Raw genomic sequence first — 72,089 nt, 5'->3', positions numbered from 1 at the left:
AAACTATAAAATACCAATTATCAATGAATTCGTCAATAAATTGATACATCTATTTATGAATTATTGTGATTCATAATGCTTATAAATCCAATCAATTGATCTTCGATTCAACCACCAGCCATCAATGAATCATCAAATCATTACCACCAATCAATGAACCTTGATTGGTTCAAGGTGTTCAACCGAAAACTACACAATCTTAAAGAATTAGAAAATATACAGTGTATATGTAGGCATTTGAGACTCATGAGCTTTTTATGTTTTGTGTATCTGCCATACGCTAAATAAATGAACCTTGAATTACAGATTTCTACAGTGATGCAGGTTTGATGCCTAGCAAGATCGGACTCCCCAATTGAACCATTTTGATTAGATTTCTTTTTAATTATTAGATTTCTTTTTATTAGATTTTCTTTTTTCAATTATTCAAAATTTGTTGATATATCAACTAGCCCCCAGCTTCCAAATTTCTTTGAAATTGACTTCATCTTCTTCCTTCATCCACCGACACAGAAAGAAATCGACTCTGGGTTACACGGTTTGGAACAGTGATGCGCTGGTTCCAGGCTGGATGTTGATGAAAGGCATTTTTGTCCTTTCACATGGCACAACAGCGGTCCTACACAAAACCCCATTCTTGATGTGAATCGACGGCGGATATTGTTCACTGTTGTATTTGCTTTATATGTTGCAGAGAGTCTTTCTCCTAAGCCACATTCCTGCGCGACAAAGGGATGTGCGATTGGAAGCTGTGCGATTCACTCTAAAAGTAAAAAGCAGCCAGCAGTCTATTGATAGCCGACCAATTTCCAAGAAGTTTAAAACCCTGGGCTTCTTTGAACCATCGGAGTCGGGATAGCAGTTTTGCAGGTGTGGAGTTCACTAGGTGTCAGCTATCTTGTAGAAGTTGAGAAATTCAAAGCTTGAGAATCAAATGAATGCTCTACAATTTATATAATATTGTGAATTTTGACATTTACGTGATACTCAAAATAATTTGATGTTATGTGATAATTGAGAAATGAATAAGCAAATAAAGAAATGGAATAATATTGAATAGATGAATAGATAAGTGAGTGAGCACAGTAAATGAAAATAAATCATAAATAATGAATAAAAATATGAATATCGATAGATAAATTCAAATAAGAATGGGAGTATTAAATTGATATCAATTGATGAAGACATTTCTGCCCTACAGATAATATTGGTAAAATTAAGATTTGATAGATGAATCGAATAGAATCTTTCTCAGTTGTAAATCAGTTATTATCAACTATTAAAGAATAAAATAGTACAGATAAAAAGGCACCAGAAATCATGCAGAGTTTTCTTTGGAGGGCGCTGGAGAACTCATTTTTCGACGTACAGCGCTTGAAGATATATCGTTCTAAAGCTGAAAAAACGCTCTAAATTTCATACATTAAAAACTTCTCTGTATTTCTCGCACAAAAAAGTTATGATGGAATGAAATTTGAACAGATTCATAAAAAATATTTTTTTGGGCTTTTGAAGGTTATAACTAAAAAAATATGCGTTTTACGGGAAAATTTTATAGAAAAAAATTGTAGAGGACGATTTTAAAAATATTTTCGTCTACAAAAACGGTTGAATATCTTGAACGGTTATTGAAATACAAACGATAAAGCAAAACCCTGAAAATTTTGGCGGCCATCTTGTTTCCGAGGTGTTTGCCTGTGATTTCGACTTATCATCATCACGATCCTTATTATACTAGACCTAACGAAGAAATTGAGACATCTTCCACGGCTGTTACTCAAAAATGACCACGGAGTGCCTTATCCATGATAAGTGCCCGGACTACTAGTTTAGAATGATTATCACATGTCAACAAATCAGATCGATTACTCGATTAGAATTTCTCGATAATATTTCTCGCTGATTGATTACACAGCTGGAAATAATTCTGTCTCTCTTCTACACACGCATTTTCTGTTTCGACAGACGACGAAATTATCATTTGTTTTTCCAAGGATGAATAATTGTTATCCTTTCCATGTCCTACAGCGAGTTTTCCCAGGGATGAGACCTAGTGCAATCGAATTTTTTTTATCATAAACGGAACCTAATTTGTTCCAAATTTCGTGAAAATCATTAGCGCTGTTTTCGAGATCCGTTGAACATAAATAACCAGATATAAAAATATAAACAGATATACAGAAATTGCTCGCTTAATATAATGTATGGGATGTAGTCCATTATTGATTTGAAAGTTACAAATATTGTTTATAAACGTAAAGTGTGTATTTGAAAAAATCTTAAATTGCAATGTCAAGCTGAAATTTCATCTATCTGTAAGAAGTTCCAATTCAAATTGATTGTATAAACTATTAAAAAATAGTGTATGTTTGTATTCTGTAGATGTTTCATTTGTTTTGTATTTTATTTTAAATTGTATCTAATCAAAGATATTGACACTATTCATTGTATAAACTATACAAATTTATGAATAGAGAAATTATGAAGTGAAATAAAATTTACAATAAACATTAGGCAGGACTTGTACATTTGCATCTAAATGTTATAGTATTCTAGTATTCGTATGTACTAACAGATAATGAATAAATAGAATGGCACTTTGCTTAATTATTTTAGATAGAAGAAATTAATAATGTTTTATGATTACTGGTAGATTGATCTGCCATACTAAAATGAAAATTAGCCACTTAATCGGATTAGCACATAATTAGTTGATTTAATTTAATCTTTATTCAATTCATTTCTAACTTATCTTGTTCGCTTCTAAATTGGAATGAAAGCTGTGTTTATCATTAATAAAATTCACCATCTCAGTAGTATTTTTTTGGGTGTTATTCTTCTCACAGCTTGAAGAACCAAGTATAAACAATATTGTGCGACCTTTGGATAAAGGATTTCTATTCACGCTTAGAATAGGTGAATGGAAATGGAGAATAGAGTTTAGTTTATTTCAGAATGAGAACCAGGTGGCCCTTTACTTTGTGCCCTATTTAAGGACAGGACCACCCACTGAAGATATCTAGTCAAAAGATCCTTATCACTTCTTCCGATCCAGCTCAGACAGGCTCCTATCATGCTCCATCCCTTCAACTAACTAGACTGGGGAAATTCACTCTATTTGAATTTCTTTGAGAAGATGATCTCTCTTAATTGACGTTGAACAAACGGCTCCACACAAGAATGCTATTAATAAATTTAATTATTGTTTATTGTAATTATCATCGAGCTTTGTAGGAGGCACTATATGTTTGAAATATCACAGCTAATTTAGTAAGAAATTTCAGAGTAACAAATAATAATTGTTAAGATAATATATACATTCATGATAGAATCTAGGTTGTTTCGAACTCTATAAATATAAGGTTCCAGGTTTGAGTTAGAACAATAACAGTTGAACTTTTGAACAATAATTATTGAGAAAATTGCTCTCAATACTTTATTTAGGGCATATTGAAAGGGCAATTTCTGGGATTATGGAATCTTGAGGAGAGTTGAATGAATGAAAATGAGGAGAATGTTTGGGAAAACTGAGATCAATAACATCTATCTGTAAAATTGTATAGACTATAAAAACCAACTAATTTCAATAAAAGTACCTACAAAAGTAGGCCACAGAATCCATTTATTTTATTTATATACCGTTTATTCATGCTTCTTGTCACAACTTACGTTTTAGTTGTAAATACTTGATTTCCGATAAAATGAAATTACATTCCATCAATAAAGAATGAAAAACATGGCAACTTTACAATTTGGATTCACAGATGGAAATTACTGAGATATTGCAATTATTCAAAAATGCTGATGAATTAATTGTTATTATTAATCGAAAATCCAAATTAAATGCTGTAATTCACCCCGAAGACTCCTGCTATATTTGCAGTAGCAGAAGTCTTCGGGGTGAATTACAGCATTTAATTTTGGTGTTCGTTTAATAATAATAATTAATTTGAATCGAAAATCCAAATTAAATGCTGTAATTCACCCCGAAGAATCCTGCTATATTTGCAGTAGCAGAAGTCTTCGGGGTGAATTACCGCATTTAATTTTGATGTTCGTTTAATAATAATAATTAATTTGAATTTAGTTTTGCATTCAATAACTAACTGCTTTGGTTTTGGATACAATGACTTCTAAAACAAGCTGCCTTCAAGACAAGTCAATAATTTATTACCAAATAGATGGCTCTCTTTATAATGCTCATAGTGCTTTTAGTGAGTTTAAGAAAATGTTTTGACTAGGAGCTTCTGGGGTTTGGCTTTCTGGGGCCTCCCTAGGGGTAGGGAGGGGTGTAGACGGGGTTGATCTTGGAAGGATATCCGGCGATGGGATTCTTCTTCTTCCGATCTAAATATGGCAGATGACGACTGTAGACACGTGTCCAATGTACCAGGTGATGCTAGCAAGGAAACCATCTGCCCTTCAGCCAGCTGTTCTCTTCCCTTTTCTTTGTCAATCTCTTTTCGATGCTTCTTTCTCTTCATCTCACCTTGTGCCTTATTACTACGCTTCGACTGATTTAACGATTCAAGGAGCAGACCCTTGGGAATATCGAGAGGAGCCAGCGTAATAATTGTGATTGCTGACTAGAGTACTAAAATTTAGGATGGAGTGCTGTGCTGTCTCTCGAGTGTTTGGAAAGGGAACATTTTGTATGAATAAGATGTATTTATAGAAGGGTCCTTGAAATTTTATTCGGTTACTTCTTCCGAAAGACAAACACTTATAAAGCAAGTCGGTCAATAGAAATATAGGTAAAATAGTTTTTGTCATAGTCATTCATTTTCAGCTGTTTTACATCCATGAAATCAAGCTGGTAAACAGCTGATTGTAGAACAGATAAACATATATGATTCTCATTACAGCATACTATACTGTAATAAAATCATATGTTTTCTTTACAGTCGAGTATGTTTCCTAATTCCGAATTTGGAACAGCAAAACTGGTGAAAAAACCGCGTTTCAGCGCTCCAGGTAGAAGTTTTATTAGCTACAATAATTAAGAAATTCCTGATTCGAAACTTGTAAACTAGGTTATGTTTATAGAATGCATGTAGTAATGTCAGCACAAGCAGGTAATGTTTTCTGTTTATGAATTATTCTTTTCTAGATTATTATGACAAAAAGTAGTGAAGTTACTTGGACGTGAATGTCTTTTGCAGTGCTCGAATGAAATTCTAGTCTCGGCTAACGCCTCGATTAGAAACATCATTCTTGCCTGCATAACGGCCCTTCCCGTCCTTGTGACTTAAGACACTATTCATAAAACTAGAGTTGGTTATTGATTATTGCAATGTTACGATATGTTGTTACTATTTATTTTTAGATATGTTATTTTTATATGTTTTCAGATTACGACATCATGTTTTACACAGTGAATTCCAAAAATTATTCACTCACTTTCAGCTTATTTTGATTACTGTTTCATGATTTAATAATGTCGACTTATTTTGATCACTGGTTCATGATTTAAAAATTTTTATCACGACAGATTGAAACAAACATTAAAAAAGGTTTTATACGGGATAAGGAATGTTTTGTTTTCTTAAAGGAAAGGCAGTAGGTACCGGTAACGTGTGAAGTAACATTGTGTGTCAACGTGTGACAAAATGAATTATGTGAGACAAAATGAATTATGTGACTAAGTAACATGTGAAGAGATCGTATTCTACCATTTTAAAGAGTGTCAATACTGGATGTGAAGATTCATGTTCTCACTGAAAAATATATAACTGAGAATAAATTGATTATTATAATGTACTATATTACAACATGTATTTCACAGTGAATTCCAAAAATTATTCACTCACTTTCAGCTCCTTTTGATCACTGTTACATGACTGAAATTTTCATCATGGCAGAATGATATAACTTAGGCTAAAAAGATTTTAAAAAGGGAAAAATAAATTATTTTTTTTGTTTTCTTACAGGAAATACTGAGAGTAACTTTTGAAGAGATTTTAATCGAACATTTTCACAGTGGCAATACGGATGGGAAAATCATGTTCTCACCGAAAAGTATATAACGAGTATTTTCCAGCATTACATTATTAGAATAGAATATGGTTTATTGTAACCATTTCTGAGGTCTTCAGAAGCATTACCTTCGTCACATATTATGAATGTGGAGAATTAATATACCGGCAGTGAAAATCATTGCGCTACACATACAGTATATGGAACATGAAAAGAGCGAAAACAATGTACCTAGAATACAGTGTATTCTAGGTACCTTGGAGCGAAAAGAGAATCCACATTTCAACCTAATTTGAAATTAAATTGAAGCTTTTGATGTACATAATGTTATAACATATCCTTTTCAGACATTCCGTGTTACGTATAAAATACTGGATTCACAGAATAAATCTGCACCTACAATTTAGATTCACAGAATGAATCTGCACCTACAATTTACTTATACTCTGTTGTATATCCATACTTTTTCACTGTTAAAATTAAACTTGAATTTTAAAAAACACTTTTGAAGTGAAAATGCACTTACTTTTGTAGTGACGATCGTTTCGACCTGTTGTTGGTCATCATCAGAACCTGATCTGAGCCTGTTGATCTGATAATGACCACAACGGGTCGAAACGATCGTCACTTCAAAAGTGTTTTTTAAAATTCAAGTTTAATTTACTTATATTCTCAAGAATTTTCTTGTATCAAACACTCAGATCCCATAAATTCGGAAACAAGTTTGATGTCCCAATTCGACTTGACGACTCCACCAAAATCGACATAACCAGTTTCGTGAATCATTCGCTTCAAAGGATGGTACTTTATTTAGATGATGATAGGTATTAGGACCGGATGCAAGACTGATTTGTTTATAGATGTGGCTTGCTTCTTGTGCTGCTGCTGCTGTGCATCTCTGTTGATATCTCACAAACAGATGCCAGGGCCAGGCCATGTGCTATGCTACCATACACAGACACTTCAATCAAGTATATTATACCTATGGATATTTAAACACCTATATTCTCCCACACGGCGCTCCATACAGTTGAACTAAATATATATATTTCGAATACCTATATACTAGCACATGGCATACTCCCTCTTCCCCTTTTAAACCACAGGAAGAAGCATGTGCGCGCTTCCTTCCTGTCTCAAATATTAGCTGGGATGAGATGGTGAAGAAGAAGGGAGAAAATGGACGTGAAAAGGAGAAGGAGATGGAAGAGAGGAGTAGGGATACCTTAGCTGTTCAGCTCCAGTCTGCGCGGAGAGGATATCCTTTTAATTTCTAAGCACCTATTTAATATCGCTCCGCTTATTAGCTTTTAGAAAAAAGGCTTTTTACTCTATACTCAGCAGTGGACGACTTCCTTTAGAAGGTGTGGTTGCGAAATAACGAGAGTTGAGAGTGATGATGTGCTTTTAAACCTCTCATTTCTGATTTCCTTGTGGCGGTTATTGAGGACAGTAGCTTTTATTTATACAGTTGCGGTTAACATATCTTTCTCTCTGACCTTTAATAATATCAAATTCTGAATAAAATAAGCTTTCATTCATTCATTTATTTATTGGTTCAAGATAAAAAATTATTGATGGAAATTACTGAGATATTGCATTTATTGAAATGCTAATGAATTAATAATTATTACTATTGTATTTTTATGTAACTTTAAAGTGAAAAAACACTCACATTATTTGGTGTGCCACTCCAAATTATATATAATGCTGCCACACCATTATTTGGTGTGAAAAAAACACTCACTCGGTGTGGCACACCAAATAATGTGAGAGTTTTTTCCAATTTAAAGTTTCATAAAAATACAACAGTGATAATATTAGTGAAAACAAGATAGATAACCAACAATTATTAATAATTATTCATTTAAATAATTGGGGGAGGATCAACAGGCACAGCCCAAAACTGTTCCTCTCCCAAATTTTGATTTATATACTAGTCCAGAAACTCCAGATTTATTTATGTTCAATTAACTGAGCAAATACTTACGAACATTAACATTTGAATTTAAATTCAAAACTAAATAAAATAATAAAATCACTCGCACTAAATAACACTTAAAACTGAAAATATTTTCTAAGGCTAGGCACACACCAGTTAGTCAAGACAAGATCAGACACGTTTAGTCACAATACTTCACAATACTTATGACGCAACTCACACTGATTGCAATTACACATGTCTTCATAAGCAACTATGTGAAGTATTGTGACTAAACGTGTCTGATCATGTCTTGACTAACCAGTGTACGCACAGCCTAATTTATCCTTTAGTCACTATTAATGCTTTTAATTGAATAGTTTTGCTTTTAATAAAGTTTTACAAAATTCTTTTCGTTGTAGACTTGTATGTGTGGGGTAATGGGAAGGTGGTGATTGAAGATAAATTGAAATTACAGTTAGAGAAAGAATTTAAAAAAAAATTAATTATTCACTTTTGTTTTAAGGAATTAATCATGAGAAAGATAATATGTAATTTTGACTTTTAATATGAACCGAAGGTGAAAAACTATATGCTTCCCCAAAATAAAACAGTAGGCTACTTGCGGATGATTTTTAACTCTGTTGCCAACACACATTCACTATTTAGGACGACTGGTTTCTGTTAATCATATTACTTTTGCTTTACAACTGCAATAAAATATGTTATACTGCATCTCTGTATGTGTGTGCCAAATTGTAAAACTGTAGACAAACTGCAATAAAAAGTTCCGGTTGCACAACAGCCGCTTAGATTTTAACCGTGATTAATTCCACGAGAACCAACCAGAGAATCCGTCTTTTCATAAACGCCTTCTGATTGGTTCTCGTGAAATTAATCACGGTTAAAATTTAACCGGCTGTTGTGCAACCGGGCCTAAGTTACTAAATTAACTTTTTGGTGAAGGTTATTCTTCTCTTATTTATCAGGAAAACAAAAATCCAAGTACCCTTTATTGAAACCTTTATTCACAACATATAAATGCCATTTTCAAGTGTGTCACGTGGAATTTATGCTATGAATGTGTCTGTTAAATGGAATTTATATATTGAAACATGTTGGGAATAGAAGGTTTTAATAATGGGTACTTACATTTAGTTTTATTTTCTGATATTCATGTGTCTATACAATATTAATGTGTTATGATTGTATCAAGGAAAAAATGCGAATACAAAGTGGGGCTGTTTAAAACTAGTACCTGATTGAAACTGTAGACCTTATGGAAATACAGAAATAGACTGGCTTATCCACACATCTGTGTAATCACTTGTCAGCTTATTTATGATGAATAATTCTATAGTCTGATTTTTACTCTAATATTGGCGTATGAAGGAGGCTCCTTTTTCCTTTTATATTATCCTTGGAATGAAAAAATTCCAAAAACCTTGTATATACGTCGACGCGCAATTAAAAAATAAACATACCTGTCAAATTTCATGAAAATCTATTACCGCGTTTCGCCGTAAATGCGCAACATATAAACATTTAAACATTAAGAGAAAAGCCAAACCGTCGACTTGAATCTTGGACCTCACTTCGCTCGGTTAATAAATACAGTTTTATTAGTTTTGATGTGGGAGAAGTAGTTTAGATTTTTCAAGATTTTAGTAATAAAAACGTAAATTCGTATGGCTTTTGTTGGTGGAGAGTCCCTTGCAGGAAGGTCTCACGAAAAAAAGCAATAGACTGGAAATTTTTGTATTTTAGTAATTTATTGTAAAATGAATGGGCCTAAATGATTAATTTGGATTGAAAGAAACTATACAAACAGTTATATCGGCATATTCTGAATCACGGGATAAAGATAGTAAGGTGAAATTTTTGTAAATAAATTGAAGATTGGTATGATACCAGTAAGAGTTCCTTTTTCCGTTGTTTTGCCTCACCTAGCCTACTGTACTCATGCATGTGAGCATAAATTAAATCTTCATTTAATAACTATTATTTATAATAATGATAATAATGATATCATTTCGTTATTATTCAATTAAATAAATTAAAATTGCCTCAATTTTTATGTATTTATCTTAGTTTAAGTGCAGATGCATTAGCATTATACTTATATTAATTACTTTTGTATTTTATGTTTGGCAAATAAATGCATTCATTCAAAAAAAGAGTAATTATAGGCCTACTTACAAGGGATGAGTTAATTAAAGAATAAAGCAATGGAAGATCTATATATAAAAGCTAAATGGCACTCACTCACTCACTCGCAGAACTAAAAATCTACCGGACCAAAAACGTTCAAATTTGATAGGTATGTTCAGTTGGCCCTTAAGAGGCGCACTAAGAAATCTTTTGGCGATATTTTAACTCTAAGGGTGGTTTTTAAGGGTTTAAAGTTCTTTTAGCATGTATATTCTTCTTATTCCAATATCTTAAAATTATAATTGAAAAAATGTCTATACCATATGTTTAATATAGAACTATAATCTAGAGAGAGTACCCCTTCGAAACAGTTGTTCTGGTAACTAAATTAAAAATTTTGTTAGGTTGGCATTAAATTGAGTTGACTTTGTTAGGTTGGCACCAAGTTGAAGATTGAAATGCAGGACCTCCTAAATACCAATTTATCCAGTTAGCCAAAATTAGCGTTTTCTCAGCTTTTCTGCGTTTCCTCACCTTTTTCAATAATTGATCGAAATATATTTTTAAAAAATCAGTACACAGGTTTAGCTGAGGTGGAAGAATTTTGTTCGCCAAAGATACGCCGATATAGTAAGAGGTGTTTTTCGAGATCAAATTGACATAATACGTTCAAATTCGGTACAGAGGTTCCGCTGAGATCTACATGCAGGCGAGCGAAGCGAGCCCGCTCATCTCATTTTTGGACAATCCAGTCGGGGGTCCAGAATTCGGTACAGAGGTTCCGCTGAGGTCTAGATGTAGGCGAGCGAAGCGAGCCCGCTGATCTCATTTTTGGACGATCCAGTCGGGGGGTCCAGGGGGCGGAGCCCCCTGGCTAGACAGATATGGCGAGCGAAGCGAGCCTGACGGCTAGTAATAAATAATTTTCAGTCAAATTTCACAATGGTTAGTGCAGACTTTTAAGGATAGAAGAGGAGTGAGGAGTGTGATACAGTCATCAAATTCTTTATAGTCATCCAGATACAACAGTACCTAACTTATGTAACTGGCCCCTGAATACAAGAAATTCGTTCAAGTTCTAGACAAAAAATAGGAACAAATATCAGCAGAAGTTGATGGAAAACATAATTTGTTGATTCACATGTCGACTTCATTAATCGACTTGGTGCTTCAATAGCAGAAATTAGTATAAACTTTACTAATCAACAAATTTTCAGCAGGAGATGTCGGAAAACATAATTTTCTAGCTTTCTAGCTAGACATGAGTTTGAAATCAGTGATACCGTATTAGTATTTTCCAAGCGTCAACGGAAAAGTTATCATCTTTGGTTGACTTCCAGTCATCATTGAGTTCGTTAACTCCAATTTGACTCTGAGCTGGAGATAACCAAGCTTATTAATAAATGTCGGGAGAACTAGACGGCTTTTAATGATGCAAACGCTAACTTTCTGTTTGTTTTTGTGTTTGCATGGAAATCCCTATAATTGCCAGAAGCGGCAGAGAGATGATGTCTGTTTGAAGTGGGGATGTTCAAATTTAATAGCTACGTCATTATTCAGGCGTAAAATGTGCCAGCCTTCCATGTAAACTTGTAAACTGGTTTCGTAGTATTTGGAAAAACCGTGGCCGCTGTGTTACAAACGGAACAGGACAATTTGATCACATGTTTCATAACATTTCAGAAGAGGAAATAACAGAATGGCCTACTGTACAATTGATGTCCTCAACAATATTAAACTTTCTCACTTCAATCTGCTTGTGAGAATTCCCGCTTTAACAAGAGAATGAGAAATTAGTCACATATGTAGTTATATTTCAATCAAGATGATTTCCTAAGGTTAACAAGTTTCTTGTTGAAATGAACTTTTATAGAAAAGTTTAAGTTTGAAGATTCGACTATGGATGGAATAATAATTTTATCATGCTGTAATTCACCCCGAAGACTTCTGCTACTGCAAATATTGACAACAGGGTAAACAGCGAGATGGAAATTCGATGAGCGCTACTATTCGAAATTACTTATCAGCCCGGGAATTGAACCCAGTACCTCCTAATTGACGGTCAGGAATGCTTACCCTTACACCAAACTGACAATTTCTGGATAGCACCTTGAAACGTATAGAAAACTTGAAATTAGGGTACCTTAATTTTTTTGGAAAGCAATACTTTCCTTACCTATGGTAATAGGGCAAGGAAAGTAAAAGTAGTGGTGAATCTAATGCTAAGCTAATTCAAATGATAAAAATTGATCATGGACATAAATTGATAGAATAATTGATTTAAGGGCATAAATTGATTCATGACAGTAGAATAAATAAATAAATCCAATAACGTGATTGAATAAACCTGGAAAATAATCAATCAGAAAGTTGGTAATAAAAACAAACCTCATGATAAAATTATTTTGAAAAATAATATACATCTGTTAAAATCCGTGAAACGCAACTAAGCTGCTTCTGAATTCTGGATCAATTTACTAGAGGATAACAAAACAGGACATTCACTACATATACTTTAGGCTGATGAGATTGACTTTTAAAACTGTAGACTTATGGAACTTGACAAAATTATCTCCAGTTGAAAAATAAATGCATCTCTGGTTATGATGACCAATTGCCATTGTAAAAACGCTAAACGTCTTCTGAAACCACTCTCACATATTTTTATCATTGATTACTTTTTTCTGAACAATTGAAAATCTATAAAATAATCACAGTTCATTCGAAAAATTGTGAAAATTATATTCAGTGATTCTCGATTGATTTCTCTACTACCTACCTGATTTAGTCCTATATAAAATTTAGGAACGTGTCTCATGTCAGAGAAATTCATGGAATATTTAGAAAAAAATAATTCAGGCAATTCAATTCTCTTCCTCATAAGTTTTGAAACTGTGCGTGAGGACGACAGCCACAGAGTTCAGAGAATCCTCAACAATTGATGCTTACACCTATCTACAAGATAATATTTAGTAATAATATTGAATCACTACAAAGAGTAGAAATTTGTACTATTTTCGATTTTCAACTGGGAAACCAATATTTTTAAAATGACTTTGTTCACTTGCCGATGCCTGACCCACGAAACTAATACTTTCACACTATTGATCATGTTTACAGGATAAAACTGGACAAAAAATGTATGGATCAGACCCTAACTTGAAATAAATCAACATGAGACTTCAATATCAGACCTAGAATGAAGATCCAAAGCAACTTTTATTTAAGGCTGTACAAAGGATAAAAATAAACTTTCTACTGGTGATATTTTTCAAAGTTTTTCGATTTGAATACCATCAAGCTATAAAAATGGAAAAGGTTTCTAAGGAAAACATTTTTTCGCCCCACTTGGATGTAATAAGGTGGTTTTCATGCGTCATAAGGAGGCCGAAAATGATTGTTTTCCGACCAGGCCGGTAAAATTTTTACAGCCCTAGGGCTGTAAAATAACCTTGAAGTCAGCTGATTCTGATTTGATGTGAACGTGTTTACAAAATAGTTTATGAAACGGAATCAGTTTATGCTTCTAGAATTGAATAAAGTATTTTGCAATAAGATACTATCATTCTATTTGGATGAATGAAATACAAATAAGATAAATATTATAAACTATTCAAATTCGATTTTCAGAGTAGGAGAGGACTTCTAACCTCTACTTCCGCAGTCGACGATAACAAGCATTGTTGACATTCAGATTGTCCAAATTTCAAGTGCGCTAAAACAGCTGATCAAAAAACTTTTAATTATTTGTGTTTATTATTCAAGAATCAAAACATTCATAATCATATCATCTTATTGTGCCATTTAAAAGAATAAAAAGTATAAACTCAACCTCCCACATTAAAACATAATTGTACATAATCTTTTGGGTTATTAAGACATATATATTGAAATCTACCCAAACCAAACCCAGCTCAAGTACTGCGATTACCACCAAACCTGGTGGATAATTTTGGAACTACTTAAAGCTACTAAAAACAAACTAGTTTTTCGGACATGTTATTCATTATCAAAATTTGGGAACAGAATAGTGTTGGGCCCTGCCTGTTGTTCTTTCCCGATCATATTATTATAATATGATTTGTAATTGTATCCACTGAAAATGAAAAAAAAATATATAAATACTTTGACAATTTCTGATATTCAGATTACCTCAGATTTGCTAGAGCTATGACCTTTCAGTTTTGCTTTTGGAAGTGCCTAATAAAAAAATTATTATCATATATATTATATTGTTTTATATTTTTTGTGGCGAAAAATAGCGTTCGCACCACGGGCAAAAATGTATTTCCGGCTCTCAATCTTTCTAGTCCTCGGCCTACGGCCTCGGACTTAAATACACCGATTTCGAGCCGGAAATGTCTCATTTTCGGCCCTAGGTGCAAAATATACTATTTCCATCATTACTTTTTGAGATATGAGCGCCTAAAGTTTAAATTTTTGGGAGAGAACATTGCAAATCCGATAGGAGATTAATCAATGAGATTTAGAGGATAAATTCTTCATGGTATTGTTGATTGAATAAAACAAAAAAAATTCAAAAAATCAATTTTTAAGAAAGTTATTCAATTTACCAAAAATAACTCAAATAAAAGTTATTTTTGGTCATTTTTAGTAAATTTATCAAAAATTGATATTTTCGACTTTTTTGTTTTATTCAATCAACAATACCATGAAGAATTTATCCTCTAAATCTCATAGATTAATCTCCTACCGAATTTGAAATGTTCTGTCCCAAAAAAATAAACTTTAGGCGCTCATATCTCAAAAAGTAAAGATCGGAAAAAATGTTTTCCTGAGAAACCTTTTGCATTTTGATAGCTTGATAATATACAAATCGAAAAAACGTTGAAAAATATCACCAGTAGAAAGTTTATTTTTAGCCTTTGCATAACCTTAAAAGCTACAGACCCGGGTCTGCCTTTAATACAGAAATTAACTTCAACTACCGTACCTAAATAATTATTAACCCTTCTTCGTAATGTGTTTATTAGTCATCATCATTATCTTAATCATAATTGTCATCATCAAACAAATCATTAGCAAGCTAAGAAGTCAATGAATTGAGTGAAAAATCGATACTTATGCACAAATTAAATTTGAATGCACAAGTACTCAATATCTTTAATCAAATAAATATATTTTTAAATTGTATACAACAAATAATACTTTTAAAAAATAGAAAAATGGAAAACAGTTCAGTTCTTGGTGTCATAAAGCTGTAGTTCAGGCTTCTTGCCGCCCAACTCATCCAGTATGGTTTCAATGTCTTTGCCTTTAGTTTCGGGTAGAAGAGTGTAAACGAACAGAGTGCCTACAACGCAAATGCCAGCAAACAGCCAGAATGTGCCCGCACTCCCAAACGCCAGTTCAAGATTCTCGAAATATTTAGTCACCACAAATGCCAAAATCCAGCTAGTTCCGGCTCCCAGAGAACTCGAAATACCCTGTGGCCAGAAATTTATATTATAACATTTTCATAGTATTTTTGGTTATTGCTTACAATAACATTTTTAATGGTTTCTGTTAACAAAGGCTCTGTTACATCAGTGAAAATGTCTCATGAAATTCATTACGATGATTTTTGTTTGCAAAAAATATATCCATGAAAATTCATGCTTAATGAGATTCAGTAGCGAAGAAGAGTATTACGATGATTTTGTTTGTCAAGTTTATCATCATGCGAATTGAAAATTAGACAGTAAACGTTGATGACAGTGTGATATTATCTAGAAATGATAATTCAACCAAATACTAATTAAGTGATCTGGTGTTATAAAGAGATTAATGAGATGTCCACTCAGATTTCAGTCTGCATGCGCAGCCGGGTTAAATAATGTTCTATACTAGCAAGAGATGACCATATCTTAAAAATGAATAGAAATTGTTCAACTCGCACGGAAAAGATGTTGATAGAGAAAACTGAAGGGGGTTTGATGAAAATACCTCTAATAAAACATTAATTTTGTTGGTTTATTAAAAGAAAACTTTACAATAGATGAAATAATGGAAACTATCGATATATCATCTTGAATATTTATGTTAATTCAATATTTCCCAAGTAGGGAGCTCATTTTAAATATATTAATGCATTTTCAATTCATTTTTTCATCTTTCTGACTAACTCAGATACGAAATTGTTAGTATAATATATATATTTGGACTGTAAATTTCTGTGATTATTATAAGAAATGTTCACATAACCTCATTTGACCTATTTAAAAAAAAAATTGGGTAGAGAAACAATTTTAGTTTTATCCTGTTGATTATTTCCCAATAATTTATTTGATGTTATGATTGTGTTAATGGATTATGGAATAAATAATATATTATAGTTTAATTATACCTATGAGATCTATAAAAATGCTGTGACATTAAAGGCCGGCTTCCGAGCTTGTGATTTAGCTAAGTTCTAGACTTTAAACAGCTGGAGTCAGAAAATTTGCTTTCCAAAACGGGGCGTAGTCGCAGTCCACGTTTAAATTAAATTTCAAGAAACTAGAAAATTGAACAAAAAATAAAATAAAGAGAAAATAGTGTAGAGTTTCATCTATTTTAAAGTCTAGAGCTTGGCTAAATCCCGAGCTTGGAAACCGGCCCTATAAGTGTCAAAAAATACATTTAACATGACATTTGACAGTTAAACGTTCTCAGAGATAAAAATAAAGAATATTTGCTAGATCTTATTGCTTGCCCATTGATATTATTCTAAAGTGAGGTCTGCGTTATAATAGCAGTATTCGATTAACATTGGTGTTGCTATCATTACCTATCATTCGACAAAGCAGATAGCGCTATCGTTTTCTACCTCCGCAACGTTGACAGATCGTTTTTCAACAATGAAGAAATATACTTCATTAAGAAAATATTCTATCTCAATTATGTAAAGTTATTATTAAATCATAATACAGATATGAGTTAGATATATACAGATTTGAAACACAAATTTAAATTGTCAACCACTTTTTATTATTATAAATATTGTTATAATATTATTAAAAACAGCTGAAAATGTGGCTGGTAAAGCCACGAAATCAGGTTCTGTATATATTATAATAATTTATAATAATAAAAAGTGTTTGACAATTCAAATTTGTGTTTTCATTATGGAAAAGTACCACAACATCACTCACAACACAGCTGTAAAATATACAGATTTACTTATTATATCATACAGATAGTTCATAGTTTCAAACAGGAATGAACAATTCATTCAAGATACACCGGTATCAGCTTTTTTCTACAGTAGAGAACCGGCAACGCTATTCTCCTATCTTTCTCCACTACCATTATAACGTGGATCTCACTATAGCTGTTAGTTATATTGATGAATAACACGCCGATTCTTTGAAAATAATAGATTGCAATGAAGAAAATTCATTCATTGATAAATTTACTTCCTTGACAGCCGAAACGTAACTTGAAAATATCCAGTCTGTCACAGTACACAAGTAAGAAGGATATCAGATAAACACAATAGCCCTGCTTAATGGAAAAGTGTTCAGTTATCACAAGGTTTTACAATAATTACTGCAGGCTTTAAAATAATTGTAGGCTTGTCTATAACAAATGTCTGGGATTTGTTGGAAATACATCAAATCTCAAAAAGAAAAATCATATAAATTAAGCCTCGATGGTATCAGACAATGTTGAGGATGTTCATAAATTTAAGAGCCTGATCAGTCACTTCCAATGGATTTTGAGAATCTTTGTTGCAATACTCTGAGGACGATAACTCAACTCTGGGGACATTTTTTTTATTGCTTCATCATAAAATGTTGAGTTAAAAATAGTTACATGATTTATGCTGGTGATTGTACACTACGAAGTACAGATACGACTACAATAATATGTGAAGAGCTACAGAAATTATTTATGACATTGCACTGACATATATTTTTCACATTTTACGTTGTTATATGAGAATTTCAGTAATTCACGAATAACTTATATTATAGACTAATTGGTGAGGGTCGATTTTAAAATGAAAATCTTGCTTCCATGCACAAATTCAAAGTGATAGAGCATGCTAGATATTAAGGATATTCAATAAAATCACAGTTGTTGTCTGTCAGACATTCAAGAAGTTACAAGGTTATTATGAGTGATTGTTCTCTAATAAAATGATAAGTTACTTGTATTATTAACAAAATTATGGAGGAATATGTTTGGTTATTTGTCAAGTAATTCACAAGAAAATTTTTAATACTGGTTTGGATGGTGAAGTGAACAAAAATTGTGAAGTCATAATGCGGCGGACCAGTTATGTATATAAAACATCAGCAGTTATGTAACGGTAGTCGTTGAAGAAACAAACTCGACTATTCTATCTCTTTTCTGTATAGGGCTACTTGTAATATAAATATAAAGAAAAATAAAAATCTCAGTACCCTTTTTGAAATATTTTATCAGGTGAGATTTTTCTTTTTCTTTATATTTATCGACTATTCTACCTCATCTTATTACATAGTGAGGACGTGTGAACATCTGAACTGAACAATACTGTTAGTTTGTACTCTTCAATTTTTTCAATTTGAATGAAGACATTTATAATTAAATCAAGTGTCCACATATTATACTATCACGACCAAAATCCCCAGACTGGTAAAGTTGGAGTTGGGAATTCAGAAATTCTCAATGACAGCATACTTGACAATTTCTACTGTCTAAAAATATTGAGAATTTCGAAATTAAAATTCTATATTTTATATCTTTGATTGTTATGAAACCATTAACCCAATTCATAATGAAATTTAGAAGAGAAGAATTTTTGGGATGAAAGACTACCTGTTATCAAACCCAAACAATAATAATTTAATGATTAACAAAATATCAACTTGAATTGGTCCAAGTTCAATATATGAAGTTATTGTATCTTATGATTATTATTTTGTATATTATATATTTATTATTCTATATTACTATATTATTATGTAAGTTATGATTATTATTTATAGTACCAATGGAGAATGATAAGTTCAACCATAGCTTGTATACACAAGATCTACTCGACAAGAATGTTTGAAAAAGTTATAGCTTGGTCTTACCTTCAAATTGCTGGGTACGATTTCACCCATAATGATCCAAGGAATGGGTCCAAATCCAAGTGAGAATACCACGATGAACAGAGATAGAGAAACCAGAGGAACCCATCCCCAAGTTGAGAGGTCGACATTTTGTTCCTGTCGAAAGAAAGATTAAATCATGTAGTACTAAATTAAAAAAGGTGACTACAATAAATTACTAAAGCATAAATATGAACCTTCAAAACCTTGTTGATATAATAACAAAATAAATAGAATACATTGCAAAGCTTAGTAAAAGATTTTCAACATTGTTAAAAACGAACTTATATTTTCACTAATACAGTCTTTAAAAAAAATAGTCTTTATAGCATAAATAATCATGTCAAATTACAGATCTATTAGATCTTTAGATCCAAACGATTTTTATCGTGAGATAAAAATTCCCAAGTGAAAAAAAAACAAAATGGCAGCTATAAGGTTAACCGCTGAGTTTTGGACACTTCAAATACGACATTTGTCGTCTCCTATCATCTAGGAACAATACCCTGAAATGTTCGACACTACTTCTGAAACACTCTGTATATTGTCACATACATTCATTGAGCCTGCTGGTAGAGCCCGATAATTAAAAGATTGATACCCTTATGTGCCTCAATTCGATTGTCAATATTTATCAACTCCACAACTCATATTTTATCTTGCTACTTAAGAACTATATTAGAATTCAAGAAAGTTCAAATTTTACAGCATAGTGAATGTGAAAAACACTCCACAAATAGTGAAAAACAAACGCATATACCGGTAGTGGAAACGCTCTACAAATCTATTCAGGGGTGTGAGTGTGATTGAAAAAAATCAACTCAATAAAAAGTCTCTGTAGAATGATAAAAAAAATCATTAAATCAACGTAAATCTACAAAAATCACTTCAGTTCCTTATTTCCCCACTCCTTAATTTTGGTTGATGTTATGCATCGTTATTTTACCCTCAGGTAGAAATGAAAAACACTTGGTTGTACACAAAAGTAAATAAATCTTTCAATGAGCAACTTGATAACAAAAATTAAACTCTCTAAGCAATTTATTGCAAATACATATAAAATCTCGATAGGATATAATATTTTTATAAACTAGCTGGCAGAGGTAGTGTGTATGAAAGAGTTGCAGTGTTTACGTTACCCAAGATGTGTACATTTCTTATACATATTCTCAATCCTATATCTAGTATGCTATCTCTGGACCCAAGAAGGCCCAAAAGTAAAGAAATATATTAATGAGCAACTTCATAACAAAAATAAAATTCACTATACTATTAATTCATTGAATAAATTAAAGGAATAATGTATTTAGTTATCAATTATTGATAGTTTATTGCCAATTTAGAATATTAAAGACATATTACAAGCTCTTTATAATATGAAATAACATTAAACATTTGACATCTTTTGGAATCTGACTCCCACATATTATAAACGTTATGTTCAATCTTTTATCTAGGATTGCTACGGTAGATTTGAATACTGAAAGTTCTCATTCAATGATATGATGCATACGCTACATAATATCACTCTGCAAAACTGAGATAAGAATGATGCCTTCATATCACTAGGAAAATATGTATTCCTCAGGTGTACCAAATTCCACATAGCCTAGCTGTAATTTAGCATTTTCGCATCTCGTGATTTTAGATCGTTACTTATTTCTATTATTCACCATTTTCATTTATTATTTAAATTATTTTACTTTATTCATTACATCATTATTTACTTGAATCATTCATTGAGTTTTAATTGATAATGGTGACTTACCTTGTAATGGAAGTAGCCTCCCAAGACAATCAGACATATAGCCATAACAGAATCTGACAACAAGAGTAGAAATCTTCTTCCTGTTCTTTCAACGAGGAGTGTTGAACAGTATGTGGCTAGGACCTAGAAACACACAAAATATATTGGATTAAAATGTGTACAAGGAGGTATTGATCTAGGATAGCTATTCAATTAGTTTTACTGAATTTGTGAGAGGATTTAGAATATTTTTTTTTCAAAAATTGTTTGACATAGCGTCAAGCAATCCAAAAGTAATACCAGTATGGAAATGTTAACACTACTGGTCCAGATAAAAACGGAGAAGACTTTATCTCATCCAGTGAATGATTTAATAGAATCAACAGTTGAGGCTTCAGAGTTATCAGGCTTCAGAGACAATTTAAACAAAAAAATTTAAGTGGTAAATATTGAGCATGGAAATCTCTTCACCTAAAATTAGAAATGAGCTCAAAATTTGAGAAAATGTGATTATTCAAATGCAAACTTAATGAGAGAGGCTCTCAAATTTTGAGCTTATTTTTAATTTTAGGTGAAAATGTTACTAAACATCAACTGAAGAGATTTTCATGCTCAATATTTACCAATTAAATTTTTTTGTTTAAATTGTCTCTGAAGCCTGATAATCAGAAATATAAAATCAAACTTTGCATAGATGGGGCGGAGCTCCCTATAGATATGGGACTTGTGGAGGCTGAAAGAGCTTATCAATGACTATTTCAGTTATGAATTTATTCAAAGTCGTTGGAGCCGTTTTTGAGAAAATCGCGAAAAACTCTGTTTTTGACATCATTTTAGCCGTCATCTTGAATTGCATTTGATCGAAATTGTTCGGATCCTTATAGTATAAAGACCTTAAGTTTCAAATTTCAAGTCATTCCGTTAATTGGGAGATGAGATATCGTGTACACAGACATACATACACTCATACAGACCAATACCCAAAAACCACTATTTTGGACTCAAGGGTCCTTGAAACGTATAAAAATTTAGAAATTGGGATACCTTAATTTTTTTGGAAAGCAATACTTTCCTTAACTATGGTAATAGGGCAAATGAAAATCTTATGAGGTGTTTAATGTAGATTGATAATGGTCAAGATTTCAGAGGTTTACAGAAATATAAACTAGTTCCTCATTACTCCGATATTCAAATAAACCATTGGTTGTGACACACAATATGTGTATCCAATTATATTATAATAAACTTGTGAGTCAAATAAATCATGAAAAACTAAGTAACTAAGTTACTAAGCAAATCAAACAATACCCTAGATAATATAGAGTGCGGGCAGCGAAACTTGCTTTTTTAAAGTGAACGCCATTCAGCCAGCTGATGTCGTAGTAGAGCAAATTTGGTCTCGTTAGAGAGGTCAGATTTTAAAGTTTTCTTTCTGACGACTTTCAGTCGCCATCATGCATTGGAACAAAGTAAAGCGTGCATTTGCCGTTGAGACTTATTTTTCGAGCGGACGTTCTGTGATCACAACCCAGCGCGCATTTCTAAATCTCTTTAATTTAGCCCCTTTGGCTACTGTCCCGGAACGGAAATCAATTGTTACTTGGGTCACTACTTTCAGACAAACTGCAAGTGCGACAAGACGAAGAACTGAAGTCCCTCGGCCCATTAGGTCACATGAGAACATTGAGGCAGTGAGAGTTTCAATGTTTTGATCACCATAGCGTTCTGCGCGCAAACATGCGTTCGCTCTTGGACTTTCCGATCGTTCTGTGAGACGAATTCTTTATGATGATCATCATTTCCATTCAAACAAGATGGCAATTGTGCAAGAACTTTCTGAACGTGACTTCAATTGAGGGAACACTTTCCAGAAAGCCTAATTACTTAAGATGAGCCTCATCTTAATTAGCAGCGATTTGGAGTAGCCAGCCCGATTTCCCTATTTGAACCCTTGTAATTTTTTATGTTTTCTTTTTTTAATCTCTTGCTTATGTGAACCGTCCAAGGACTCTACAAGATTTAAAGGCCAATATCAGGGAAGAAATCACTAACATAACGCCTGCAATGCTGGTAGGAGTCTTGACAAACGGCAGAAATCGGTTTACTCAATGTATGGAGAATGGGTGACGTCACCTACCTGATTTGATATTCAAAACTAATTGAAGCACAACTTTATATATGTATCTACATTACAAGAAATAAATACAAACTTTCTGATCCATACAAAGAGTTCCACTTATTTTTAAAGAATGAATTTTTGCTGCCGCACTCTGTACTAAGGTAGAATTCGAGTTCAAAAAAAATGTCCACTCACTTGAACAACGCCGATAACAATGGATGCCGCTTGTGAAGATAAACTGCTTCCTGCCGATTCGAAAATCTGTCCACTGTAGAATATGACCGCGTTGACTCCACTCAACTGTTGGAACACCATCATGCCGAGGGACAGCACAAACGCCTTCAAGATCACCTTGTCACTGATCACGTCCATGAAACCGGCCTGGTTCTTCTTCTGCTGCTCCATTGAGTGTTTCATCAACGATAATTCAACCTGGAAGTAAGCAATGCAGAGTTTTATTTAGCGTATGGCAGTATACAAAACACATTTATGATCACAACATTCGAAAAAAAAGAAAACAATAAAAAATTCATATATAAAACGAATGAAAATATCTTAGTCACTTTTGACCTGGAAATTAGAGGCATGCTTCCAGGGTATTTAAGTAGGCTATTGATGCTGGTTTAAGGAGACTCATGCTGTACAGGATGGAAGGGAGGAGAAGACCAGGAAGGCCGAGACTGCGCTGGATGGACGGTGTTGACAAGGACGCACAAGTGATTGGAGCCAGAGGTTGGAAAGCGAGGGCGAAAGACAGAGACGAATGGAGGCGAATACTGGAGGAGGCCAAGACCTGTAGCGGGTTGTAGCGCCACTGATGATGATTGATGCTGGTTTAGCCACCAGGAAATCTTCATGTGCACCCGTGTATGCTGATCTGGGGCACTCCTCCAAGATGTGTCTCACAGTCTGGACTGCTCCACACTCACAGAAAGGGGAGGCAGCCTTCCCCCACTTATGCATCAGATAGGCACATCTACCATGATGAGTTCGTACCCTATTCAATGCCGACCATGTTTTACGAGGCAAATCGAAGCCTGGTGGTCTTTTGGCTACAAATGGGATGTCAATGTTCTGCTTTGCTGACCACGCTTGTTGCCAGGCCTCAATTAAACGGAAACCTGAATCTAAGGCTGTAATTGCCGTCCTAACCGGTGGCTTACGAGATGCAGAGTTAATGAACGCTTATGAAAAACAGGTACTAGGATTGCAAGAAATGGATAGATTAACCGACAAAATGAAGTAGAGAGCAGAGAATGATAGACAATTTTCAAGTGGCTTGGATTTTGGCAAGCTACATCAAATTTTAATTGTTCAACTAGATAGTACCATAGATAAAGGATAAGCATAAGAATATATTTCTATATAACATATATATATATATATATATATATATATAACATATCTATATATTTCTTGTCTCTGATAGTACACAACAATGGGAGAAGCGGAGCGGATCATTAGCATGTCTGATAGATAAGCGAACAGACATTAGCGAATAGATATTATGATTATGTATATACAACAAGTAGTATTGTTGTAGGCTGGAAGAGAGCTGTAATTGAGAGCACAGTGCTAAAGTATCTATAAAAGATTAACTGAATGACAAAACCTTCGATTTGTGTTGGAAAGAGCTAGTTTGGCTCACTCTTTAATGTAGGTTATATTTGTATATTTCTAATTTCTAGAACAATAAGGTTATTGCTTCAGGTTCTACTTTAAGAAATACGTTGCCAAGTGATTAGGTACGAACGTTTTCCTATCTTCCACACATACAAAAATAATCTATTCTATAATATAATAAAGGAAATAAACTAATGACGCATCAACACGTCTGAACAACTGAACTGATTAACTTGAAATTTTGCTTATAGATTTTTAATTCACCGAAGTTGGTTTCAAGATTTGAAGACTTCAGTTTGTCACTTGATTTAAACAGACCCTTGCGGAGCACGGGTCCCCTGCTAGTTGAAGGCATTTTAATAAATAATTCAACGAATTTGGAATTCGATAAATGCATTTGAATGCACGAATGTACATCAATCCACAATAGAGAGAAGACTTAGATAAGAATATTTATTAGAATTAGAATAATATGTATTGCTAACAAATTTGAACTACATATCAAATATAGGAATTCAGATGTAAATGACTTTCAATATAATACTAACGTGTCTGATTCGCCCTGTATTTATGATATAACAGAGAATGCACAACAACATACGGCCAAAATATAAACGTTTGCACTTGCCAACAATGTATTACATTTTCTTATGAAAAATCACGCATCTTTGATGATTGACCCAGTCAAAAGGATCTCCAAAACTACATGAGGAAACTGGCTAGATCAAATGAGCTGGGATTAGATCAAACGAGCAATTGTTTGTTTTGAACACTTATTATTGTCTTATCTAAAATGATAAAACATCACTTTCATAAAACATAACCTCACATTCATTAAAAATGCATGGTACTACGCAACTCAAGTCGAGGCTCGACCAGCATGTCGAGTCGAGGCTCGACTCAGTCTCACAGTCGTGAGGTCGCGGAGACTAGAATCGACTGGTCTGAGTGTCGCCATTTGAAAGAACATGCTGCGTCGAGAAGAGACTAGAGTCGCAATCTCTTCTCGACTTGAGTCGCTCAAGTGTCAGTTGAGCCTTAGTCTTGCCCCAGCCTTTAACGAAGGCACATTATTCGAATACACTTCATTCAATTGTATAAATATTCCAATATAATTAATTTAAAATCAGGCTACTTACCTCATGTTGGTAGTCAGGTCCTCGAAGCCAGCGCAGAACTCGTCTCGCTTCTTCATCTCTGCCCTTCGACACGAGATACGCTGGAGACTCGGGCATCCATACAAAGCACACCATAAACACTATCGGTGTCACTCCACAAATGATCGATATTATCTGAACATTGTCGGCAATACCTGTGAAATTAATTGATTAGCAAATTATTCACATGTTTCAATCAAGGACCAAGACGCGCAGACTGAAAAATGGTAAAATGCCTCAACTAACCATACAAATAAGTTTTAAATTAGTGAAAATTTTATTTTTTGGAGTATATTTATTCCATAGAGGGAGGCCAATCGTTAAAAAGACATGTTGAGCTGAGGAGTAAGTAAGTATATTATTATTCTATATTGTACAATTATTGGACTTTCGGAAACGTGTATAGCTCAAAAATGACGGTATTCCAATTTTTATACGAGTACAAATTTAGGTTGTGTTATAATATTTTAGAGAAACATTTACAATTAAGGTGAAACGAAAAAGATGTTGCGACTGTGAGTTCCACTAAATTTATGTGGAACATAAATCCACAGATAAATTATGTGGAACTGACAACATCTATTTCATGTTCCTTAATATGGATAATTTCCACAACATAAAAATGCTTACGAACCAAAACAAAGAACGAAGCATATTTAGTATTTAGAATATTCATTAATTCAATAAAGGACTTCACTTGAATCAACCTTACACTCACAGTAATTATCGACTTTATAGACTGAATTAGAATGCTGAACGTCTCCAAGGAGATTCTAAGACATGTATAATGGAATGCATTACAAATAGTGACTGTTTTCATCTTTCAGCTAATCAATATACTAAGACTTATGAAATTCGTAACTCAAGAATAAAACTAAGTACTTTCTACGAATCATAGAAGTTAACGAAATATGAAAAATAATAGTAAATACAAATGAAAATATTGTACATATATTATAGTAATATTTATTGTAATTATGATAGGTAAATAAGTAGAGTAATATTGTAAGGTGATTTAGTGGGTGGTTTAGTGAGTGAGTTAGGTAAGTATAGTAGGAACTACAGCAAGGTATTGTAATGGAATATTGTTCATAAAGTAATAATTATTTAAAATTGGTGAGTAAGTTGGGTAAGTAAGTGAGAGGAGTAATTATTATTATTATAAGATATTATTATAATAAGGTATTATTATTATCGTGGAATGTACCTCATCCGTATGAATGAGGAAGAAAAAGTTTAATTCTCACCTGCAATGTAAGTGTACAAAATGCCGACGGTGATTTGGAGTTGGTAGAATGTGCCCAGCTTGCCTCTGACCGAGTTCTCAGCTATTTCGGATGTGTAGAGGTTGACGGCCACCGAAGTGGCACCCGAGCAGTAACCGATGATCGCCCGTGCTGCGTACAGCGCGTCCACAGATGTCGAGAACGACAGCAATGCCCATGCGGCCAGGGTTGGAAAGCCCAACAACAGCTGTAAAAATCCAGGATTATTCATAAATCAAAGCAAAAAATATACAATAAGATTGGAAGAGAAGACATGTGTAAACTTAATACGTCTTGTCATACAAAATCTAGTCAAGAAAATAGCCTAAATAATAGAAGTAAATCCGAGGTTTTTGGGGCACCCTAAAGCTCCATGGCTATAAGGTCAACTTTTTGTTTTTAAGCTGTCCAATACCCAGGAATAGCACGAATAAATTAGTGTGATCGGAGTTTTTTCCAGCAAAACTTACCTGGTGGCTGGACTACTAGTAATTGCTTCAAATGAGTTATTTTATACCACTGTCTTTATCTAACCAATATCAGTACACAGGAATAGAATAGGTATGTTTACAGTTGAAAAATTTTACAACTAGAGTAATTCAACTATTCATGGGTTAAGTTATTCATTATTATGATTATTCATATTTGAAAAGTGCTTTCTTTATTTGGCATCTCTTACAACCTTTCAAAACCGAAATTCCAGTTTTTGTTACCTTTTTGAGTGGTCTTGAGAAGAAATAATCACAAAAAATCTTAAAATAGCTCAAATTAGGGTGGAATTCTTTAGCAACCACAGTAACGGCTCTTGCCGCGCTGTATTAACGGCTATAGTCATTACAGCCGCAACGACTTTACTGTATGGTCGGTAGTGTAACGACTATACCATATATGAAGGATAAGCATAACCTATATTTCTTGTCTCTGACTTTACTCTACCGATCTTTAGGCTGTACTGACTACAGCCGTTAATACATCACGGCTAGAGTCGTTACTGTCGTCGCTTAGGAATTCCACCATTAAGAGTTATTTAAACATTTTTGTTACTATTTCTTCACAAGAACACTAAACAATGTAACAAAAACTGGAATTTGGGTTTGGAAAGGTTGAAAGAGATGCCAACTAAAGAATAAACATTTCAAATATGAATAATTATAATTTCAATAATTAATAATGAATAACTGAAACAATGAATAGTTGAATTACTCTAGTTGCGGAATTTTCAACTGTAAACATATTCTATTCCTGTTTACTGATATTGATTAGATGAAGACAGTAGTATAGAATGACTCCTTTTAAGCAATTACTAGTCAAAAAGTCATGTTTCATGAAACAAGAATAAAAAAGGGATTTCATGAACCTTAATCAAAATACCCTTTTTAAAATAGGAATGGTACAAATGGTTAGATTTGAAAATTGAGTAGATCTAAAGTTTGACCAGATGTCCAAAATATGCTTTCATAGACGAAGAATATATTTTTATCATATGCATGGAATACCATTCTAAATACTTTTTGCTGGTAATACTCATAATTTGTTGACAATACTAACCAGTCAATTAATTATTATAGGATTTAAAGTTTAAGGAATAATTCAATAAACTTGAAATACAATTTTCTAAAAGTTCCTGACTTCTTGATATGTTTTTATCGAGATTGCAATGATGTTACTAGTTGTGATTATTACCAATTTCACTCACCAGCGACAACTTTCTTCCAAATCTGTCTACAATCATTCCGGCCGTCAGTGCCCCAAATAGGGCACCAATTGACAGAAGGGAGCTGATCCATCCTCGTTGCTCTGTAGTTAGAAGATTTTCTCTCTTGTAAATTGGAAACGTGGGCGATGTCCACGCCAAAGATATACCCACAACAAGAGCGGCGATAGTAGCTACAAACAAAAAACGGAATTAAATAAACAAAAGATATATTAAATTTGAACAAATTTGTATTGATAAGTAACTCAGTTTATGAAAAGATTGATGGTAGTAATACACAATGATTGGTCATTTGAAATTACAGTTGCTCGTGACATCAAACAATACGTATGTAAATAAATATCAAAATAGTAGCTCTAAATCAAAATATTTGAAATTATAAGCTTATCGTTCATTATAATGGTTATAGTTCAGTTCTCATAAGCTTTAAAATCAAAACCTCTACTAAGGCTTTCAACAAAAACATGGCAACAAAATAGTCAGTACAGTTGAAAAAATGACGTTTGACATTCATATTTACGATTCATATAATTTTTATAAGATTAAAAACCACTCATCTCCAAAAAATTGAAGGACATAAATAAGACAAGGAAAAGTTATCATCAGTGGCCTTCAACTTGTCAAACATAGCAAAATCAATTGTAATAATTAGAATTTATTATATTTTGAATAATTTTATTTGTTGAAGTTATTGTTATGGATAATGAGGCGCCTGGTCTGATAAGTTTATTGAAAATACATTTTTTCATGAATGAATAAATCTAGAATCGTTTGATATAAGTTAGCAATAAATGCTCCACCTTTACTCTATCAATTAAACCTCTGACCTGAGTCTGACAGATTATATCAGTCGAATGAGAATGGGATGATAATATATGACTAAATGCAATTATTGCGAAATTTGGTAGGCTAATATGAATGAGCAATGAATTACCGTAATACTGAAATGAATAAATAAATATCAGTATGAATAATGTGAATTATTGCAAGTCAGCTTGAAATTAGAATTTTCAAATTTGAGAAAGGGTAAGGTGCAATTCCTTAAGCCGTGTCCACACTAAACAAATGTTCTACAAACATGTTTGTTGAGGAGCTAAGGGACAAACATTTTAAACAGTTTGGACAATAATATTGTTTGTGAAACAAAAAATCACTGTTTTTCCAAACTTTTTCAGTATTGACAGTTGTAAAACATAAAACCTGTTCTTCTCACTTACAAATATTTTGTTTGGTGACGCGTCCACACTGGCAACAGGCAAACATTGTTTGTCAAACATAATAAAATTTGCTCAAACTGTTTCAACAAACATGTATGACATACATTTGTTCAGTGTGGACACAGCTTTAGAGGCGTCTCGAGACGCGTGGCTGTAAGCAGGCGTGGTGACTGGTGAGACGCAAAGCTGCGTCACAGCTAGAGCACATAACCTATAACCTTATGTTAATCAGAATTGATGATTCATTGGATATTAATATTTTAAAAGAAATATAGTAGACTACAATTCTAATTATTCATCTGCCAACCATAACGTACATACAATATAAAAATCCAATAAGTCATTGAATCTAATGAATTTATAGGTTATGTGCTCTAGCCGTGACGGTTCTAACCACGCGTCTTGAGAAGCCTATAATAGGTAAATAATGAATTGCACCAAATAACCAAATAATGAATTGCACCTTTATAGATCTTTAAATTTCAATCATCACAGGTACCGGTACATGCTCATAGAAAGTCAAGATTTTAAAAATAGGCTACACTTACAGTATTTGTAACTGGTGAAAACCCATAGTCCTGAGAAGGTTTACTAATTAAAGAAAAAGGAAATAACTAACTTAAAATCTACGAAAAATCTTACCAAAGTAGAAAAGTGAGAATCATTAGATTGATGGTGTTTCCAATTCATGTAAGTTCAACTCATAACTTAGATGGAAGCTAAGAAATTACTGTTTTATAACTGAAAACGTTATGTAAATTCAGTTAATAATAATAAATCTATTTTTGTTCTGGTTAAGTTACAAAATTATAAAGAAATCAAAGACGGCAAAAGATTTGTAAACAAAAACCAACAGCAAAGTAGCAAACAGCTGAGAGCTGACTTTGAATTTATCCGTGTTGCCAACAGAATTTGACAGTGCTCCCAACTTACTGGATTCTTAACGCGCTCTTTTTAAAATGATTAGGTAATCATTACACTGACTCTGGTGAGTGGTGACAATCTTTGGATAATACCATTAAAAAGATAAGTTCTTACAGTATGCTATCTTTCCTCTATAAAATACTGAGGATAATTAAAATAACAATTATATTGCATCTTACCAAAAAATGCTGCCAGGAACTGAGGAAACTTTCTACCTTCAGTGATTATGGTTTCACCATATGCAGCGGTCTCAAGATTTTTCTCAGTTACCATTATTAATCAATCTGTAAAAAATGAATAATATCAGATATTACTTTGTCAATCATAATTATTCATGAAATCATTTTGTTAAACATTTCTATGGGTTTGTCAGACATTTCTATATTTTTAATATTGCTTTCTACCTACTGCTACCTTTATAATAATAATGTTATGTTTTTGTTACGCTGTTCCTGATGACATATAGACTACATGATTATGAAATAAGATTTTTTCAATTCAATGGGATTTTTTATTTAAGCGGAATAGAAGCGATGCCATTTTTCGCTGAAAAGAATGGATGGCCCATTGGCCCGGTATGGCCTTTCATCATCGGGGCGCGTCTATTCCGCTCGAGTAGGTAAATATCTGAGTCTTCTAATAGAAAATAATAGGCCCAACCTACTTTCTATATTGAATCGGCCATTGAATAATTTTTATTGTAAAAACGCCTTGGATTACAGCCTCTATGACCCGCTGATCCTCTATCTCTATCTCATGGAGCTCCCGGAAAGTCTGAGCCCCTCAAAAATCTCCTTCTGTCGCTCAATTTCCCAATTTATGCCTTATTGTCTTCATTCACTTTGTTCACTTGTTTGTGACTTTGCTCCTCAGAGACTCTAATTATCAGATTAGGTATAGGCCTATGAATATTATTGCCAAAGCTTTATTGCACAGTACATAATATTATAAATTACTGGTAGGCCCATTTTTCAAATGAATAGCAGAGTAGGTATAGGTATTTATAGGTCACAAATATAAAATTTGTATTTGACTCTTCCTCAATTTTCATTCCTTCGTCCTTGTTACAATGGTGACTGTAACAAAACTATGTGCTACAGAAAGCAATAAGACAGCGTAAGATTCAAGGCTACACCACACTTGAGGAAATTTTTACTGGTGATATTTTTTGAAGTATTTTCATATGGATACGGTATTATCAATTTTACCTGAATGGAACCAACTCTTAGGAAGTAATTTGTTGAACATTTCTACTTTTTGAGGTATGAGCGCCCAAAGTTGAAAATTTGGAGAAGATCCATTTAGCTGAATTGCTAGCAAACACATCCACGGAAAGGATAGGCTACATTCCCCAAGATATTCTCCATCTCATGACATAATATCTAATATCTCAAAATATCAATATAGTACTAGGATTTTTTACAATTTTTAGAAATCACTTAAATTTGAATATTTTTTCAAAATTGATAAAATTTCCCTAGAATTGATATTTAAAATATGTCACCAGATAAACAATATCTTATTCCATATATTCTTGTTTTCAATAAATCTTGTAGAATTTATGCTCAAAATTTCATGAATTTACTGCTTTCATGAAATTATTCGGAAATGGATCTCTCCCAAGAATCCAATTTTAGGCGCTCATATCTTAAAAAGTTTAACTTTTAAAAAAATCCTTAGAAATTTGTTCCATTCAGGTAACTCCATAAGTATATCAGGTATATTCAGTATACGTAGGCCTATATTCAGGTAACTTGAATAGTATCTAAATAGAATTACTTTGAAAAATATTATCGGAAAAAGTTTCTAAAAGTGTGAAGTCTTAAATGAAATAATAAGTTGATAATTATCATGCTCATGCTACACATGGACCTCTCTATAGTAAAAGTATCAACAACTGTAATAATTTAAAATTTATAAAATAACTACTTGATTGGGTTTTTATCTTTCGTAGATTTTATCACAAATTTGATGAATTTGTTCTAATTACTATAAGTTTGATTAATATAAATAGGCTTATAACCATCCTTGGTAAATTAAGAAACTTTATGCAAAATTTCAAGTGTCAAACGTGATTATGTGCAAACATGTATTTTGTATCCCCTACATGTATAAACCAATTATTCCTTACTTCATATATAGAATATATAGATAGTAAGCATGCTTTCCAATATCATAATTCATGGTGAATCATGGTGAACTAGGAACTCTTAAGATAATAGACTACCGAAGCTGTTTGAACTTAGATAAGAACTCCCACTACTGTGGATAATATAGACTTATCCAAGCATGAGGTAGACTTCCTTAATTTTATTGTGAATGATAGAATCTAATTATATCAAATGCGATTTAATTCGTTGTGCATAAAAATGTCAGAGTGAATTCAAGGATTATCAGGAGGGTAAAGACAATTTTCTTTAACCATCCTTTTCCATTAGGATTCTTATTCTTAAATTGAATGAAGATTCGCGTTTACTTTAGACCCATTAAAAGTTTATAGTGCGATACTGAAATCTCATCCAGTTTTTGTGTTTATCTCAGCGTATTCATGACAATTTTCAAGAAAACTCAATCCAGAAGTAGGTAGAGCTTCTCAGAGACTTTTCTGAGAAATGGAAATTCACCCTGAGTGCATCAATGTCATTGAATTTTAGATTAAATTTGTATTATTATGTCATTTGAAAGGAGCTCTGATTCTACATACGGTACTTATTTATACTCACTTTGAAAATTCTGTAATCTTCATTTGAATTGATAAACCTCAAAGAGAAAATAAAGATGATTGGATAATTCATTAAAAATAATAGTTAACATAGCTCACCTACTTGGATAGAAAATAGAGAGGAAATTCTAGTGAAGTTAAGTTTTCTAGCATTTTTTCTACACAGTAAAGACAATGCATTGAAAATGCCGGTGTATTTATAAGTATCATATATGATCTGTCTCAAGAAGCATATGAAATAATAGATTTCTTGCGATAATTCATGGTATTTCTCAAAATTCATATTGTTTCCCATTTAATTTAAGGAATAAAAAATGTGAAATATTTAGCCAACTGTATTTTTTCATGATAGATGTTGTTAGGTAGGTGCTGTAGAATTAATGAACATGTCGTCCTTATGTAATAAATCAGTCCATGTAAATGAAGTAGGCTATTAACACAGAAAATGGAGCTTTCTACTTTAAGAAAAAACTTCTTGTAAAAATAGAACAATAATATTCACTAGAACTTGAAAAAATTGTAATGCTTTGAATACGATAAAATATTTAAAATGGCACCTTATCAGGAAACTTATTTTCTATAATACAAGAGAATGTCGTCTTATACTAAAGTGCTCAACTCTATTATAGATTCGAGCATAATAATTATGTTATGAATATAATTATTCAGCCATCTATAGTATAAGACATTCTCTTTTTTCATCAAATATTGTTCCTTTTTCTTTGTATAAGAGACAAGAATGCAGGAATACATCCTAACTTTGAAATTTCGTTAATAGATTGAAATAATAATGAATCATGTTTTCTTGAAAGTGATATTTATATTTTATATTATTTGATGGCAGGGGGAAATTTGTCAGATTCTAGATTGAAAACACCGGATTGATGGTGTGGAATGACAAGCAGAAAGCAACGCGGAAATAACATCGTCTATATTGAGCGTCATTACCAAACATTCATGAAAATGTGAACTCAATCAGCAATTTTTGCTCTCGAATCACTGCTCTTCAGACGTCCCGCTGTTATTTTTATTCCTTCTCCACAAAGAACTTCGTTAAGAACGTTGAAAAAATCATCTCTAGATTGGATTTCCACCTTTTCCTCTGTTCAAGTACAAGAGTCTGCTCTCAATTCCATGTTAAGAAACAGAAAACTGCTTCTTTTACGTGCCAGTTTTTCTTTTCTATCGATGTTGGTGAATTACCAACAAATTATAATGCTTTTATTCACCGAGAAAAACAGAAAACTCTGTCAATTCATGAAGTAAATATCAATTTATATATTTATCGTATTCACCATGTATGCATGAAATTGTAATTTTTGTATTGAAAAATAGAATACGGTATTCATTAAGGTTTTCACAAAACCATATTATACCATAGTTGTCTCAGGAGAAACTAGTAGTTCTGTCAACAGTAGACCTCGCGCAGTTAAAAACCACAGCCTCCTCTAATACTGTCCATCAGAGTGAATTATGCCCTGTCCTAGTGTGTCGGCGAGATATCGGTGTGTAAACAACTAATGGCTGTTTGGGTTGTTGTATCGACAATATTTATTGATATTTATTATAATTATTAGTATTACAATGCTAATGATTTGTTGTAAACAACTATGCCATCGTCAAAAGCTTACCGAGTGGAAATGAAAGCAGAGAAAAGTCGGGAGAAAATAATAAGCTACTTCGAGTTATCAATACATTGCATGCGTCATTGCATGCAATTAATAATACACTCTACAGCTGATTTATGATGAATAATTCTAAAGTCTTATTTTCACGGTAATATTGGCGTTCAAAGGAGACTTCTTTTCCTTTTGTATTATCCTTAAAATGCAAAATTTCAAATAAACCTTACCGTATGTATACGTCGACGCGAAATTCAAAAAGAAACATAGGTAGGTACCTGTCAAATCTCATAATAATCTTTTGCTGCGTTCGCTGTGAATGCGGAACATATAGACATAAATATAAACATTAATAGAAATGCAAAACCGTCGACTTGAATCTTAGACCTCACTTCGCTCGGTCAATAACTTGCTTTTTGACTTCCACTAATTTCCACTTTACTTGGCCGTGATCGCATTTCAGTGAGAATAATTAGGTCATATCAAATAAACACTAGGAATATCTAAAGAAACTTGAAAATTTAGTTCCCTCCAATGGTTTTATGTGAATATGAATTTCTAGTAACAAAGCCTTCTTTTATAAAAATGTCTACTGCTATTTCGAGGTATGTTGTTTTGCTTCAAATCGAGAATAAAATAGATTTAACCACAATTTGAATCCTTGAGAGTATATTGAGACTCATAATAATTATTTTTTATTGGAATAGACTTATTTTCATGATAAAATAATGCATTCGACCAATGATAACAGCCTGTACTGCACTTCTAGAGGTTTGTATTTTAGTAGATAGATAGATAACTGCCTTCTATTTACACTTTACTATATAAAAAGTGATGTGTATTAATTCTAATAAGTATATATTTAATGCATACGGTAACAATAAATTATTGGAATTAATAAAATTATTCGAAGATACATAGACATTGATAATGAGAAAGCATTGCAACACTATATTGGCATCAATTAGATCAATGAGACCGTGATTTAAGTGCTTTCCACTGTTTTCCATGAGTTTCTAAGCATGTGCTGCAATGAAGTGTAACCTGAATTTGGGTTCAAGTATTTACAAACTGTCAACTCGTGTCAGTAATCAGCATTTCCATTCTACTCCATTTAGTTAATTGAAATCATAAATTTGGTAATGAACAGTAATGCACGGGCAATGCTACTGGTTTTTGAAATTCTTGAAAATTGTATTTGCATCTATTCTGAGTACATAAATTCTAGCGTTTTTTGGGTAAAATTGGCAGAGTTTATTGTGTATATAGCCAATATCAATTCTATTGTCTGGTACCAAATTGATTTAATTATTTATACAGTCAAAAAATTAATTTGATTAATCAATGAAACTTGCAAACTTGATTAAGTACCTACTCATCTGGAAGTGGATTCGGCAATCGTCACAGACTAATTTAAATAAATTTTATCGAGATACATTTTATTGAAATTTATTAATTCCAAAAAATTATGATAAATTGGATTTTCAAACCTATTTTCTGAAATTCCAAACATCTGTCTAATACTGTTGTCAAGTATGTTCGACGAAAATCTTGAATCTTCAAATTTATTTTCCCAGAAGAGGTGTTTCATCAGTTTTAATTGAAAAAAAAAAAACAGTTTATGAATTTTTTATCAAGGGGTAGTATTCCCTTCTATAGCTTATAGGTACAATTCCAATTGATCTATTATATTTTTAATGACAAATTAATTTTTGAAAATTTCTCTTGAAGTGACAAAATTTATATAGTCCTACTGCAAAATTTCTTTACTATGTTCAAGTTCATTCAATCAACTTGTCCATCGCAGTGGAAAATTGGAGAGAATGATATTTTTCAAACATTACTGGTACAAGAAAACATGTTATAAAATTAATAATCAAAATTGTCACAATACAACTAAAATAAGACATATTTTTAAATTATAAAATGCAATCAACTGACCTGTTTATCAGTCCAATAATTAATATCCTGTATTTGATGGATAGGTACCTATGCAACGAATTTTGGAAACACTTGTGAGAACATGTGTTAGAGACTTCACTGACTACCCTTTTTCTGAGGGAATAGTCAGAAGTGGGAAAGAGTTGATAGTTTTCGGCGTATATATAAATAATTCATTCTAAATATTGTGATAAGATTTCTTTTCATCAGGGAATGACCTTGTACAAAAGTCAATCATTATCTTTTCGGTCAGATTTGGAAACATTATAAAAAACTAATGTACGTACGCACACATGCACACACATACACAATAAGAAAGATTAGTACAAAACTTATGAAATATGATATGTTTGACTGTTATAGATAAATTTCCAAACTAAGAAAAATATTGAGTGATATCTGTGGAACTGTGCTTGCTGATCATTGACCTCTCAATCCACCTCTTTTCAACAAGTGCATTATCCCCATTATATTACATTATATTGTAACTGGTACATTATATTTAGTTACGGTGCCTCATGATTTGAAAGTGGGTCCTTCATTATTGGTCTTATCTAATTTAAACTGTTTGACTCTATGACGTTATTACATTTGTTTACTTGTCAATGATGATGATATAAGAATGTAAACAGTGACTCTTCTGCTATTTTATGTGAAATGAAGCTGTCTTGAGTAAATCTTCATTTTTTTCTTGTTCTCATTTGAAATAACTGTGAACCATTTGAAAATGAATGGAAAATTTAAGTAAACTTCAGGGAAATTTCAATCAGACTTCATTGACTGATTGATTCTGATACCTTCAAAATAAGTAAGAAGCTAGTATGAATAATGGATACTTCTTTATTCCAGCGAAAAATTATTATGGAATAGATTTCAATCAGATTAAGTTGAATCTACACGAGAAATGAAATAATCGTGCTAATGTTTTGTAATTGCATTGTAATAATATTGTATTGTAGGTATCGTACTATGATTCAAAATTCGAAATAGGTACGGTACTCTTCTCAATTTCATTTTGATAGAAACGCTTCAATTTGAAAATTTTTCAATTTATCATTTTTTTCAAATCCATCAATAATGAAATTCATTCATGTTCAATAATAGGAGTGCATTGAAACATGTCTTTGTCAATGAGATTGATTATACTATTTTAAATTCTGCTAGTAAGCTATGTAATGTTCTCCCCCGCTACCTATTCTCTTTTTATAAAAGTTCTAATTGAATAGATATTCGGATGAAATGGTGATTATTAGAGCTAAGAGAATCCAGATTGAAGAGTGATAGTATCAGCATTGTAACTATATTGTACCTATAGAATTTTATAAACATGAATCATAGCTAACCTCAGCTTTTGAATAGGTACCGTATTGACATATTTTGTGTTTTTGATCACATACTGTGAGAATTTTGAAAATTATAATATCGCAGATCCACAGCCTGACATCAATTTTATATTCAATGCACAGATCCATTCTAATACATGAACATTCAAAATGTTACAAATAGTTATGTTTTTATGAAAATTAATGAAGTGAATTCTGATGTAAGTTTAATGGAACAGTCTCATCAATATTACACAACAGACAGAGTCTACTAACATCCTGCTTACACCAAGTAGGTATACCTACGTTTTCCACATTGAGAAATTGAAAAGGATTAAATGGAAACGAAGATTATTTTGCATGGCACTTACTCATTTATTTACCATGTACACAATATAAATAACAACAAAATCGCTAATATCGTTCGTGGTAGGGTTTGGTATAATTTACAATTAGAGGGAAGTCAAGGGAGTATGGGTGGAGTCAATTGATAGGAGAAAGCCTGGTAGGTGACTACTGCCTGAGATTTTAGATGGCACAGTCAGGTGACTGAAAGGCTGTGACGTCATCATTGGTCATGTGACAATGTAACTGTGACGTCTTATTGGTCACTTGATGACAATGTAGCTTTGAGGCTATCTTGGTGAATTGACCAATGAAGACGACACATTGTGACGTGATGTATGATGACGTCAGAGCCAGACAGTCAGGTTAGCAACGACGTCACAGTCACTTATTCGTTGGCGGGGGCGGCTGCGGCGGCGGCGGCTGCCTCGGCTGAGAGCTGGAAGTGTTTGGCCTTGGCGGCGGCAACTTCGGGGCTGTCTGGAATGGCGACCGGCACAGCTGGCTGAGGGATGTTAGTGGCTGCCACGCGGAAACCGTTCACTGGGTCTGACACGTAGCTGGCACTCTGAAATAATTAAGTAGTTAAATTTAAGTTTTATAAAAAACGCACGATAAAAATCCAAGTTACAAAAACAATACAATCATGATACGAATATCAAAGACAAATGCACGAGTAACTAATGAAACAGGGAATGATGAAACAATTATTAATAATGCAACAGTTAATAATAAAACAGCAGAATTTAAAAAATATATATAAGGATCCTAGACTCTATGACAAGACTACAACATAATGGAGATTGATCGAAGGGTTATGCAACGTGACTAGCGCCTTCCATTGCATTACTTCAGGGGTGCCCACCAGTGGGGGAGGGTTTAGATGCAGAGTGCGTCCATGAAATTGTTAAGCGGCTCCCTAATCTTGGGTTTGCCCCCCAAAAAAGTTCAGCAGTGTTTGAAATGACTACTGATGGTTTTTCGGTTCCCAATTTATTGGGATGGGAGGGGTTTCTAAATTTAGGGGTGGTATGCGTCCACGAAATTAGTGATTTGGGGGGGACCCCTGGTTACTTCCATTAGTTGCTTTCATTAGCAGCATTAAATGGGTTGATGCAATGAGAAAAGAGTATTGATAAGTATAGTTGAAATATTGGAGAGGTCCTGTTTTAACCTCTTTCAAGAAGAAGTTTTAGTTATTGAAGCTTCCAGTAAAAAATTTCTCCAGGTGATGGAAATCTTAGTTGAATAATAATATAATCAATCAACACTCACCTGAACAATACCGTTGGCATCGACATAGGAGTATCCACCACGGGTGACACCATCGAAGGTCTTGATCTCAGACTTGGCAGATGGGCCACCGGCGTAGCCATAGCTGTACTGGCCGAGCTCATCCTGAGAGTGGAACTGGGAGACAATGGGAGCGTGCACAATGGGAGCTGGAGCATGCACAATGGGTGCTGGGGCGGCGACAATGGGGGCTGGAGCCGAGTAGACTACTGGAGCTGGGACTGGAGCGGAGTAGACAACTGGAGCTGGAGCTGGGGCAGGGATGATGGGGGCGGGGGCGAAGATGGGAGCGGGGGCAGCAGCGGGAATGATGGCAGCTGGGGCGGGGGCGGCAACGATGGGCTCCTCGCTCTTAGGTGCCTCAGGGGCAGCGGGAACTGCCTCGGGGGTCACTGGGGCCTCAGGGGCTTCTGGAGTCTCAGGGGTCTCTGGGGTCTCCGATTCTTCGGCGGGCGAGTCCTGAGAAGAAATAAGTTCAGATTAAAACAATAATATATACAGTGATAATAATAATAGAGGAAAGAATACTGTGTAGTAATATTCATAATCTCTGCTATAATTCAGTCTCAGTGGACACTAAAATTATTATGTACAGACATCGTCTCTTGAGATGATCGATCCCCTGTTGTTCATTTTTGGGGGCGGGCACAAGTTGAATTAAGCCAACTGGGAATGGCTGATTGCTGTATTCCTTATAATTATTCAGAATCATGGATACACATCAAAACCTGTCATATTGGTTTGGGTCTGATTAGAAATATTATCTAAGACTCTGTAATTTCTTTCAAGACTTTTCCCCATCTATCAAGTTAGGCTCATTGAAGTGTTTCCAATGAAAACTAGATATTGAGAAAAAATGTAACAAAATTGTTCCACTTTCGACTCATATGCAATACGGTTCTTGAATAGAATCAATTTTTTTATTCTTTACTGATTCATACATTAAGTACATCATCAAAATTATAATATTGATGGGAATATTTATATCATATCAAGATAAATCAGTGATACTCTATCAAATCCACACATGAATGACTCAGGATTCATAGCACTGTTGAAAATGATTGACAGGACAGAACACAGACAGCATAGACCCACCCGGTTGCATAAAAGTCTGTTAACTTTTAATATCGATTAGTTGAATGCAACGATAATAATTGATGCCTGATAGTCTATTAGAGAAGCCTTCTCCTCTCTGGTTGGTTCTCTTAAAATTTGATCATGATTAGAATTTGAAATGCTTTTGTGCAGCCGGGCCAGTATGTGAAGATGTAGAAAGAGAAAACGTATACTGATTATACTACTACCACGGAATAAACAATCTATTATAGAAGTTTCCTCTGCTACTACTTTTCTCTACTACTATACAGAGAACACTATACGCTTATTCTATGATGTGGGGCTACTCACAGTTGAGGCGACGCTTTGGGCCTCCCTGGCAGCAGCTAGATGGGCTTCCTTGGCGGCGATGACCTCGGGGGTGTCCTTGACTGGTTCGGGGGCGACGGGCAGAGCTGCTGGGGGCGGCACGGGGGCCAGGGGCAGGTTGGAGGCGGCAACACGGAAACCGTTGGCGGGGTCTGACACGTAGTTGACGTTCTGTACAATGCCGTTCGAGTCCAGGTAGCTGTAACCGCCGCGGGTCACTCCATCGAAGGTCTTGGTTTCAGTCTTGGCCGAGAGGCCGTCTGTGTAGCCGTAACTGTGAACAAATTAAATTATATCATTGAAATAAATTTTCTGAAATACCTACATTTTCCAATTTCTGAGAGATCTATCAATTGTAATGTTAGTTTCTAATTTAGTGCTTCATCCTTTTCGCCCAGTCATATCTCTATATTATAGTTTGTAATATATTGAATATTGATGAAGACTAGCAAGAGATATAATATATTTTAACGCTCAGAATATCATGTCTCCGTCTTGGCATTAGCTGAAAAGACGTCTCTGTAGCCACAACTACTGCAGAAATTGAATGGTTATTATTCAATTTATAATTTCAGCTATGAGAATATAATTCAATTTTTTTATTGATTCTCAAGCAGTGGCATGACTGAGATGAAGAACACACGGGAGATGAAGGTCTTTTTCCATCAATGTAATGCATTTCAAATGTTCGAAAGTGAATAATTGCTCATATATAGCATGTCTTCTAAACTTGATTAGTGAACACAGTTATTTGGTTACATCGAAGAATGGATTTTTGTATTTTGTGTTTGCCTTATGAAGTAAATTTGTTGAAGAACACGTCAATTTTTTAGTTCTTTTCTAGCAAGTTGAGGCCAGATAAGATTTAATAAGTGAATTTATAAAATTGCTATTGAAATGAGATTTTGTTGCTTGTAAGTGGGTAATTGAATGTGATGATCAAATTAATAATTAAGTCCCAGGCAGGATTCGAACCCACGACCAGTCGCAGCGATAGAAGACTGAAGTTGCGACGCCTCAGACCCACCAAACGGCTACGCTATCCGATCTATGGTTGATTTTCATGTTTTCTGTTCATATTGTAGATATAAATAGAAACTTGATAATTGTTATTAGCTTGCCAATATAGTACATCAGTTTTTGTCAATAATTATATTATTCTTTCTAAACTGTTCAAATTTCCACCATAGAAAATTAGGAATAAAAATTAAGAATGAGTGTTAGTCAAGTACACAGAATCTCCATCTTTCTCAAATGATGATTTTTTTCTTCATTTTGTAGGGTATAACCTGAATAGAGTATAATTTCATCGAACCTTAAAGAAATATTCCAGCAAGTAGGAGCTTTATAGCATAAATAGCCAGTTTTATTAGAGTTAAATAAAAAGAAATTGTCAAAAACCACAGATTTATTGATACTTAGAAAGACCGGTTACAGTTGTTAAACTGAGTTTATCAGAGATTGACAATGGTGTAACAACCGAAACCGGTATTTCTAAGTATGAATAAATCTGTGGTTTTTGACAATTTCTTAGTATTTTTATTTAATATGAATAATTACCACAATATCAACTTCTCAACTGCACAAAAAGTTTATTATAGAATGTGTCCTGTATGTCACATATTGACTCTTGTGAATTTGGTAAATATAAATAAGGCTGGCCAACTGATCATCACAGCTCCAAATTCATATTCTGGCTACAGTAGCAACAAGGAAAATTTTCAAAATATTGATATTGTTTTATATAATTGATAAGTTTTTATTTCATACTTTTCATCACTATTCTATGAAATTGCATCATTTGATAGAAAGCATAAGATATCTTTCAATGCTAAAATTGCCTGATTCAAGTGAATTCAATTCAAATCTATTAGATATTAACTTCATAGATATCGGTCTTCATATGAAACATGAGATGCATATCACTATCGCGGTTTTAATATCAACATTATAAAATTCTTGTGGAAACTCAACCACAGCTTTGGTTGAAAATACTTAGCAAGTATACAGTATAGGTTCGCTTTAGGTCTCAAACTCTGAATGGAGCAAGAAGTGAATGCTTAAGCTTTTATTGAAAAAGTTTCCTCTTTGTTGGAAGGCTATCCAAGATAAGCTGTTCTACATCAATCAATCTCGACTTCTTTCAACTTTTTGAATAGACTTCTTGCAAAAATATTACAAGTGGGAGTTTCTGAGCCGCTTATACTATGTACGACCAAGTCAAGTGGCGTAGAGTGTGCTTATTGAACTGAAGAGTATTCAACTACAGTATTAAGTACCCTATTACCTTTTTTCACATTTTGTGCGTAAGAGTAGTACCAGCAACGTAGTAACGATAGCTGAATAACGTCGGTTCCATTGGAAATCTCAATTTTAATGAAATACTTCATATTTTTATTTTACTTTGATATTTTATATTTTCTGCATTCAATTTCTCCTCAAGAAGAAAATTGGTACCGATATGCTTCATCCATTAAACATCTTGAAAGCTCAATAAACGACATAATAAATAATACGTCGAAATTGAGGAGTGGTTTTCTTTGCAATAAGAGCTGCCTTATCACAGAAAATAGAATGAGAGGCAATAAGGCATAGTTTTTCCACTGGAAGCGTGCCTGTTTGAGACTAGCTCTCATATACACTCAGTTATGGAGAGTGCATTTGGACTTACGGAGAGTCATGGAGAGTGGTTCGGAAACCACCAAACTTCTACATTTACTCATTTCTCACTTTCATACCCAAGCGACTGTTCGGTACACTGTTTTTATTTAAATTGGATAATCTTTTTAATATTATTGTTAAGATCATTATAAGAGTGAGAAAAAGTGGCAACTGAATTTTTCAAGTGGTCTAATGAACAAGTTATGGGTTGTTGAAGTGCTAACTCCGTTTTCTTTCCAGATCATAAACGGTTTCGACTATATTAACAGAACTACTCTTGAAAATTCAAAAAAATGTATCTTCCCAAACTAAAAAATTTGATTTACCATATTGTTCATAAATAAACGTTTAAAATTTAATAACATTTTTTGTTATAATTGATAAGGTGATAGTAAGGTATGATACGCAAAAGCCCAATGTTTATGTTGGTCATCACCATCGGAAACAAATGAACTCCTCTCTTCATAATAATGGTATTCTTATATTGGTAATCTTTTACTTCTTTAAAACAAAAACAATTAACTTTTAAAATATATGAAACATTTAGAAATTGATTAAAAAGTATTTCCATCAATGGTTCTATAATTTTGAAAGTTTATTATATTTTAAAAAAGAAGTAGGATTTCTAAAAAGGATACTAATTCCATTTATTTATATTACCACTAAAAGTAGCCCTTGTTTTTCATAATTATTCAGAATTCTATTTTCATTGTATTGCGTGTATGGTACTCACGTGTACTGGCCGAGCTCATCCTGTGCGTGGAATTGGGACTTGACAGCAGGCAGGACTGGAACGGGGGCGGGGTAGACGGCGAGGGGAACGCTGGGGTAGGCGTACGCCGAGAAGGCTGACAGAGCAACCAGGCTTGCAACCAGCATCTGCAACAAACCACAAACCACATCAGTTAGCAAACAAAATCTAACAATTAGCTAATTAGAACTATTCGTACGGTATCTAATAATATGAAGTTATATTTATTGATTTGGAATTGGTGACGGATCCAGGATTGAGTGTAGGGGTGATAAGGGGGTTGGGCGGGGCTGCACCTCTCCGAAAATACAGAATAATCTTCTGTTGAAAAGAGTCATTCTATATTAAATTGAACTTATTGTAATATTTTGGTTCTGAAATTACAGTACTGTATTATATTTTTCCTACAGTTACCTTGAAAAGTGACCATTCCTGCACTGATTACAGAATGCAAAGAATCACTTTTCCGCTCCAGTGCGCAAAGTATTACTTTGCATACTCTTAATACTTTGCGTAGGTATTATCTTGCAGCCATCCCAATCAGCTGTTGACGTGTATTTTAAATGCGAATTTGTTCTATCTATATTTTTTCTGATTTTCAAATAAATAAAAATGAGAACTCATTAAATTATACATTATTGGAATATTATTAATTATTCATTATTTCGAATAATATTTTTTTCATTCATAAATTGATTGGTTGAAAAATTATTTAGAAATTAAGATTTACTCAAAATTATTCAATTTTTTAATTAATTGCATTATTTTAATTTTTAATTTGAATAAATGATCAATTATTAACTTTCAATTTCATTATCAAGTTTAAAAGAATTTAAATTTGTTACTAATAACAAAATTATACAGACAAATATTTGATGGATTTCAGCCATCATTTTACCCATAATCAACCACTTCTCATATTCAATGGTAACCGTAGGAAAAATTTAATGTGAAATACGTGAGCAAAGTTCCTCCACTGCACTCAAGAAACCATTCCGCCCTCGCCTACGGTTCGTGCGTAAACGTTCCTTTCGGTGCAGCAAACTGTCACTTTGCGCACTAGTTGCACAAATAACTATTTCAATTATATTAATTTATTTTTGGCATAGCTGAGTTTGTCTTCAGCTTTGTATTTGCGTAATTATATTACAGGATGATTTTAGCTCACTTAAAAACTTTGAACTTGAACATTATTATTAAATTATACAAATTATCTGCATTGGACAAGATTCATATCCAATAAGGTAGATCACCCATCTATTTTATTTTTCCATACCTAGTCATAAATATAAGTTGAATTATTTACGGATCCTGACAAATGAAGAAATTAAGAGGTAGTAACTTCAGTTTGGTCACAGATAGGCTGAACAATTAGAATAATTAAATCTTATGATATAACTTGTTATGAGTGATATGGTTTATCAAGTGATTTGTTGTTTGGTATGATCACTTGATAGAAAATCACTCGAGTGAAATGGCATAAACTGAAATGGAAATATCCTTTATTACGCGGGTGAGAAATGAGTATGGTAATTGAATAAGTCTAACTCATATTGTTTTCAACTTTTTCCACCATTCTTCCAAGAAACAATCTTCAAGACAATGCTTAGGAGAGAAAGAAAACAAAAATGCAGTCAAAAACAAGTTCGAAGCAGAGGGAGTCTGACAACAAATAGGTAGCCTAAAGGTGTATAAGGAAAGACGGGTGATCAGGCACAGTTGCCTTGGTCTTGAATCTTGAACGACAATAACATGAGTCTACCCTGAGGGCACAAGCTGGTTCAGTAGAGGAGCATCAGCATCACAACCTCCATTAGCAGCCGCAGCAGCAGCAGCATTATTAGATCAATGCGAGGATCAGCGGTCATCTAAAGGTCAAATGGTGTCTGGCACTGTTAAGGTTAAGGTGGTGGCCGCCAAGGTCAACCAGACACGCCCTACATCAATCTGCTGCGTTTCTTCCTCTTTGGCTGCGACGACGGTGATGCAACAAGAGCAAAACGCCACGCACCACCAGCAGGTACGCCTGAACCACTCCCAGGGCGTGGTTTCCCGCGCAAACCAACCGCCCTTGGCGCCAAAATCACTCGGGTGTCACTCGGCGATCACGTGACCATACACCGACGCTAAATTCACCGCACCAATAATTAAATGAATCTCAAATAACGGTCGAATATCGGATTCCCTCAACTTTTGCTTTCGATCAAATTCAGGGGCGAGGTTAGTGATCTCTAAACCAAAAGGAAGGCCCACGGGTGAATCCTTTCAAGGCAACCAGGTCTGCGCAGTTGGCACCCATTATATAACTGAGATAATCATCTGTGATTAAAGTTGTTGACGTTCTAATAATATCACAGATTAAGGGGGTGTTTTATCCTTGAAAAGGTTGTAGTTGGACCTTTTGATGGACAATTAATTGCTCACAAACAAAAGTGACTTTTGGAGCTACACTCTTTGTTAATCATAAATAAATAAATAAAATTTTATTGCCATCAAATTCATGGAACACAGACAACGTCAAATATCAGGTACAATACAATAATAATGAAAAAACAATGTCACATAACAGTCTTTAGGTAATAATGTGTGTCAATAATCAATCCTTAAAGCTTTAAATTGGTGAAATTGAAATACAGGTCACAATACAGTACTATTAAGATATAAAGACATTCACTAGCACAAGTGTAAATATACATCTGGTAACTATAGAGAAATTACATTTTCAAGGAATTCATTGATACAATAGAAAGGATTTAACAGAAGCCATTTGCATAATCTACTTTTGAATCTTTTATCTGACTCTGATATGAGATCTGTAGGAAGTTTATTAAATAATTTTATCCCAATTGTATCATAGCTGTTGGCTGTCTTAGAAAGTCGGTGGTATGGCACATCAATTCTGTCACAGTTTCGTGTATTATAAGAATGAGTATCGAGTCTCAGATTTAAGTTAGAAATGTTCTTTTTAATGTGTAATAAAACTATGTATATGTAAAAATTCACTATTGTCATTATGTTGAGCTCAATAAAAAGTGGTTTGGCATGAGCTAATCTATCGGAACTTGTTCATAACTACTCTATCATAACTACTTATCTCATTTGTAAAAATCATTGTTAGTCTTATTCTATTCCATAGAAATGTGAAATGAATTTTCATATTATCATAAAGGGATGTATTTATTGAGAAATAGTATTTTTCAAAAATATTATTTTATATGTACGGAATTCAATAACAACCTAGTAGCCATTGCAGTACCGTACCTTTTATTTCTGGAACAGATCAATAATCATAGCTCAAAAGGAGATTTTGATTGGAAAGTTGAAGATAATATTAAAAAATGAAGTGCTTCAGTTGTTAATTATATTTCAATAAACGATTGCAGGAAGATTTAGCTGGAAACATAGGTAGTAATGTTTTCAACTAAGTTGTTTTTCAGTGAAGGAAAAGTATTTCTATTTGATAGAGATAGAACAGAGAAAGATATAAAAAATAATGATCCATATTCTTTAATAGCTACTAAAATTGGTGAGTGATAGTCATTATTCATTCTGAAGTAATAAAATTGATCGATGGTTACAAATAATTCAAAATACTGTCCATCTGGAAGCAGATTGAGTTGATCAGATTATAGAAAAAGTAACTGAGCTGTGATGACGATTTATAATATTGTGATCTATGAAGTGTAGATACTAAATAAAACTCAAATACTTGTCGTTCACAATGAATAACGTTTTAGACATGATTCAACTTGATTTTTATTGTAGCCAATTGAAAACATAATTTTTATTAGGTTGACTGCAATTCTCAATCAATCAAATTAAAAATAAAATTAATTTTGTTGAACTGTAACATACTGCTATATTAAAAAATACCATAATCTGCTAGTAGATTTCCTATCATCTCATGAGCAATAAATCATTACATTCTAGATATTTTTCAATTAACTTCTGAAACCATGGAAAAAATATTTTATGGAATATCTCTGAGATTAAGCTTAATAGTTTAATTTTATGACAAATCAATCAAATAAAACGTATGAATGGGTTATGGCGATTTATCGCACTTTTAAAATAATTCACTTCATTTGGCTAAACTCCAGAACAAAATTTCAAAGACATCCATTCAAGAGAAGCTGATAGGATGACAGTAATAAAATAGTTCCTGTAAAATTTGAATAATCTGTAAGTTACTCAATTGTAATGAAAAAAATAGATTTGTTGTATTTTTGATAGTTCAAAGAGAAAGTATAGAGTACCTATTGAATGAAATTCAAAGTTCTGAATGGAAAAACGGATTACATGCTATTTCTATTTCATTGAACCTGAGACTTCTGCGTGTGATAGCATATAGTGATATGAAGCATTATGTAGTTAGAATACTATTCATGGTGAAATCTGATGCAGTTTTCAGTAAGTTTAAAAACTTATGAAACTATTGAAATGTGATGAGTGGTCCTTGTTTGGTTCAACTATCTAATGATGAGATTATTCAATTCACATTAAGAACCAAATAAAAAGTTTTATCAGGCCCACTCATCATCTATCAACTATCATCTGTATCCCAAAATAGACAAAAAACACCCACCTATGTCATTATTGTTCACTAACTCATTTCATTGATAAAACCTATCTAATCATCCAATTTTTGATGGAAATTTCATGTGATTTGACCGTCTGAACGTTTTTTAAGTGAATGTTTGTTACTCAAGGTTACAAACTGGAAATTTTTCAAATAGGTGCTACTTTCTCAAATGTAAAATTTGATCCACAATTTAGTGTGTAAAAACTTCTCAATTTTCAATAAACTTACTCTGTCAAGTTTCTCAGCTAGACAATGAGTGATTAATTATTATTCAATTCAGATACTAGAAAATTATTCAATTCTTGATGTAAATGGCCAACATCATCATAATAACATCAATTAATATCTAGTGAATGAATCAACTTTTCTACTATTACAAGAACCCTTCTTACAATCATCACTCCAATGATTGGAATAAAATGATGATCTTTGGAAACCAGAGACAACAATGATCACTTTGTTTAACCATATAAAATAAGAATAGAAAATAATATATTCTAGAATAATTATGATAAATGATAAACGTGTGATTTAACTTGAATCAATGTACAAATTATTATGATAATTGCAACTAGAATTCATATGCAATTGGAACTTATGGAAAGTTTCAATCAGAATTTCATCCTATTATCAAAGTAATGTCATACTTTCAACTCCAGAATCAATTTGTGAATTAAGATTCAATTGAACTCGAATTTTTGAAATACTTAACTATTTGACAATAATTTCAACAGAAAAATACAAGCAATTGGAATCTTCATCAACTTTATGGAATATTACTTCAATCAAGACTTCAACCTAATGTAATCTTACAACACAATAACTACATACTACTTTAATGTATACTATTAACGTATGTATTTATTTATCCCATCCAAATACCAGCAAAAATGATTATACAATGAATAGGAGAGGAGAATAAGCTAAACCTAAATTTTCCCTCTCCCAAATTTCGATTAAAAAATGCATTATTTAATTAAAAGTTTATTTATATAAAGTTGATTCATTAGAATAATAAAAGTTTTCGAAGAAAAGAGTTATTAAGAAATTCATGTATGAAAATCAATTGAACATAAATTTGCAAAATGTTATGACACTTTCAAAAATTAATTTGCCAATCTGATTGTACTTCAATTCGTGAATTATTGTTATTCAACAATAATTCCAACTGATAATCAAAAGCAATCGGTTGTTTTATGAAATTTATGGAATAAGTTAGCCTACTACCTTCAATCAAGACCCCATCCTTATGAAATCACACAATAATTGCATACTTTTATGTATTATGCAGTCAATTAAGACTTAATTAGACTTGAATTTGCAAATTATTGATACAATTGAAACTAGAATTGGAAAGAAGTTTGTTAAAGTTGTATGATACTTTATACTCACAGTCGACTGCATGGTGAAGCTTCTAGCAGCAGGGATGCGCTACTTGTCCAGAACTCACAACCCACTAAAAGTGACTTCTTGAGTTGGTTGGGACGAGTGTCTTCCTATTTATAGCTGGAGCCTGCTGCTCTGCAACCACTCTGTCGCCACCCTGCCTGCCTCTTCAGCAGCAAGGTCGACAAGGCCAAAAAATCATCACAAATCAGCCGCCCACCACTTTTTCAACAACAGCCGTAATAAATTTAGATTTGCATAGGACATGTCCAAAAGAGCGGAGCATAAAGATGAGGGGTGTGGTGCAGCGTCGGACGCCCTGAAGGGGTCAATGACCTTTGGACGCGCGATTTGGACGCGCGCGACGACAGCCTTCGCTTTCTGCCGCAGCGTCGCACTGTCAAGGTCGCTCCGAACGGAAGAAGTCGCTGTGGGACGAGCGCCGCACAAAATGGCCGTGTCCTCAGCATCCGCAGGAAATGGAGAGTGGGCCTACCATCTAGGGCTTGGTCCAGAAGAATAATATACTGGTCTTGTAAGGATTAAAATAAGAATAAGAGTGAATTTATTCCTCTGCGAATGGAATAATGGAAATGGATTGAATCTCTCAAATGGAATCAATCCATAAAAGCATGTAAGAGACCATATAAGCATGTATGAACATATTTGAATATAAAAAATGGAATGAAAACAGCATGGTACTGCTTTCAATGTGTTAGAGTCTCTTCACATTACGCTGAAATACGTCTTTTGAGAGACGTAGCCGTCCTATCTCCAGGGGCTATCCCCCCCCCCCAAGGATCAGATAAATATTGAAAATACGGGTCCATCTACACGAATCCTTAGAATCTCATTCTGATTTAATACTTTTCAAACAGTAGTAGTATAATTCCTTCTACAGTATCAACAATGTAGCAAAATTGCCTTTAAAGTATGGATACGGAGTAATAAATAATATATTTTTCTCTGTGGTATAGTTGAAGATTGAATATAGAATGGATATAATATTATTGATCAGGGCACAATGAGTGAGTTATTGCATGAATTTCAACGTGAGAATTAACAAGTTGCAAGATGTCACAGTGGAAGCAAAAGAAAGGGCACAATCAAAAATGTATGTACAGAGTTGGTGAGAATTATGGGAACAGCTTAATGTTTCTTCAGCTTTTTAACTGAAAGTTATTCTTCAATTAGAATATGATCCCAGTGAAACTGTTGAAATTGTCATTGTAAAAGAAAAAATGATCTTTTTCCATTATTTTAAGAAATCTGTTTCAGTGTAGTCCTACTCTGTAGACCTATATTTCTAATAGATATTTCATGATTTAATAACTAATAATGTATGTATTGATACTTCAACCACATTTGTATAAAACTGGAAAAATGAAGCATTGTAAAAGTGAAGCATCTTCGAATGTAACATTTATGGGGAAAAACCCAGGACCCTCTATCCTTTGGGGGTACTCCTTCCCCCCTCATACCTCTTAGTTTTAGCCCCCCCCCTAGCAGTTAGGTGAAATGGCGCCACCTGTATCTCCCAACATTGAAAGCTAGGCTACGCTGATGAACGGGACAGATAGACACTTAGCTTTGATTTAACATTGGGAGATAGGACGTATTTTAGCGTGACATAGCTAGGTTTGATGAGTCAAGAGTGCCAGGATGTGTGCAGAATGTCAACATTCGAGCCAGGACCACTAACACCTTACCAGAGGTGCCCCAGACGCACCCCCACTGAATTTCCAAATTTGGTACTAGTCACTTTAAACTATTGAAATATATTATTTTGAACTCTATTTCAAACACTGCTAACCTTTCTTTGGACCCCACCAAAATAGTTTTTGAGCCCCCCCACCCCAAGAATTTCGAGGACGCAATCTACCTGTGGATACCTATGAATATTCTGTTCAAAATATTATTGAAAATAAAAAATTGACGACCGCAAAAAGGCTGCTTCAGTTTGAGAAAAATTTCAATTTTGCATGCAAGTGAAATTTTTAGCGTTTGGTTTTGAGTAAGTTTATTATTTTAGTATGAGAGGAATTAGGAGTAAGATGGCAGTAACATTATATTCAGCATTATTCTATATTTTTACTTCATATTGTAAAATCTTATTGAGGCCGAATTGATATAATTGATAGGATATTTCTAGATTTTGTAAGTTGGTACAGGCATTAGAGCCTAAACCTTGAATGTGAGAAGAAATAGAAATTTCTTTTTTGACATAAGACATTTAACAAAATGTATGGTCAATCGTCACATATATATATATATATATATATATATATATATATATATATATATAATATATATATATATATATCTATACATACATATACACTTATACATATATAGATATATACATACACATATACATAATACACTTACATATAATATTATACAAAAAATTCAAAGCACAGAAACAATAAGATTCTACAATACAAAGTAATTTACAAACCCATTTTCACAATTCATACAGGAAAAGAATGTATGATAAGAACTGTATCTCCTATTATATCAGATTAGTTCTAAGTTCGTTCTTTATCTTAGAATAATATAAATGGAAATATGAATCTGAGTACCCATTCGTATTATTTTGACATGACATGTTTCGGCTACTAATGCCATTTTCAAGTAACCGAAATATGTCGTGTCAAAATAATTCATAAGGATACTCAGATTTATATTTTCATTTATATTAAAAGTAGCCCTGAAGAAAAAAAGACTATAAATGAATAATATGTTTTCTTCTGCGAATTGGGATGATTGAAAAAATGCTGGAAAATTCGTTATCAGTTGCGTCTGTCATATAAACTGGAATAATCTTGTACGACCATTCAATATCGATCAGCCAATCAATCGCTCTCTAGAAATGGATGGAGGCTGACTACAACGCTGCGGTGGGTTGAAGCTGTTTCTCCCAGTAAATTGACATTGACATTGACAAGTCTAGGTAACTGAATTTGTGAGATGTTTTGAAGAAGGCTGTTTGGTCCGATTGGATAACCAGACCGGACACAAGTTTGGATTTTTGATAATAGTGTCATTATATTTTACATTTGTATACTAGATTTTACAATTCTCATTATTCTATAATATAATGTAACAATTATTATAATATGAAGTATCACAATTACTGGTATAACATGAATGTAACAATTAAGTAGAATGTGAACCCAAGTTTGAAAAACTGAATTGAAGTCAATCAACTGCTTGCTATCTCTATCACTCCCAAACGTGTTGGGTTACCGTACCCATTTTCTGAGATTTTCCAAGACTCACAAATTCACTGAACTGAACTAATATAATTGTCAAAGAACTTGTAACAGTAAACTTTGAACAGTTGAGAGCATACAAGTAGCGATTAATCTCTAAAATATTGCATCACAGCTATAACTTATACCGTAACTTATACCGAAGACTAGTGTACAATATAGAGAATACAAGAAGCTCAACTTCAGTGAAAAAATAATCCAGTTTGAACAACTAATTTGGGATATCAATATTCCGTAATATAAATTTTCAAGCAGATTCTATACATGTTTCGAAATGAAACATTAATGGATAGAAATCACGTTTGCTACAGTTAATGTTATACTTATTATATGATGATAATAATTTCAATCTTAGAGGTTTGAAATAATTATAACAGGTTTCAGATCATGGGAGAGATTAGAAAGAATCTATTCTTTCTCGAGGACAGAATAGAAAACAGATCCATGGAGTCCTGTAATAGAAATTAATGGAATATATTAGAAAGAATGTATTCTTTCATAGAATAAAAACAGATTAATGGAGTCCTGGAGAGAAAAAACATATCTCTCTTCTGCTCACATGAGTTCTGAGCTTGTGCTTGAGGAGGAGATGATGATTTGATGATAGGAGAGTAGAGAGAGAGATGAATAAACTCACACTTTTAGTAAGATTCCTCATCACTATCAACCAAGGAAATATTTTAGAACTCATAGCTGTTTATTAGCAGTGCTAGCCTCAAGCTGACACCCCTACAACGGGAGAGCTAAGAGTATGTATCCAATGTATTCCTATTCATAAACTGTGCAATTAGATTAGCTGTTCAACTGCTAGGAAAACCGCTCTTTGGTTTCTGTCTTAAAACCATGTGCTGACAGGTTTTCTATATTTGAGGACTTCATTAACAGGCGTAATTTCAATAGCGTATCCTCTGCAATCTAATAAGAAGGAACAAACAAAGGTTAATAATTGTCTTTTTTCGTTAAGGCTACTATTTATTTTTTAGGGCTACTCTTGAATAGAAATAAAAATCTTAGTACCATTTTTTAAAATTGTTTACTAGGCCTATTATCAAGTTATTAAAGATTAATAACTACGAGTAAGAGTACAAAACACATATATTTTTCTTTAAATCCGATAATAAATATACTTTTACGTATAAATAAATGTGTTATGTGAATGTGAATAGAAAATAACTTATTCATCTGAATTCTTCTGAATAGAAAAGCTATAATAACCAGGTTTTTGAATTCCAGTCTAACCTACAGAGTTATCGTCGTATATTCTGTTTTTAACCAGTGCATTAGAGGCGTACAGCAACACTTGCATGCATTTGTGCAGTATCAGAGCTTATTGAAGGCGTTCTTCTCGCGTGTCGACCTTGATAAAAGTTGATGCTTTCAAGAAAACGATAGTCTCGATAGCGAATTCTATTTAATAAAGTTTGATGATACGTGTTAGAACTCATGTTTTGATGTTAGGTGTTTTGGTAGGTGATAATCGATGGCAATCGAGTAGGTCGTAATGATGGTCATGGAGTGAATTTCATTCAGGAGTTGTGGTTTCAACACTGTTGATCTCCAATAGTGAATCATGTTTTCAAGAGAATCTCTAATCCATTCCCATGAATTAAACTGTGAATAACTTAATTCTACTTGATTTTCACTTAACCCTCAACTGGTATGGTGTCTTTGGGGTCACACTCAAGGTATGGTTGGGTCAAAAATGACCCCAAATTTAAAAAAATACTCTTAGATGTATAATTAAGTCTTTCTATTTAAAATCAAATAAGAACATAGTCTACTTGTTGTTCCAAGACCATTTACAATATGAAATTACAGTTTAAAAAATATTTATGTTGAAAAAATCTGAAGCATGTCAAGAATGTGCAATACTATTTTTGAAAAAATAAAAAAAAATACATCCTGTTGAACAAAAGTCTCTTCTGTGCTTTTATGTCATAGAGTATGAGTCCATCTCCAAAAAAAACCTGTAATAACATAGTTTTTATCAGTTCACAAATAAACTGACATAGGTAAAAGTTATGTACTGAAAATTTTCAAAAAATCTTACATTTTGTATGGAAATGTTCTCTCTAATTGTGTAAATCCCAGTTTTTTTATTGAATATAATATCCCTGATGTTCTCTTTTTGTGTTATATTTTTTTTTAATAAAAATCTTTTACACATTTTTTTATAGATAATTGAATTTATAGATTCACAGATTGAATCCCCTTTAATGGTATGGCTGGGTCAAATGTGACCAAGCCAACGATTATTTTTGTTTCTGAACTTATCTTTCTGTAGAATTGTATTAGGGCCCAAAAATCATTTACCTTCATGAAAGAAGTAATAATATTATCAATAATAATAATAATAATTACACAAAAGCCAATCAAATTTAATTGGTATAAAATTACATCATTTGATGGAACCAATGCAACAAAATCCCAATATATGGTGATTATGAGGTAATTATATCATTATGTGATAAGTAATTGGTTAAGTAATAAGTGATATATTATGGAATATAAGAATAATTGATTCCCAAAGTAGGCGATAATAAATCGACAGAGCTTTTACTGAAGCTAGTGCTTTTTTTTAGATCGAAAAAGTTTTGCACCAACTTTTGGTACCGTACTCATTAAATGTGAAATATTTTTGTTTATGACTAGATCATATTAATGAAATCCTTATGAGTAGTGCGTTGATTATTATCATGAAAGTGCGGGATTATTAGTTTAAGTAGAGTGAAAAAACATATTGATTGAAATAGGCTTCTCTCATAACATCTTCTCAGCACTGACACTGGCTAATTAACAGCTGCCAGCACGATTCACTGGACATGCATTTATGAAGACCAGATTTAGATTTTGATGATGGAATTTCACATACTCTGTATGAATCTATCACTAGAATGAACAAACTTCAATCTAGGATGAACAAGGAGAGATATACATACCTATTATTAGGTAATACCTATTATTATTTTGATAGTTCAGTTTTAAAACTATTTAGTAGAATACAGATTCAATATTGTTTCTTCTGAGCTGAATATCAATATTTCAACTTCATCATATTTTTCAGCTCCTCTTCAATTAGCAACCGAATTCAGATAAGATTTATCTAAAATTTTAATTTCTCCGTGAAATCCAGATCTGTTCATAGTGTGAATCTTTGAAGCGTACTACACAAAAGAGAATCTCAAATTAGTTTGTTATGACACCGTTGAATAGAATCCCGAAAATTGAAATTCAATTGAATAGCTTTTGTAAATAATTTACTTATAATCCAATTGAGGAAGAGATTTACTCAGTTTTCTGTGGGTCGTACCTCAGACGTTTTGTATCTGTGGTTGTACTTACTTTTCTTACGAACGTTCTTAGTCAAGTACTCTTTGGGAACCAATCAGAATCATCGAAACAGCCTCTACAATGATTGTAATTGGTTTCTGTTATTGGATGCTACACAAACAAAAAAAAACTAAATCTTGAACTTGTTTGGTCAAATTTTCTATGTTATTAATTTCAGATTATGAGGAAACTTTTTTCGACTTAAACTAGTCTCTAATTGGGAAAATGTTCATTATATCAGAACGTAGTAAATTAATGGTATGAAAAATCAATAGTTTACATGGCCTCATTTCCCATAATCATTAATCTCATTGTTCATCTTCTTCTCGAAACCCTGGTTAGATAAAATAAATACGTGGAACTGGAAATTTTTGTTTAGGCTATACTGTGTCTACTAGATAATTATGTTACGTTATACTCGTAGTATGACGAAAGAGTGATTGGGACAATTCATGTAAATAACTAAAGAACTTTCATTAGCATGTTGAATATCTTAATCTATGATGGAAGGAAATCTGGAGCTCTAATTCAATCTTGCATGAAAAATATATATTTCCACTTGATTCGAAACAGACATTTCCAGCCGAATGAACTTAATCGAATTCAATTTAATCCAGAGCTACATCATTCCTGTCTTCTTCAGATTATTATTATTCCTTGAGACGGACAGAGAAATTCAGGTCGCGCAAAGCTATGCCAATTTATTCGCTACGTTTTTTGAGAACGGACAAGTAGAGATGAAGTTGATGGAAGAATAAAAAAAAACTACAAAACTTTTCGATATTAGAGAGGAGCTCGACAGATTCGGCTTGTCATTGGTTACTCCATTCATCCGTTCTCAAATCTGCTTGCTAATTCTCTTCTATTGATCCCATCTGCTTCTTCTTCATCCGAATCTGAATTCGGTTCATCTTGCTAGAATGTCTTCATTTTGTAGAGGTGGATTACAAGATCTTTTACTCCCTCATCCTTTCTCTCTCCGCTTTCTCACTCCTGTCTCTTCTTTCATCGCTTCCCCCTTTCCATTTGATACATTAATTTGATACAATCTACCTGAATTTTCATGGAGATCGATATCTCCTAATCAAATTCTTGTCTCTGTTATTGCTGCTGTGCAGCTATTTTATCATCGAAAGACACTGGATAATAATTCCTCAATAATACCTCTCGTTTTCAAAGCATCTGACGATTTTAGAATCACTGATGTCACGGAAACATGCTTCTTCAAAACGAAATAATGGAACGTATAATCGACGTAAATAATAAATAATCGACGTAATCTGAATGATCAGTTTGTGATCGAACGGATATTGTCTATTCGATTTATTTATGAGGAAGAGAGAAGCTTGTTGTGAATAATTGGGAATGCTCATTCGAAATTTGTGCAACATTGTAAATCAATTTACATTACGCTCCCAAATCAGAGCCAATATCAGAGCCAATATCCATTGAACAAACATTGAGGAACGGAAATCACTTCTCTTCCATAACGAATTCTTGAACATTTCCAGATTAATGATATTGGAAATGAACTGCAAATTAGAATCTATTTAAAGAGTTACATATATAATATTGTCCTACACCATCTTATTTGGTAAAATTCAATGAGCTCGATATGAATTAACGACGTTGAATTGGACATGAATTGTAACTAGATTGTAATTCCAGAACAAGTTAAATGGATGGTATAGAAAATCTATAGCCTTCTACACAACATGTTAATACAAAATTATAATATCATGGAATCTATCTCTCAGAGTTCTATTGTATTCGATCGAAATATTGAAGTTTCATAATCGAAGAAAATACTTTCGCATCAATCTTTTTTCGTATAATTTGGTTCTTTGTCGATTTTCACTATCAAAAAGCAGATCAACGACAGGTTCAAGGTTGGTTTTGCTCAGTTCTCTAATTCTGCCGATTAATCTACTTGGAAACAAATCACAAATAGGCGAGTTGACAAATACAGATGGATACTTTATTCCCCAATATGGACAGTTCGTGCCTAATCTGGAACGGCTTCAAATTATTCAAATCACACACCGAACAGGTCGCGTTTTAATTTTATCGAATTTTAAGTATGCAGCGCGACTCTTAATTTGCATTCCCTATGGATGCTGCCCTCCCATATTCCCTATCACCAACTTAATTTATTGAGATTGAGTTTTATTGTGCCGAATAAATTACAACCGCTAGTGTGATTTGGTTTGGTTGATTCATTTTGCAGTTTCAATTTGGTTGACGTAAATTGAACGTTACTTACAATGAATACAAATTGTATTGGTATACCGTATTTTGGAGTATCTCTGTTCTCACTGTTTGATTCACATACGTTTTCCTGTACAATATTGTTTTCTCTGTACCTGTTATCTTCTGTTTTTTTAGCTGGTACACTCTGTCAAGAACAAGGTTTGATTAACTGGCAAGGATAGACAATGTCATTGTTTGTTTCACAATTTCCATTGGAATGATCTTTGGATCTCATTCTCGATTCAACCTCAACGGTGATATCATTTTTACTTTAAAATCAGAATCAAGAAATGCTTCAGATCAGTTTTGTTGAACTCATTTACACTATTGAATTCAATTAAATTGAATCTGAAGCATTTATTGATTTTGATCATGAAGTGAAAATTATATCACCGTTGAGGTAGAATTGAGAATGATATCCAATGATTCTTCTGTTGAAACTTGTGAACTGAACAGAGTTTAACAGAAATTAAAATCATCTGAATTTCAGTTTTAATATTTTCAGCACTTCAATTCGGAGAACTCATCGTCCGTTCAGAGATTATCTCTAATTTTAATATCCTCTCCATTCCTGTTCCTCATTTCAAGCTATCGTGTAATTATCTTATATCATAGATCTTTTCACCTTTGTAAAGGGGGTTCTGATCTCTCAGGATTATTATTGAAAATCATCGAAGTTTCTTGTACGAATTGATAGAATCATTTTTCACTAATTATAAATACCTTCACGTCCTCTAAAGAGCGCATACTTATCATTATTTTTCAATCGTGATTCCCCATTGAACCGTTTCTTTCCATTCAACGATTGTCCTTTCGCTAAGTACGAACGAGCTCCCCAATTTTAATCTTTAATCCTCAGTGCTTTCCAGGCGCTAGTCACCCATGAAAATCTCGTTCTCGGTAGTTCCAGGAATGATCCCGAGGGAAGCAAGCTTTGACTAGTATTGTCGTGGGCATGTCTGTGAGCCCAACAGCGCACAAAATGAGATAGCCATTCAAGTGATTTTCTCCGAAGCCTCTGACATTCCGCCACCGGCCACGGATAATCCGAAACATCCCAGCAGACTGCTCGACCCCAAAACAACAGAACGCCGCTCGCACATTGAAGATTGTATCCATAATTAATCCTATTAGCTCGGACTTCATGACATCAGAGGGCTACAGTTAACCTACAGCGATGAAGAGGAATCCCATTCCCAAATGCCTCAGATTTTCCACTGGAATTACAAGCTCAGCTGCATGGAAAGGAGGGCCTCTCTACAGTGTGCCAGAGATAATGCATTCAGTACAGTACTTGTAATGTAATAGTACTTGGCCCGGATTATATTCGAAAACTACATCAGTTCGACAATAGCTCATATTAATACCTCATATTACGAATTAATACAGATATAAAGATATATTTGAATAGTTTAGAAGTCAGTTAATATCAACAAAAGTGAAAATATCACTGAACTGGAAATATTTTACCGCTCAAATCAACTTTGTCTAAAATACGTATTAATGAAAAAAAAACATAATTCATTACCAATAGATTTAATTTATATTTGAAATGAATATAAATACTGCTTCTCATTATCATGAATGAATGATGAATTCATTTATTTATTTACAATGCAAATGACACTAATGTAATAACATTTGTAGATAAAATAATACCGTAGTCCTTGTGCTATTTTTCTTCCAAATTTATAGGTGATGACAAAGTCCAAGATAAAATTATTGAAATAATAATTCATAAGATAGAATTTATTTATAGGATTTATTCATTTTATAAGATAGAATTATTAATAGAATTGCAATATTTTATTATCACTGAATATCAATATTACATGTGGATGAATGTTATCTGTAAGATATGTGATCTTTTACAAAGTTATACTTTCAATAAATCACCCTCAACTCTTATTTACAGAGAATCTATTTGTAAAAACTTGGAAGAATGTTTAAAAATAAGAAATGAACATAAACTTATTACCGTACATGTAGTGAGCTGATTGAGTAGCAAATATTCCTATACTATTCTGCAACAATACAACTCCCAATAAATGCATGTCAGTGTGTCATGAGTAAGTAAGACTGCACCTTTAATTGGCATTAAGGTTTAAGCGGCAATAATGATCTAGTGGAAAACTGGTAAGAATGATCAATGCATTAGCGGCGATAATACCGTTTGTCAAAACTTGCATAGTCGAAAGCGGACAAGGTTTCTAGCTGCATAATTGTCAAGGTCGGAGCCTAGATCTGGAAACACCTTTGTTATCAATGATGCTGCACCAAGTGGGGCATGCAACATTAGTCCTAGTTCACTCCAGTTGGGAACTATTCCACAACTCATGTATTGCCTTCTAACTAGTGCCTTCTTAACTAGGCTCTCATACTCATTAATGAACATAATATTATTTATTCTCCAAGTTCTGATTCAAGTTATGGAAGAAAGGAGAAATGAATAGACTAGACGTAGCTAATTTTCATTAAATCCGTGAAAATGAGGATCAGTTACATAACAATGAAAAGACATACTGGGGCTTCAGCTGCTCTGCCACGGTGATAATTCACTGTACTAATCAACATTAGTGAATGATAATTTAATTTTTGGTAGAAAGGCTTCTGATTGTGTATTTTGTTGATAGCCTAGGCCTACAATAAATATACGAGAAAAGTTTATTCAATTGTTATTTAGCTGTTATGTACCTAAGGTGAACGTGATATTTTCGAGCTCAAAATTTAAGTGGTTTTATTCTTTATTTTTTGAATTCAAGTTTGTTTCATGTTTCTACGAAAGTTTTATTATCAATCTATCTATATTTAAATAGTTAATTTTATTCTAATTTATATTTTCATATTGTGATTTGGTGTAGAAATTGAAATTTCTATCCTCTTATTAAAAATCCATGTTTGAATGGAAACGTGAGTGATAATATAAGTTTCTTGTCAGGGATTATTTCGGACCGATATTCTGCGATATGATTAGATACGAGTAGCTATAACCAACGAATATCGCTGCAACCTAACTGATTCAGGACTTGTGCCAGGAAATTCAGGGCCAACCTTGATAATTCCAGCCTCTGACGTGACTCAACCACTGCTTTTAGGCAGGACCAGGAGGGACCAACAAGCTTAACGAGTTCAACCGAAAGACAGGAATAGCACGCTGTAAATCTCGATCAGGGATACTCTCTCATCCCTTCGTCAGACCAAGATTATGTTTCGTAGTATTTCGAAAGTCCTATGAAACTTGAACATCAGCTGGCTGTAAGATGCACATAAACTTTACAGAAATGGACGGCGTTTTATATGATTATCAATAAGGTACGTCTAATCAATAAATTCATCATACAGTTGAAGTTTGTATACAGGACTCGTATATTCTCAAGAAACAGGCCACTCAGGGATTGAGCTCGAACAACCAACTTTTCACAGCTTCATCCTTCCTATAAATTACCACAATATAAATTATTGATCGATTGAGCTTCAAATTTGTGGTTTACATACTGGCTTATACACTAATATAAAATAGCTTACAATGCAGCAGAGTTTTAGATGAATATATATAATCTAAATTAAAACTCATAACTATTGAACTGTACATGATAAGAAAATAAAACAATTTGGAATTACTATAAGATAATATTGTTTTGCATCTTAATAAATTGTCAGAATATTCTCCCCAGTAGCTCTCTACCAAAATAATAAGAGATGGATATTCTCTAGGATAAGAGATGAGTTGAACTTCAATTCACAACATACTCTGAGAGTCCTTATCTACTGTACATCCACTGAGAGTACACAATAGTGAATATTTGATAAAATATAATTATCAACGATTAAACATTTTCATAATATTGTAGTACATCACAGAAAATTTGATTGATAAAACCCCTTTCGTTACTATTTTCACTCAAGTGCTATTGTGATTTTGTCAGTCGGGACTAGAAAAAACCCAATCATTGATTTTAGAATATGGATTCTAGTTTCCCAGATTTCGTAGCTACTTGGAGAATTTGTTGTTCACAATACAACTCTGTTAAGTTTATTTCTTGTAAATTATTTCAATAATATGAAATGATCTATAATATGTTATAGTTGAACGTTATACGTCAATATTCAAGTATCTGTTATATCTAATTTAATTATTAAAAATTGTAATGGGTGAATATTTTCGCCTTGGGCTAATTGCATCCAGTATTATTAAAGGAAGAAAAATGCAATCCGGATGATTTTCAAATGTCTTGAGGCGAATGGATCCAATTCAAGGTACAAGAATGCAATTGGGATTCCACCTGCCAACTGATTCGGAACGTATATGTTTTTGATGAATGCGCATGCGCCATAAGGCATTAGGCTTGACAGAATGTGAGCGACCTCGAGATGCCAGGTAAAGGCAAAGCCAGGTCCACTTCGGCTAACTTCTACTTGGCTCAGGCTTCCTTCCCAGGCCCAGGGCGATCTCATACGTCCACCGGTCGCCCTCAACCAATAATATCACTCATACATATATTCCAGCAAAAGTAGATATATTTGTATCCAGTTCTCTCAACAATAACTGTATCGTACAATACACGCTGATACGATTTATGACACAAAAAATTATTCTGCCGATAATTATAGCTCACAGCCAGACTTAACAGTTTCCTCGAACGAGGCTAAAATAATAATAATCTAGTTTAACTGCTTTTAATCATAATAAAAGTTATAGGCAAACCACCCAGCCAAGCTGAGCCTGGCTACCACTCGATCATAATTATGAAGTAAATAGAGGTCTGGAAACATCAAATAATTCTCCACAGCTAATTGAATAGGGTTCCAAGTACTGTTCTTCAGTACTGTACAATCCTTACTGTGTGATTATTGATACATTCCAAGCATAGATATAATTATATGAGTATACAGTTCATAATATTGAGTTCTATGCTTCCGAGAGTATTGAAATTGCGTAAATCAATCGTATTTCAAGGCCAATTTTATCCGTAGAAGTGAAGAATGTGGAAGAAGAAATTGAAAATTAATTTATTGTTCTAGTTCTTTGCATTATTTAGTCTATGGTGGTAAATGCTTCTGTAGTTTATCTCATGAAGAGATATTGCTGCTCTTATTGGGTCAAACTGTCATGGAATGTTTTTGATGAGTGGTGATGAGTGGTCAAGTAGTATGTTATAATGATTGAATGGTGAAAATCAAGCTGAATAATGAGATAAATCTAGTGGGAGCACAATTGATATGCAAATTTGGGGAAAGTAGAAATGAATTGAAGAATATTGATCATTTTTCGGTTTAAACCTGCCAAGAGGTTAGTGATCATAGCAAGAGAGTAGCACATTTGACTTGTAGCAGAGACAAAGAGACATAGAGGATAAAAAAAGAGAATATGACGAAAATTAACTGGTGATGGGGATTGAAAAGAAAATCAAGTACAACAGGAAGAAAGGACATGTATAAAACTGAGGTAGTGAAAAAGATGACGCTATGATTATGATGAGGATGACGATGATGATGATGATGATGATGATGATGATGATGCTGCAATAAAGATGCATGCCTTCAGTAATGAATGAATGAATGAAGAAGAAGAACGAGGACGGAGAAGAAGAAGAAGAAGAAGAAGAAGAAGAAGAAGAAGGAGGATTCAGATTCAGATTCAGATTCCTTTATTCATGTGTTTAACAAAACATAATTCAACTTACGTTCTAGCGTTAAAAATAAATACCAGTAGCGGTAAAATGACATGGTGAATCAATCATATTAAACTGATGAGTTCTACAATAATATTGAGCAAGAATAATGATGAAAAATGCAAAAGTTAAGGTACTACTGTAATGTTTTCACATGAAACGGTGAAGTTTGGACCTTAAGAAGTCCATTCTCAGCACTTAACCGTAAAAAAAGAAAATTGAAAATTCAAACGAAATATTATGTCTAAGCGAAAAAAAATCAATAAGTAAAAACCAAATCATAGAAACGATAAATTAACAGAAAAGAGTAAATAATAATAAAGAAAAGTTAATTCCCAATAATTGGAAATATTTGTAATAATATTATTATTTTATCCAAAATAAGGGAAATTATTGTACAAAAGAGATTAGTTCATATAAGTAACAAGATAATATAATTATAAAAGTTCATGGAGGAATAATAATAATTCTAATTGGGGAGTTATGAAGGGGAAATTATAATACAAAAAAGAGGGAAAGGGATATAGAATAAGGTTGCTATAATCCACTCGAGGAAGAGTTAGAATAAGAAACAATCTTAAATGTAGCCTATACACATTTTTATGCTAAATTTACATGAAAGAAATAAAAAAGAGAAAAACCATAATTTTTACTTGGGAGTGGAGGGAAATGATTATAAAGGATAAGAATAGGTATTAAGGAAGGTTTAATTGAATGTCATGCTGCTCTAGGGTTGGACAGTTTCAACCATTTTTTCTAAAAGATAATGTCTCAATGTACGGGTGAAGCCCGCTCGACTCTCTATGGACCTAATTTGATTTGGGAGTGCATTCCATGCACGACAACCGCTAACAAGGAAGGATTTTGTATAAATAGTTGTTCGATGATTTGGAATTCTTAGAGTATTTTCACCTGTTCTAGTGTGGGAAGCATCAATTCTCCTACCTTCAGATACAAATTTAAAATCGTTTTTGAAATAGATTTTGATATAGTTCACCATATTTTAAAATGTCCCTGAAAGGGACAGGCTTGATTAACAAGCTTGATTATACGAGGACGGAGAAGAAGAAGAAGAAGAAGAAGAAGAAGAAGAGAGAAGAAGAAGAGAAGAAGAAGAAGAAGAAGAAGAAGAAGAAGAAGAAGAAGAAGAAGAAGAAGAAGAAGAAGAAGAAGAAGAAGAAGAAGAAGAAGAAGAAGAAGAAGAAGAGAGAAGAAGAAGAAGAAGAAGAAGGAAGAAGAAGAAGAAGAGAAGAAGAAGAAGAAGAAGAAGAAGAAGAAGAAGAAGAAGAAGAAGAAGAAGAAGAAGAAGAAGAAGAAGAAGAAGAAGAAGAAGAAGAAGAAGAAGAAGAAGAAGAAGAAGAAGAAGAAGAAGAAGAAGAAGAAGAAGAAGAAGAAGAAGAAGAAGAAGAAGAACAGTGACGGAGTGGGTGATAAAGGGGAGGAGTTGGTGGAGGAGGAGGAGGAGTATGATGGGGAGGTGTGGGAAGAGGAATAGGAGGAGGAGCAGAATGAGGAGGAGTGGGAAGAGGAGGAGGAGGTCTGGAGGGGGGAGTAGGCGGAGGTGATTGAAAATCATGCAGTCATCAATAGTAATATCAATGAATTAGAATACTCTTGTCAATAGAAGTTCATTATCAGCTAGAGTGAACAATATTATTTCTATCTCTTGTTGAATTAATTCAATCAAGTTACATGAATAAACTCTGTGTATAAACTCTGGCTCAGGATTTTTTGAGGGAATAATGAATATTTATGTATTCACAAAAGAGACTGAAGTTGCTCGGTCTTCATAGCACGTATTCCAATACTTCAACAGCCGCAAATCTTCATTAAGCTTTTGTTCTCCATTCTTTTAAAGCTCTCTCTCACTCTTCGTACATGCACTCATTCTGTTGTACAAACGCAGAAGAAGTCAGCGTCTTTGATTATGTACAGTAGAACAGATCATTAGACCACCATTTAACAGGGAATAATAGTTCGATTAATCAATTATCCAAGGTGAAATAATATATTTACTTTGCTACTACTTTTACATCTCACACATTGCGAATTTTGTGATAACTGTGGTTTGTGCTGCACTTACCACTGAAAAAATCCAACTGAAACAAAGAAAAAAGCATGGAATTCATGAATGGATTATGAAATTATTATATGATATAAATTTATTCCTGTCACTTCAAATAATGTTAAGTGTTGTTAACTTTGAATGTTTGACATGAATTTCTTCTGAAAAATAGAACATGGAATGGGCGGAGAGATTATGAGATTATAAGATTTAAAGTACTCCCTGCTACTTTACATATCTTTCAATATTTTTTATGATTATATGTTATAGATAAAATGAGATTATGATGATATAAATTTCTTCCTGTTACAGGGTGACGCAGGGGAGCTGGACATTTTGAACTCTGTAGTTGACAGCTCCGTAGAGCCGGCATTTTATTCGACATTTCGCACAATTTGATGTTTGATTCGAACACACTGTCATTTGATAACTGCTGCACAGATGATATTTTGACAGTTTTACTAACTTGGCACGTCATAGGTTTGTCCCTGTGGGGATAGGCCTATCACTTAAAAGCAAGGTGTATCTTACATGTCACACAACAATCCTGATTAACTGAAGACGAACATCGAAAATTGAAATCATTGCCATTTCTCAAGAATTCATGTTCATTCAAGAGTTTTCATAATATCTTTCCAATGTCATCTTGAAGAGTAAAGAGGTATTTTGAAAATTATTATCATAAAAACATGAATGACATGATAAATCAACTGTCATATTGCTGAATTATTTGTAGCACAAAAACTGATAATTAAAACTATATTAAGCAAACCCAGGCTCTATCCAACGGATATGGTTTTTAGTGATTTTAAGGTCATGACTATACGTCAATTTATACATAAAAACCGTAATTGAGTACTTAATAAAATATAGATCCGATTCTCCTCTCACAATAAACTCTACACTTAATTATTATAATCTAAGGGCCACTGCTAACAAATATGTAACCTATAAAACTAATATTGAATGTATGAGGAGGCAGTTAATTTACATAGGTACTAAAATAATAAACCTCATTTCAAATCACTTTCTCATGGACAATAAGATCAGCGGAAAAATTAAACTGGATATAAAAAACTGGACATACAGTAATTTCTTCTTCCATTTAGATATATAACTCGAGATTTCTGCTCCAGCATTGTTTTTTACTTTCCTTGCCCTATTACCATAGGTAAGGAAAGTATTGCTTTCCGAAAAAAATTAAGATACCCCAATTTCTATATTTCTATACGTTTCAGTGTCCCCTGAGTCCAAAAAAGTGGTTTTTGGGTATTGGTATGTATGTATGTATGTGTGTGTGTGTGTGTGTGTGTGTGTGTGTGTGTGTGTGTGTGGTGTGTGTGTGTGTGTGTGTGTGTGTTGTGTGTGTGTGTGTGTGTGTGTGTGTGTGTGTGTGTGTGTGTATGAGTGTATGAGTGTCTGTGTACACGATATCTCATCTCCCAATTAACGGAATGACTTGAAATTTGGAACTTAAGGTCCTTCCCCTATAAGGATCCGACACGAACAATTTCGATCAAATGAAATTCAAGATGGCGACTGAAATGGCGAAAATGTTGTCAAAAACAGGGTTTTTCGCGATTTTCTCGAAAACGGCTCCAACGATTTTGATCAAATTTATACCAAAAATAGTCATTGATAGGCTCTATCAACTGCCACAAGTCTCATATCTGTAAAAATTTCAGGAGCGCCACCCCATCTATGCAAAGTTTGATTTTAGATTCTCAATCATCAGGCTTCAGATACAATTAAAACAAAAAAATTCCACAAAAAAAGTGGAAAAGATTGAGCATGAAAATCTCTACAATTAATGTTCAGTAACATTTTCACCTGAAATTGAAAATAAGCTCGAAAATCGAGAAAATGTGATTATCCAATTGCAAAATGTTGGCAAATGTTGATTCTATTAAATGATTCACTGTGATGAGATAGCAGACGTCATTGTCCTTTCACCAGCTGACTCAGATCTTTGTTTATAAGTGGACTTGAGATAACGTCAGGTGATCAATTCTCATAACGGCAAAGTTGTGTGAGTGCGCCACACCAGATTTATTTTCTTTAGTTTCTTCATTTTTCAGTGGACTCGCCTACCTTCATTTTGAGTACCTATTCCTCTGTTTTCTTCCTTCCCCCCATTTCTCCCTTTCCTTTTTTCCTCATTACTTCTCTTCTCTTCTTTGCCTGCCTATTACATGGGAAACCATAGTTGGCTAGGTATCTTCCTATCTTTTTTTTCTCTTCTCCAACACACCCAACCACAAAGCCCATGGTTTCTTATATTTGTAACATTTTATTGTGTTTTATTTGTTTAGTAATTCTTTGTAATTTGGTTTTGTCTTGTTTTATGTGTTTTTAATAAATTGAATCCATGCATTTTCATTGATAAAAAACTAGAGTTTCCACTCGTGGAATATAGTCATTTCACGTTTCCCGGCGCACTTCTGCATTCTCAGTGAAAAATCACAATTCGTAAAGAGGACTTGTATAGCAAGTTATTCTGTTTTTGCCATTCATTATCAGGAATTGAATAGATAATGTGGAATCTTCAGTACACTCACTTCCCTTTAAAAATTCCCTTTTCACTGGAGACAAATGATATTGTAAAACAACATGTTTCAAATCATGTATTCTGTTTCCAATTCTCTTAATTCATTCCGAAACTGAATTTGTAATCATTTTTGATTCTCTTTATACAAAGTTTCCGATCTAAATGATAGTATAATATTGAGATGTTTTGTTTAAATTTTATCTCAATTATCGAATTATTATAAGGAATTAATAGAATGATTTTATTCCGTATTTTGAAAGTAAAAATAGTATTATTGTTATAAAATCCAATAAAGCACTATTGCTATTCTTCTCATACTACTAAACTACTAATGATTATAATGGTATAGGATTTTGCTCTCGCGGATTTCAGTTATTCCATGGAATAACCAATATATCGCTTCAAGTATGGCTATTATTCGCTTATAAGTGTGAGTATGATTTTAAAACAGGATTAAATTCAGATTTCGGGAGGGATAGGATTCAAATTTAAGAAAAAAATAGCAAAAACAATTGAATACGAGAAACACTCAAAATAGAATTGCACGCGATCTCAAAGCAAACGAGTCATCAACCGCTCAATATCGAATTTTCTGTTCAAAGAAGGATGAAGAGAATATCCGTGTGATCAATCATAACATCGGATACCTAATCATGAGAAAAGCATAAATCAGTATTTATGTGGCTTGGAAATTGCTCCATTCATTATCCGAGAAGCTCACTATCCTAGAAGTACTCTATCTTAGATGCTCACTCTCATTGTAACATAAAAAAGATCACTATGATAATAACTCAACTCTCGAAATGATCTACTCTAGTATTGATCTATTCTATTGGTGATATAGAAGGCTACTAAATTATTTCCATCTTTTGTATAAGTTTTTCCTCTTCAGAAACTTCCATCAATGAGATTGTGATAGTAGTGCGTTGACTTGACGTTTTGAATAATTGATAACTGCACTCATCAAAAATATTGATTTGTGCTGATGTTTACTAACCTGGTGTATGTCACCTCTATAATATTACTTCGTATCTGAAAGGAATTTACAATTTTTCTTCTTTGAGATATTGCGCTTATTACCAAGGTGCATCAAATTGAAAATCCGATAAAGATATGGGAACAAAAAATGAATTCTATGGAAGGAAGAATTTCGCTTAAAATTGAGTGGAAAATAAAATTATAAATTAATTCTGCCTGCAAGATTATGAGGGACCTTTTAAACACAACTTTTATCTAAATGAATTCATAGGAAGTCAATTCAAAGAACGACTATACTATCTCTATCTTTGTTCATGATGAAAGTTTAGAAGAATTGAAATAAAATAAAAATGGGTCCAACAAGTACACGCATACCATGGTGGATTAGCTTCCTGGTTGCCGACCGATTTCATGTCAACCAATTGATTATTGAAACAAAGACTGCAGCTCACATTCAAATATTGACATATTAGAAAGACAATGTTCCATTTCTTAATGGAATTGAACAAATTACTGCAATTACCACAATTGCATTTGGCTTGAATGGATAAAGCATCTCCAGTGATCGCCAATTTTCTGGTTGAGTGAGTGCTCCAACTGGCCTAGACACTTCTAACCACCAATATTGGTACTAAGTTGCCTTTCTACCTCACCAATCTCCTCTTCCACTGTCCCTCTATTTCTTTTTTCACTTCATTCGTCTCTCTTATTAGTCTCTCAGATGCAGGCAACGAATGTTCAGTGATTGATAAATCGTGAAGATTGGCACAATCGAGTGATTGGCAAATGTGTAGAATGACACAAGTGAAGCTGTGGTTGTTTTATGGTGCGAATTTCTTAACAAGGAAATGTTCGCTTATTCTTATTCACTAGGGTGACACACATTCCATATCCACAACTACAATAAAAACATAGATGAGAAATGATCCTGTTCCATTTCACTTTTGTATGTATATCAATAACTATTTATAAAAATGCCATTAAAACCATTGATAGTCTAAAAGGGTTCAATTCACCTCAAATAATAAATTCCATCAGG

At 33.3% G+C, this 72,089-nt stretch overlaps 2 protein-coding genes across 2 annotated transcripts; both read right to left on the bottom strand.

Annotated features, from left to right (window-relative positions):
• Nucleotides 1–15,111: 15,111 nt before the first annotated feature.
• On the bottom strand, nucleotides 15,112–37,339 carry LOC111053657 (facilitated trehalose transporter Tret1). Its single transcript, XM_039444573.1, has 9 exons — nucleotides 37,165–37,339; nucleotides 31,059–31,163; nucleotides 28,721–28,911; nucleotides 27,007–27,232; nucleotides 25,742–25,914; nucleotides 23,175–23,411; nucleotides 20,882–21,004; nucleotides 19,096–19,230; nucleotides 15,112–15,495 (listed from the first exon to the last, which is right to left on the bottom strand). Exons 2-9 carry the CDS (start codon nucleotides 31,150–31,152, stop codon nucleotides 15,247–15,249), a joined length of 1,428 nt encoding a protein of 475 aa, XP_039300507.1. The 5' UTR covers nucleotides 31,153–31,163; nucleotides 37,165–37,339; the 3' UTR covers nucleotides 15,112–15,246.
• A 1,498-nt stretch (nucleotides 37,340–38,837) lies between these two features.
• Nucleotides 38,838–51,392, bottom strand: LOC111061409 (translation initiation factor IF-2-like). Its single transcript, XM_039444580.1, has 5 exons — nucleotides 50,939–51,392; nucleotides 44,947–45,092; nucleotides 41,535–41,826; nucleotides 40,107–40,583; nucleotides 38,838–39,399 (listed from the first exon to the last, which is right to left on the bottom strand). The coding sequence occupies exons 1-5, from the start codon at nucleotides 50,948–50,950 to the stop codon at nucleotides 39,220–39,222; spliced, it is 1,107 nt and encodes a 368-aa protein (XP_039300514.1). The 5' UTR covers nucleotides 50,951–51,392; the 3' UTR covers nucleotides 38,838–39,219.
• Between the last annotated feature and the right edge of the window lie 20,697 nt (nucleotides 51,393–72,089).

The sequence above is a fragment of the Nilaparvata lugens genome, chromosome 1 (assembly GCF_014356525.2).
Source record: "Nilaparvata lugens isolate BPH chromosome 1, ASM1435652v1, whole genome shotgun sequence".
Taxonomy (NCBI): Eukaryota; Metazoa; Arthropoda; class Insecta; order Hemiptera; family Delphacidae; genus Nilaparvata; species Nilaparvata lugens.
Note: the sequence above shows the minus strand (reverse complement) of the source record. Positions and strands in the feature narration are given on the sequence as shown.

Bases quoted from the DNA above. Each gene is read 5' to 3' on its own strand.
- LOC111061409 (XM_039444580.1), bottom strand. The intron at 40,584-41,534 runs GTGAGTAGCCCC...ATTTCTTCTCAG, and splicing joins CCCAAAGCGTCGCCTCAACT to GACTCGCCCGCCGAAGAATC. The intron at 39,400-40,106 runs GTGAGTGTTGAT...TAATTATTTCAG, and splicing joins ATGCCAACGGTATTGTTCAG to AGTGCCAGCTACGTGTCAGA.
- LOC111053657 (XM_039444573.1), bottom strand. From the start codon at position 31,152: ATGGTAACTGAGAAAAATCTTGAGACCGCTGCATATGGTGAAACCATA. The intron at 27,233-28,720 runs GTGAGTGAAATT...GGATTTTTACAG, and splicing joins TTGGAAGAAAGTTGTCGCTG to CTGTTGTTGGGCTTTCCAAC. The intron at 19,231-20,881 runs GTAAGTCACCAT...TTCTTTCGACAG, and splicing joins GAGGCTACTTCCATTACAAG to GAACAAAATGTCGACCTCTC.